Here is a 60,948-nt window from a genome sequence, read left to right as displayed (position 1 = left end):
CATACAACAAGTCCAGAGTGTCCAAACAATCGACATTAAACTGTCTCTTTGCAGATATTGTTTCTTGATCTTTCTTCAGGAGAAAGAAATGTCAAATTTCTTTTCCCCAACCCTTTACCAATGTCATCCACCCAGGCGTTATCACTGCCATCATCGTGGGATTTTGGAAAATAATTAGGCATGTCGTAAGTCAGAGATACATCACACCATGCAAAAGGCCTCACACCTGTAGAAAATGTATGCTAAAATTTAGAACAATCGAAATATTCAACATTTACATTTTTCTATTTTGCATATCCTTCTGCACAAATATGTAGAACGGCCCTATAAACAGGAGAGGTTTGAAATATTTGAGGTCATCACATCATCCTGGTCTGGGCAAAGTGGGGTCTGCCCGCTCCGGTTTATTCTCCTTTTCAGCCTCTGGAGTCTGCTCATTTATCAAAGTGTCAAAAAGTTTTCTTTTGAGACCTTCATAGCGCTTGTAGGTCTTATACCATCTGAATAATGTATCAATATGTGGTAGAAAAGGTTTCAGTCGTAGTCATCTGGACACTGTTTTCAGAATCAAGACGTTTCGGCTCCCATCCGGAAGTCATTCTCAATTGTGAAAAAATTGGACGGGAACTGGAAATTTAAACTACTCTGAGTTACATAAGCCCTGCCCTCAGGAAGGAATCTGCCTGAGTATCTGTTAATAGCTAGTTTCACCTGAAACTGACCTAATAGTTTCAAGATGGCCCAGTAATCAGTAATCAGGCCTATTGTTCTCTGGCTGCATCTACTTCATCACTGCTAAGTGCCTGATTAGCATGTGATAGGCGTGACCAAGGTGATAATACACTCTGATAGACTTTGGGCAGATTAAATCTCAGACCACCATTTCTGTTCAAAGAGGGGTCTCTTTCTTCACAAAAATGGCTTCCTTGACGCCCGCTCAAACCAACTCTTCTCTCTACTAAGAATCTTCACCTCGCTGTCTTCAAATGTGTGGTTTGTAGCTTTTAAATGCAAATGCACGGCGCTCTGTAATCCTGAGTTAGCGTGTCGTCTGTGCTGATAAAGTCTTCTGTGAAGTGGCTGTTTGGTTTCGCCTATGTACCGTTCTTTGCAGTTTTCCTCACTGCACTGAATGGAGTAGACAACATTGCTCTGTTTCTGTGTGGGTAACCTGTCCTTAGGGTGAACGAGTTTCTGTCTTAAAGTGTTGCCTGGTTTAAAGAAGACAGGAACATCGTGCTGTCTAAAGATCCTTTGTAGTTTTTCAGACAGTCCAGACACATAAGGAATGGAGACACCGTTCCTTCTTGGTTCAGTTACACTTTTGTCCTGTTTTTGGCTCTTTTAACTTTGTTGATAGCCCAAGTAGGATAACCACAGGCTGAGAGTGCATTCTGGACATGCCTTTCCTCTTTCTTCTTACCCTCTGAGCCTGTGGGCACTTCTTTGGCTCTGTGCTGTAATGTCCGGACTACACCCAGCTTGTGCTGTAGTGGATGGTGTGAGTCAAAGAGCAGGTATTGATCCGTATGTGTTGGTTTCCTGTACACTTCTATCTGGAGCTTTCCGTCCTCTCCTCTGAGAGTAGAACAATCAAGAAAGGCCAAGCGGTTCTCTTTTGCATCCTCACGCGTGAACTTGATGTTGGGGTCCACCGTATTAATATGCTCTGAGAACGCTTCCAAGTCTTGTTTCTTGATTTTCACAAAGGTGTCATCCACGTAACGGTACCAATGACTTGGTGGTGTGCCCGGGAACGAGGATAATGCCTTCTTCTCAAACTGTTCCATGTACAGGTTGGCCACAATGGGAGAGACCGGAGAGCCCATAGCACAACCGTGAATCTGTCTGTAGAAGTGTCCCCGGAATTGGAAGTAGGTTGTGTTGAGACAGATGTCTAATAGTTTACATATGTGTTCAGGTGTAAGCTTGGTCCTTTGCTGCAAGGTGGAGTCCTCCTGCAGTCTTCTCATCACCGCTGACACTGCTTCTGAGGTTGGGATGCAAGTGAACAAGGACACTACATCATAAGAAACCATAACGTCATCTGGGTCCAACTGGAGATGTTTCACTTTGTCCACAAATTTCTGTGTGTTTTCCACATGATGTACTGTGTACCAATCACTCCACTGGACTACTAAACCAGTGGTAAACCATGCCTCCCATTCATTAGATGTAATGGGGTAGAGTTTATCCTTGTCAGGGGTGCTCCTCTGAGCCTTTTGAATAAGAGTTATCCATGCATAGTCTGAAAAAAATGTAGGATTCAGGGTCGTAGACCTCAAGTTCTGTTTCTACACAATAGGTCTCTCCAGACACAGATCCATCCCATTGTGCTGTTTACACACCTTTTGAGGTACTTAGCTCTTTACAAATTTTGTTTCTGAAATCATCCCAGTTTCTGGCAAAAAAAAAATGTGTGGTGTAGTTCCTTGAAGAAACATTTCATCAGCTTCCTCTTGTGTAAAGATAGACTGCTCCTTGGTCAAACAATATCCAGGTACCCTAAAGTCTTCCACATCCCATTCATACTGTAGAGCCCATGCCTTTTGATCCAGACAATCAGTCAGGTTTTTAAGGGAAGACTTATTCTTTCTAGGAGCCATAAGCAAATCAGCATCAGCAAGATGTGTACGATTTTGGAGTCAAGACCCCTGGATGATTACCTGTTTTCTCCATGGCCATGATGTTGACAGAATCAGTGCAAAATGGAAAAGAAGCACGGCAAATTAGTCACTCTATTGCGATGCAGCCGTTATCCAGAATCAATGCAAAATCTCTGTCAAATGTAGCAGCCATCATCCAGAATTAATGCAAAAACTCTGTCAAATGTAGCAGCCGTCATCCCACAGTCACTGTTTAGTATATGATCGACACTATATAGTTGTACCATGTCAAAGCCACTCCCAAAAATGCTTACACCAATTTAACAACATCCGTGCCCATATTGGGGATCAACTAGCACACGAACCGGGAAGACAACTTCCTGGATTCCACTCTGAGGGGTAGATCCTGCATAGACAGCCAGATGCTCTGTCCTGGGAAGTTGCAAGAAGCAGGAATGCAATGCTGTTTGGCGCTCTTCCGGTAGTGGTCAGATGTGTGAAGGAGTGTGACCCCAGCCCTTATCCAGATGCGGCGACAGCGGCAAATGTATGTCGTTTGGACAGTGGGGATTCTGGCCTCTTGATCTTGCTCAGGAAAGATTGGGAACAATGGGACGCATACTGGAAAGGGGATAGGCCAGTAGCAGAGCTGGAGAGTGTGTTGTGTATGTACTCAACCCATAACAGTTGCTTGGACCAAGAGGGGTGGTTGTGGGAGGAGATGCAATGCAGGGCCATCCCCATCTCTGTTATGGTTTTGGGTTTAGTTTAGTCATTTCCTGTTTTATTTTGTAATACTCACCTCTACTCATGTACTTTGTTTATTTTCCAGCCTGTTTTCTGTGTCACCTGTGTTTCATCAGTTAATCAGCCTCTTGTGTATTTAGTCTGTGTGATTCCTTTGTTCTTTGTCAGTTTGTCCTTTTGCCAGCTTGGTTTTGTGCCATACATTACAGCCCATTCTGGCCTGATGAAGCTTTCTGCTTACAAACAATGGGTCCTATTCCTTGGTGTTTTCCTGCTACTCTGCTAGCTCTAATGTAACAGTACGAAATGACCAAGACATGGACCCGGTCAGCTTAATTTCTGACGAAAGGTATGAATTAATTTGTGACCTGATGTGCCTCAAGGACATGTGTAGAAAGGACATCAATGACTATCATAGAGAGGTAGTCCTCTCTCTGGCACATCAGAAAGTTTCGGCATTGCCTGAGCTGAGGGACTCCATTCCTGAGTGGGTCACAGACTTCAACACCCACAGACATCAGCCTGCTTTCCAGCTGGCTAGTCACCAGCCTTCACCCCTGCCTGCTAGCCTCCAACCTACTAGCCTACAGCCTGCGCCTTGGCCTGCTAGCATCCAGCCTGCTAGCCTCCAGTCTGCTCCACGGCATGCTAGCCTCCAGCCTGCTAATCTTCAGCCTAAACCTCAGTCTGTGTCTCAGCCTTCTCTTCAGGCAGCCAGCAACCAGCCTTCTCTTCAGGCTGCCAGCAACCAGCCTACATCCCAGTCTGCTAGTCTCCTGCCTTCACCTAAGCCTATTAGCATTCAGCCTGCAAGCCACCAGCCTGCACTCCGGCCTGATAGCCGCCAGCCCTCATCCTCACCGCTTCCCAGGTCTTCGTCCTTTCCACTGCCCAGCACCCCAGAGACTCAGCTGTTCAGTGTCACAGAACTGTCATCAGTCTTGACTGGTCATCAGTCCTGACTGGTCCACAGACTGCGGTCCGACCAACTCCTGCTCCTGGTATCCAGTTGGCAGCCTGGCCGATACCAGTTCCTGCTCCGTAGCAGTCCTCAGGCTCGGTTGGGCCGCAACCATGTCCTGTGCTGCAGCTGTCTCCTGCTCCTGTGCTGCAGCAATCCACTGTTCTGGAGGTGCACAAGTCACCTTAACTCCCAGTCCAGCTGCGGATAATAGCACAGGCACTGGGAGCAGGATATTCAGTGTGAGACTGCATTACTGCATTACCTTGCCTTCGATCCCCCAGGAGACAGCACCGATGATGCAGGAGGAGGGTAGGAATTCCTCAGGTTCAGTGGGGGAGTCCTCGGACTGGAACTGTTCGAGCGTCAGGTTTCATGCTCTTGGAACCTGGGCAGCACAATAGATAATCTGGCAGAGAATGAGTGGAAATGGGCCAGTATATATAGTGCAGGGTTGATGAGGGAAAGTGGGAAGAGGTGAGCAGGGAAGGTCAAGTAATGGTAGGAGAGGGGTTACTGCAGGGCAGGAGGGGGTGGCCAGATCTGAAATGACACGAGAGTTGGTATGTGGCAGGGAAAAACAGAGCAGACAAGATAATGAATGGAAAAAACTAAAATTAAACATAATGCAAAGGAACAAGCCTGAATTCTTTTATGCAGGTCTGGGATAAATACTTTTCAAATCCACTCGTGGAGAAAAGTTTTTAAGTTAGTGTTTAAGAATGAGAAGAAACAGCAGATTATTTTTCTTCTACGGATGCCTTATGCAAGGCTTCTGTGCAACCACAGCTTTCCCTGGAGTTTTTATTTATGCTTGTAAATTATTATTCTTTTTCAAACCATCTCAACCATCCAGGGGTCTGTTGAATGTTTTACATCAACTGGTGTGCTCCTTGATTGGGGTGTGTGTGGTTCTCTCTGTAAAAGACAGAGAGTGAACGAAAGTGACCCATTCAAAATGTAATGAATAAAACATGACTGAACAACCATACAAAGCAACCAAAAAATCACAGAGCATCCTTCGCTTTTAGCATTCCCACTGAAACTACTCAGAGCAAAGTCCAAATCAAAAGCCCAATGTTGCTGCATCTCTGCCTGCACACTTTCCAGCCTTCCCAGAACACCAGATGTTTCAGGACATTTTGCCACCTTGGAATTATAAGGTCACATCTGCATTCTGAGCAGTTTCAAGATATTGAGCTTCAAAGTTTCTGTATTCCAAATAGCAAAAATGATATGTGGAACAAGTCTCTCTTTTATATATGAAAATGACTATTCTAAATGTACAATATCAAAATCCTAACAATGGCAAGTTAATAAAATATGTGTTGGGTTCTTCTACTATAAAAATTGTCCCAGCATGTAAGTGTAGCAGGTCAGTATCAAGGCAGTATTAAGTTTTGTTTTATATCAGAAATGTTGACTCTGATGCTGTCATGCTGTCATTCCTTATGTCTTCCCCAGATCATACAGTTGCCTATGTGGTATTTACATATGGCCAAACTTGCTTGTTATCACTCATGTCTAGTAGTACTCATTCTAATCTGTTATCTCCCAGTGTCTCAGGTTCACCTTCTCCAGTGCTCTCTGCCTACCTGTGGTAGTCAGCCACCTTATCCTCCCTAACCCTGTGTTCTCTGTTGTTCTCTCCTACCCTGGTGTGTTTTGTATGTCCCCGACTCGGCTCTGGATGTGTGTGTGTGTATGTCTCCTGGTCCGGCCCCATGGTTTCCTGCCTGCTGCTGATCACCGGCACACCTGTCTCCAATCATCCATCAGTCTCCACAGTTTAAATACCAGGCTGTCCCACAACACCAACGCCAGATCATCCTTGTACATTGTATGACCACTACGTCAAGGTTCTGCAGACTTATGAAGTTAAATACTCTTTGCTAGTGTGTTTTTTGCCTTGTGTTTTGATCCTGTTTTTTTGCTCTGCCTAAGGATTATCCTGTGCTGGTGATCACAGTTCCTGTCTTTGTCTGGATTCCTGTCAGCCTGCCTGCCTGTCTCTCCAGCCACCCCACCTTGCCTGTCTCCAGCCACTCTACCTTGCCTGTCTCCAGCTACTCCACCATGGAGCCAGACTCTTTGTCAGCGGAACCAAGATCATGGAGCAGGTTGGATGCAGTCAGTCTCCACACACCACAACTAACTCCACCCCACAGCCAGCCCAGGTCTACACGGTACCACTTACACCCTGCCTCACGGACCAGTCTGCCTGTCCAGACCCACGTGGCGTCTAAACCAAGTTAGACGGTGACCGCTGCTTCAGTCTCCACGCCAGAACCATTGCTACTTACCCGGGGTTATCAAGTTTGATGCCAAAGGCTTGGCTCTGAACAATTACACCCCTTCCCCCTATTCCTGTTAACTTTCTAAATAAAGTGTGAATTGGTTGTAAAAGGCTACTAGTGTGTTCTGCATATGTGGGTTCGAAAGATTGTACATACGACGTCTGCCTGCCTGCCCTGCTCCACCATCAGTCTGCTCCCTTCGTGAGACTCTAAACCAGCTCTCTCAAACTCATTTGTCCCCACTTTGTGAATAAAACCATCTATATTATTTCAGTGCCTTGTCAGAGTCCTGCTTTTGGGTCCTGAACTTTGTTAAGCATAACGGATGCACCAAAATGTCTTTTTTTTTTTTTTGGATGAATGAAATTAGTGTTGTAATTAAGACTCCATAAATTCAAATATAGACTTATTACCTTTTAAGGCCTTATAAACAAACATTAGGAAGCTAGCGTTAGCTAGCTAACAATGAAAATACGGAAACTCATCAAGATCTAAAATTTTTATTTTTTTTTTAAAAAAGATTGAACTTGCTTGGCATTTGTACTGCTGTCCTTCACGAGACCAATAAAATCCTCTTGAGGTTTCATAAACATTGTATTGCATGACATTTTCTCATCTCCAGAGTTCTTTGTCTTCTCTGCTCCTTTTCCTGCTCTCACTGAGAAGTGCGGCGACATGACAAAGAAGCAGAACCTGATTGTTCCTCTTGTGTGCATTTGAAGTGCTGATTGGCTCACAAGTAGAACCAAGTTAAGAATTTGACTTTAGAGATAGAACCTTTTCTAAAATAGAAGTCCAAAAATACATACAACTTAAAAAAAAAACACATTCACATAATTTTAATAAAGGGGGAGTGGCTCAGGTGAGCACTGTCAGGGAGAGCTTATCACAGCTGGGTCTTGTTGACTAATTATGCTCTCCCGTTTATTTGCAGTAGCATGCTGGACCGAAGGCACTCACACACAGATAAGACAGCCAGGCTGGCTGTGGAACTTTGGACTCTTTGTTTAAACTGTGATGAGATGAAGAGGATCTCGACCAGTGCACCCAAGCCGGGCATGCAAGACGTGTTGTGGTTGAGTGTTTTTGGTGATTGCCGATAGTATGTGTGTGAGCAGTCGGAATAATAAATAAGACGTGACCTGTTAAACGCCCTGCTGCATCTGTGTTTATGCCAGGTGAACCCACAATAGCAACAGTCTTGCTACAATGGATATATGGAAGACTTTCATCTAAATGCCCAGATTGTTACCTGGCAAAAACGTGCAGCCATCCAATTGAAACACAAAGATCTTAAAATTCCAGAGAGGGGAAATATGATAGTTCTGCTGTGGCCTACAGGCTCCACTCACTGCCCTGAATAAACTTTGAACCTTGACCGCTGACTCTTAGCTCACCCTCCAGCTTCAATTATCATCTGTGTTGTCTGCTAGGCATGTTGATAAATTGCCAGGCCATCACCATCAGGTTCCTTGTGTTGCTAATCAGTAGGGGGTATAGTTGGCACTTCTGTGGCCAATTGAGCAACTTGTTCAAAAAGTCACAACTTGTTTGAAGTGGCAGCTTAAGCGGCAGCCTTATCATACAGAGACTCAGGTATACAAAGACAAATGAGTCTCTTGCAGGAGTCCTTTGTGGGTGGTCAAGTCAAATGACAGATTAACATTGTCAGGGCTAAGTATCTGTTGCTTTCACTATTTACCTGGTTTTTCCTTATCTGATATGTGTATATTTTCCATTCCTGCACACCACTCTTTTTGTAGATACTATAGACCATCCACCCTGATGCTCACAATATCACTGTAACCTCTCTAATCTTATCTATCCCACCCGCTCCATACACACCCAACACTTTGTTACAGGCCTGTGGAACTACCAGTAAGCTTCCTGCAAGACTGAGTTCATCTCTGGCTACGCCTCCTTGCGATCTCTGGACTTCCTTGCTTGAGACTTGGTTCACATCAGAGAACATCTCCACCCCTGCAGCCCTCTCCTCAGCCTATTCCTTTACCCATACACCCAGACCCGCAGGAAAAGGGGGGCTAATCTCCCCCAAATGGAGATTCTCTCTCTACCTGCTTCCACACATCACACCTTCTCTCAAATGTCATGCTGTCTGTTACTTATCCAGTGAAATTAAACATCGCTGTGCTCTACCACCTACCACATCCTCTCTGGGAATTCTTGGAGGAATTAGACATCCTATCAAACAACCCTGAAGATATCCTCCTGCTTGTACTTTTCAGTGTTCTCAACATCCAGACGGAGAAGTTGCCTTCTGACTTATTACTTTTACTATCTTCTTTTGCTCTCTCCCTCTCACCCTACTCACAAAGCTGGTAACTAATTTGACCTCTCTGTAACTCCTCTTCATGTCTCTCACCACTTCTTCATATCCTTCTCTCTCCCCCTCTCTCTAACTCTCAAATCTCTCTCTTCTACACATACTTTCCCTGTCTGCCGCAAGCTCCGCTCCTTGTCTCCCTCCTCTCTTGCCTTATCTGTCCACCATCATCTCTCCCCTCACCTGACTCTTTCTCACTCATGCCTCCTGCACACTCCTCTCTACTTTGTCCTCTGGACTCTCTCTGTCCTCTCACCTCTCGGCAGGCTCGCCCGAGTCCTCCAGGTTCTCTGACTCAGTGTGTGCTGACAGAACCACCCACGGGCAGCTGAAAGAAAATGATGGAAATCCATGCACTCGGAAGACCTCCTTGCCTATCAATCTCTTCTCTCCTCTTTCTCTACCTCCTTGTCTGCAGATAAAAGCTCTTTCTTTCAATCCAAAATTCAATCTTCTTTCTCCAACCCCAAAAAACTTTGATCCCCCCAGTCCCCCATCTCCCTCTTACCGAGCGACTTTAACTACTTTGTAAAAAAGACATGCTCCTCATTTCCCACCTACTGACTCCTCCTGTCCTACATCCCCTTGTCATCTCCTACTCTAACCTCCCTTTCACCGCTCTCCCCCAATGAAGTACTAAAGCTGGTTACCTACCACCTTCCAACCACCAACCCTATCTATAGTTCCTGACCTCCTTCCTTTCCTCACCCACCCATTTCATCAATACCTCTTTGACAACTGGTCATTTTCATAACACTCTTAAAGCAGCAAGAGTGAACCCTAAAGAAACCCACACTCAACCCTTCTGATATAAAGAATTACAGACCTGTCTCTCTTCTATCATTTATTTCTAAAACACTTGAGCATGCTGTCTTCACTCAACTCTGCATATCTTCACCAGAACAACCTCCTCAACCACTGCCAGTCTGGTTTCAAGGCAGGCCACTCAACTGAGACTGAGATTGCCATCAAAGAACTCCACACTGCTAGAGCTTCCTCCGTCGTCATTCCGTTGGACCTTTCAGCAGCATTTGACACAGTGAACCACCAGATCCTCCTCTCCACCCTCCAAGAAGAGTCTCAGGCTCTGCACTCTCCCTGTACACATCCTACCTCAAGGCCGAACATAACAGGGTAATGTGGAGAGAATCTGTGTCTAAACCACTACTAGGGTTCCTCAGGGTTCTGTTCTGGGTATCCACCTCTATTCTCTTTACACCAAGTCACTCGGCTCTGTGATTCATTCACATGGCTTTTCCTAACCACAGCTATGTAGATGACACTCCACTAATTCTGACTTTTCCCCAGTCTGAAACCCAGGTGGCAGCATGAATCTCTGCATGCTGCCACCTGGGTTGACATCTCTCAGTGGATGTCTACTCACCACCTGAAGCTTAACCTCGATAAAACTGAGTTGCTCTTCCTTCTAGGGAAGGCATCTCCTGCCCACGACCTCTCCATTATCATTGAGAACTCTGAGGTGTCCCTGTGTCAGACTGCAAGGAACTTGGGTGTGACACTGGATGACCAGCTGTCCTTTGCTGCCAACATTGCTGCAACAACCCGCTCCTGCAGATTCATGCAGAGTTTCATCAGGAGGAGCTCCCTAGCTGAAACTGTACACATCTTCTGTCACAGACTGAAAACACATCTGTTCAGACTGCACCGTGGCCCACTGAAAAAAATAGTTTTTATTTAAATTTATCATTGTTTTTAAATGTAGCACTTGAAGTGGTTGCACGATTCTTGTAATTTTTGGATTGTATCTACATGATTAAATGCACTGTGACTTAGTGGTAAAGCAGGTCATCCACCCACAGCGGTTCAATCCCAGCTTCCCCCAGCCCACGTGGCGAAGTGTCCTTGGGCAAGTGTGTGAATGAACTCTGATGAGCAGTTCTGCCATCGTGTGTGAATGTGATATGTTGTTGCAGCGCTTTGAGTAGTCAGAAAGGCCATTTACCATTACCATTTATTTAACTACAGTCCATTTACTTTACATTTATTGTAAGTCGCTTTGGACAAAAGCGTCACCTAAATAAATGTAATGTAATGTTCATGACTGAATTTTAGTCATGGGATGTTTTCAGGAATTGGATAATGGGTCACTTTTAAAAATAGACACAAACAAGCATGCTTTAGCAAGCTAAAAATAAAAGAATATAAGCAAAATCCAGAATTGTACAGATCTGAGAAAGATGAGCTACCAGCTGTCAGTTTTAAATTACAGAAATATTATTACGCAGGAAGATACATGTGCATTTGTGTACAGTTTGAGTTTAAGAGATGTGTGTTTTTCAGGGTTGCACACTAATGCCAGGTGTGGATTTAATCCCATGTTCTTCACCCTGGTCAGGCTGCATTCAGACTGACAACACTGCATCAAAACACACAGCTTCCTCATCTATTTCAATTATACCACTGTGTTGGCACATCGGGTGTTCTGATGCAGAGGACTCCAGCAAAACAATACAGGGTTGTCTGGCAAAAAAGTTTAACCTGGCTCAACAACATTTGCCACAACAAAATGCAACGTCAAATAACAATGCGCACAAATCTAATACGCATTAATGCATTCTGGATGGATTAGGGATAGTTCTAAACACTACAAATATTGCTGGAGTTTCTTCTTTTTCCAGTGGCTGCAGGTTGAGCCACAGACCCACTTCTCTGTCACCATTTCCAATAAAATGGCAGCTGCTCTGAGATGTTACATCTGTATTGTGACAATGGGATTTTATCACCTTTATTGAGCCACAAATATGTTTGTATGCTTTATAAGCTAGTGTATCAAATCATGGGCATGAGGTGACATTTCCAGAACAATATCACAGAGACATTTTGAAGTGATACATATATTTCCTTGCACACCCACTAGCTAAAAATGAACTCCCTGCCGGTATTTTTATATTGAGGTCTTAGAGATCGGATAAAAAGATATTGGCAATCTATAAATGCATATATAGTTGGGTTGTGGGTATGACACTGGGGCTGTTGACATGGATACCTCTTTAAGACACACCACTACGTGGCCCATGCTTGGTTTTATAAGTCCCAGGTGTGCATCCATTCAGTGATTATCGTTGCTTGGAACGGTTCCCGAGTGCCCTTGTCCTGGAGAGAGAGTCTCTTCACTTAGAGAACCAAGGTTACAAAGTAACCAAATGTTCTCTATCATATCGAGACTATCTCTCCACACAGTAACATATTCCATATGTACGGGGACCCTGTAAGACACACCGTGAGGAAAGCAAGGAGATAGAGCAGATGCAGTTCCTCAAGTACTCCTCAGGATCCCTGACCCTGGTATTTGAATGAGATGTCCCCACCACCAGAGTGCTCTAAACAGTGCGTGTCAAAACAAAACCCCATGTGAAATGCTATACACAGATTATATATTAGAGAGAGATAAACAATACCATCTGTCACTTTTTAATTGATGGATGATTGATGGTGACCTTTGACCTTTGATTAACCCCCCCCCATGTCTCCCTCCCCGGAAGTGCGTCACACCAGAAGTGCGTGGCGTTATGCGTGGACCAATGAGCGTGAAGCAGGCGTGGTTAGCAGGAGCCAATGAGCGTGAAGCATGCGTGGTGAGCAGAAGCAATGGGAGTAAAGTAGGCGTGGGAATGAAAAACCCTGTAAATTAAATAATATGATTAAATAATTCAATCATTTAAGTGAAATCAATAGTACCAAAAGTATGAAAATAATTGACAAATTTACCATCTGTAAAATCTAATCTTTCAGGAGCAAAAGACGCATCCTTCTCTGTTGTCTGTCCTGTGCAGAGTGAGGTGTGAATGAATTGGAAAGATGTGGGAGGGTAGGCGGGGTTTGCGTGAACCAAAGGGAGGGTTAGCTAATGGTTAAATAGGTTAGGAGGAGCTTGCGTGAGGCGATGATTTTGTGAAAATGTGAACTAAAAAAAAAACTAAAAATGATTAAAGTTTTGAAGCTGAATAAATGTCCAGATATCCGTTGATGAATGTCTACATGCAGCATGTCTTGCAACTCCTGTGCAGATTGTGTGAAGATCAAGGAATGAGGGCGTCAGATTTTCCTCTGTAATACCATCACCCCTAAAGACAGTTTGAAATCGGCGTGTGAATCTCCTCACACACAGAGTAAATAAAACCATACAGCTGCCTAAGGCAATTCTCAATCATCTATACATCCTGTGTCCCTAAAAGGATCAATGTTTCCTGCTCTTTCTGAAGGCCCTTTGTATGAAGACAGATCAAGAAATGTCTCTTTTATGGTCTTAAGGCATATTGAAAAAAAGATTATATTTTATAGTTTCACAATATCATAATAGGAAATTACAATTAGTGTCTAACACTGAGCCTGATGTCAAATGTACTTTGACATTTGTAAGTTTCTGTGTGAAGCTCCGTGTTGGAGGTCTGGATAATAAACATCTCAAATGACAAGAAAGTAAAATAAATGTTAAATCTCAGAGGCTAATCTCTGCATCAAACAGACACACACACACACACACACACACACACACACACACACACACACACACACAGGAACCAGAGAAGATCAAGAGGTTACGTGTTGGCAGGCCGGAGCCAGCACCCTGTTGAAATGGGTTGTTTGATCATTGCATGGGGGTGACTTGCCTGTCCTCACTGACCAGCCGCTCTCATAGCACCCGAGAATGGAATGCAGCGCCTGGAGAGGTCTCTGTGCTGTGTCTCCAGATATATCTGTATTGTTTGATTGTTTTTATTGTTTGTAATATTTGTGGTGATATAAATACTAGTTAAAGACATTTGTAAGTCTTGTGTGGATCCCCTCTCATCAACCAATTCACCTGAGTTAGAGGTTAGCTTACCTCGACATGACGTAGACAGATAACAAAGGGAGACACAGAGAACAGGACTTCTGAATTTGACAACGGAGAATGGCTCAAGCATCCGGTAAATTACCAATATCTTTAAAGCTAAATTTTACGCATTTAAACCTTTAGGCAGAAACATAGGGACTTTTTTCATTCTTTGCAGTGACTCTAAGCGGAGGGCTGAACCTTCAAGCAGAGGAGTCTGGTAAGTACAGGTCTACATTATGTATTTTTAATACTGAAATATCTAAAAGACTTTTATTTCCTGATTATAAGTTATATCTTTCAGAGTCATCCACTGATACCTCAACATCCAAGACCTCATCTGATACTGACTCCTCATCTGTGCTTTCAGAGGACGTGGTATTACCCGGTGAGTTGCTACATTTTTTTTTTACCAGTTTTTTTTTTTACCTAAAACTTACACAGAATATTTATCAAAAACTTTTTTCTCATGCTAGATCTGTGGGGCGATTTGGACCAATATTTCCAAGAAGGGCTATGCCATCATCACCGCCACAGGATGACACAACCGGGCATGCCTCAGACCGTCAAAACATTATACATTCTCTAGAGGCTGCCCGGTTAACCGGAGGAGATCCAGGGGATGCAATACCGCATCAAAATTTTGAAGAACAACTGCCATTTCACCGGGAGTCTGTCTCAACCGCTAATCAACCGCTGATGGCCGCAGAGAGGTCTAGACCTTAACCAGCGGACAGAGATCCAGGATTCTCATCGGGTCGCAACAACAGGAGAACCAGTTCCAGTTCTGAGAATCCACACCTGAAATCCCGCGGGGCTTCCAGCGAAGGATTTCCATCGGCACGCTGTAAGTCTATTTGCTTTTTAAATTGTTTTACAGTGCATTGTGAGACGATTCAATCACGCCGTATAAATGTAATAATTACCCAGAAGGGAACACAATGTACGTTCCTTTTCTCTCATGTTACATCATAAGCATACACGGAAGGTTTTGTATGTGTGAAATTAAATAGACCGTGCTTAAAAATGAATTTTCTACAAAACGTCAAACCACTGTAGTGAGGACCTTTTCATGGGTGCGCTATTGGGTTTGTTTCAGAATAGACTAGTTTATAGTATATAAAATGGACCTTCTGTCTTTAACTTGTAGTTATTCTTTGCTACCATTTTATGTTTTAGTACAGACAAATAATGTAATAATAAATCAGTCTTGAAGTGTTCCAACATTAATGTTGTGACCATTGATTAGACTGCTGTACAAAAATACACATGTACTTTTAAAATACAATTACTGCTTTACCAAAGTGAACCAAACTTTAGCAATAAACATCAGTATCATACAACTTCCAATAAAGCTGCAATGAATGCCATCTCCAGTGTACACAACTAGATTTATTTTGATTTGTTAACTGAGACACAACTCAGGATGTGCACAAACCAACAATGGTGGAAGAAGTTTTAGTAAAAGGAGTAAAAGTACCAATACCACACTCTGAAAATACTCCACTACAAGTACTGCATTCAAAACCTTAAGTAAAAGTATGTAAATATTATTAGCAAAATGTACTTTAGGTATCAAAAGTAAAAGTAATCATTCTGAGGAAAAATGGCTGTGCTAATTGTTAACTACTACTGCTCAGAAAAACGCGTAATCCTCCAGTTTATCAGAAAAATTCACATTCCAAATCAACATGTCTGGAGACACATGCTTTTCACTGGACAAGAAGTGTATGAAAAATTCTAATCTGCAAAGTGACTAAAACTGTCAGACAAATGTAGTGAAGTAAAAAGTATAATATTTGCCTCTGAAATGTAATGGTGTAGAAGTATAAATTCCATAAAAAATGGAAATACTCAATTAAAGTACAAGTACCTCGAATTTGAACTGTATCCGCAAGTACAGTACTTGAACATATGTGCATAGTTACATTCCACCACTGTTAACCAAACGGCATTAGAAAACTAACAATGTTCAAACATGCCAACTACTGGCTCAACCAGACATTAAAAGTAGAACACAGAAATTATAATGCAAAATGAAGTCTTCAGAACTGAAGTTTCTGTGACGCTGATCTTCGATTAAGAGTCACAATTGTGTTATACACAAAGTTTTTAACATCCTTCCAGGATTTTTGATCCAAGGATTTCTCTTGTGTTATGCATTTGACGCAGTCCTCTTTACCTGGAACTCGCCGCTCTGCCATAAACTTTCCCAACTGTTTGTTGACAGCAGTCCTCTCTGCTTCACTCCATGGCCTCTTCAACTGTACTTTGGGTCCTTCTACAGATGACAAAGAAGAAAATGTAGATTATTTAACATCCAGTACATAGACCACAATGTAGATTTCTTGACTTGGCTCATGCATAGCTGGCACACAGTCACAGAAAGCACCTACCTTTAGCTTTGAAGTTTATGCATTTTTTGCCCAATTTTAAAGAACTTACCTCTTTCTTTCACCACCGCCTTCTTTTTTCCTCTTTTCTTCTGTGGGAGTCTTTTAGCCAGGCTTGGTCCTGTGCTCTGATCTACAACAGTAACAGACAAACAGTTCCTGTTAGTCGGTGAAACCTCAGGTATAATGGTTATGAAGGTTCATGTGTATTCAAGCGCTGACATTCAAATCTGACCACCAAGACCTGACAGCTAGCTGCTAACTCTTAAATTTTCTGAGATCAAAACTGTAAGTTTACAAACGTTACAAAATAGTTCTTGTTCACAAATGTATCACCGGGGGCCAATAATTAAACTGCCACAAAAAGAACACTAAATATGTACTGTGTGTTACCCATCTCAAAAGAGCTACAAATTGCACTGAAACTACTACTGAATTATTAAAATGTGAAAAACAACCAGGAGGGGATTTTTTTTGTTTTTGCAAAAGACAATAGTATAATAATAAAAGCGATTTAACTCACCATCTATATCTAAACTCCAATCCTCACGGGGTTCAGAACCTCCATCTGAAAAACAAGAACAGAGTCAAAAGAGTGACAAAAGTGACACCTCATACTATGCAGTGTAGTATAGGTTAATGAAAGCAACTGTGTGTTAATATAGATATTTAAAATGGCCTGCACCCTTATTTTTAAAAACGTACCCTCATCCACCTCCCTGCCTTGTTTCCTTCCCCTCTGTGGGACACGAGCAGAAGTCAATGTGGGACTTTCACCTGTGAAAGACAACAAACGTCAAATGTTAGTGCTAAAATCCTCAAGTACAAAGACTACTGTTGATTAAAAGATCTCCATGAATAAGGTGTCCATGAAGACAGAAAAAGTCTAAGGCTGTGTCAGAAAATCTCTCCCTATTTATTCTATGTTGCACCATTTTATCTAAGCGTCCAAAATATAAATAGTAATTTATACTGTATGAGGAGCCATGAAAATTCCACAATTGAAAGAAAGAAAAAGTGGTGTCCATGAAATATGCACTACTTCCTGCTAAAAATCCCACAGGTACAGCCCCTGCTTAGTGTCACAGAAGCACCAAGATGGCAAAGAAAAGAAATTATATAAAAATGAGTAAATATTAGCCTAGCTTTCCACCGCTGGAGACAGCTCTTGGAGAGTAAAGAGATGCGGTTGGATGCTGAACTCGCAACACATCTTTTAGATGGGTAAGGAACATCTAACATTGGCTATTTAACGAAACATATCTTTAGTGCAAACTAATGACAACACAAACTGTACAGAAAACTTTTCAAATGGCGTCAATATATGGTTTTCATGTGGCTGTTTTCTTGCTTCTATGGGGTATATTCCCATAATGTTAGATGTTCCTTACCCATCTAAAAGATATGTTGCGAGTTCAGTAGCCAACCGCATCTCTTTACTATCTCTTTATCTCTGGCATGTGTCTCCAGATGTGTTGATTTGGAATGTGAATTTTTCTGATAAACTGGAGGATTACGCGTTTTTCTGAGCAGTAGTAGTTAACAATTAGCACAGCCATTTTTCCTCAGAATGAGTACTTTTACTTTTGATACCTAAAGTACATTTTGCTAATAATATTTCTATACTTTTACTTAAGGTTTTGAATGCAGGACTTGTAGTGGAGTATTTTCAGAGTGTGGTATTAGTACTTTTTCTTAATTTTGGAACACTTCAAGACTGATTACATTATTTGTCTGTACTAAAACATAAAATGGTAGCAAAGAATAACTACAAGTTAAAGACAGAAGGTCCATTTTATATACTATACACTAGTCTATTCTGAAACGAACCCAATAGCGCACCCATGAAAAGGTCCTCACTACAGTGGTAAAATGCTTGGTCGTAAAAAATTATTTGTTTTTTTTAAAGAAGCTGAGGTGGAAACTGGGGTCAGGGAGCCACCTAATGCTGAAATGCAGCATTCATTTGTCTCCAAGTATAGCAGAAAGGGTGGTCCTCACCTCCTATGTGAATTTATTTGGACCTCACTTCGGTGCATATACAGGAGGGTGTGTGTGTGTGTGTGTGATAGAGAGAGAGAGTGTGTTACAACTTGTTGTGAAGACAAGGGTAAGGACCAAAAACAGCTGTTTTTTACTTTAAGAGAGACTGATGAGAATAAAAAATGCTAAAACCCCAGAATGTAATATTTATAGCATCTTATTTGTATATTAAATAACACCAAGATAATACTATAACTCAACCAACACTATAACTCAACCAACACCATTAATAGCTTATAACAACACACAGTCAAATATACCTTATGAGACTCAGCTTTGTAGAAAGTTCATTTTTTAGCTATTATAGCCACAAGCCTATTTAATTTCACACATACAAAACCTTCCGTGTATGCTTATGATGTAAAATGAGAGAAAAGGAGCGTACATTGTGTTCCCTTCTGGGTAATTATTACATTTATACGGCGTGATTGAATCGTCTCACAATGCACTGTAAAACAATTTAAAAAGCAAATAGACTTACAGCGTGCCGATGGATGTCCTTCGCTGGAAGCCCCGCGGGATCTCAGGTGTGGATTCTCAGAACTGGAACTGGTTCTCCTGTTGTTGCGACCCGATGAGAATCCTGGATCTCTGTCCGCTGGTTGAGGTCTAGACCTCTCTGCGGCCATCAGCGGCTGATTAGCGGTTGAGACAGACTCCCGGTGAAATGGCGGTTGTTCTTCAAAATTTTGATGCGGTATTGCATCCCCTGGATCTCCTCCGGTTAACCGGGCAGCCTCTAGAGAATGTATAATGTTTTGACGGTCTGAGGCATGCCCGGTTGTGTCATCCTGTGGCGGTGATGATGGCATAGCCCTTCTTGGAAATATTGGTCCAAATCGCCCCACAGATCTAGCGTGAGAAAAAAGTTTTTGATAAATATTCTGTGTAAGTTTTAGGTAAAAAAAAAAACTGGTAAAAAAAAACTCACCGGGTAATACCACGTCCTCTGAAAGCACAGATGAGGAGTCAGTATCAGATGAGGTCTTGGATGTTGAGGTATCAGTGGATGACTCTGAAAGATATAACTTATAATCAGGAAATAAAAGTCTTTTAGATATTTCAGTATTAAAAATACATAATGTAGACCTGTACTTACCAGACTCCTCTGCTTGAAGGTTCAGCCCTCCGTTTAGAGTCACTGCAAAGAATGAAAAAAGTCCCTATGTTTCTGCCTAAAGGTTAAAACGCGTAAAATTTAGCTTTAAAGATTTTACCGGATGCTTGAGCCATTCTCCGTTGTCAGATTCAGAAGTCCTGTTCTCTGTGTCTCCCTTTGTTATCTGTCTACGTCATGTCGAGGTAAGCTAACCTCTAACTCAGGTGAGTTGGTTGATGAGAGAGGATCCACACGAGACCTACAAATGTCTTTAACTAGTATTTATATCCCCACAAATATTACAAACAATAAAAACAATCAAACAATACAGATATATCTGGAGACACAGCACAGAGACCTCTCCAGGCGCTGCATTCCATTCTCGGGTGCTATCAGAGCGGCTGGTCAGTGAGGACGGGCAAGTCACCCCCATGCAATGATCAAACAACCCATTTCAACAGGGTGCTGGCTCCGGCCTGCCAACACATAACCTCTTGATCTTCTCTGGTTCCTGTGTGTGTGTGTGTGTGTGTGTCTGTTTGATGCAGAGATTAGCCTCTGAGATTTAACATTTATTTTACTTTCTTGTCATTTGAGAAACTTACAAATGTCAAAGTACATTTGACATCAGGCTCAGTGTTAGACACTAATTGTAATTTCCTATTATGATATTGTGAAACTATAAAATATAATCTTTTTTCAATATGCCTTAAGACCATAAAAGAGACATTTCTTGATCTGTCTTCATACAAAGGGCCTTCAGAAAGAGCAGGAAACATTGATCCTTTTAGGGACACAGGATGTATAGATGATTGAGAATTGCCTTAGGCAGCTGTATGGTTTTATTTACTCTGTGTGTGAGGAGATTCACACGCCGATTTCAAACTGTCTTTAGGGGTGATGGTATTACAGAGGAAAATCTGACGCCCTCATTCCTTGATCTTCACACAATCTGCACAGGAGTTGCAAGACATGCTGCATGTAGACATTCATCAACGGATATCTGGACATTTATTCAGCTTCAAAACTTTAATCATTTTTAGTTTTTTTTTTAGTTCACATTTTCACAAAATCAAAGGTCAAAGGTCACCATCAATCATCCATCAATTAAAAAGTGACAGAAGGTATTGTTTATCTCTCCCTTATATTAACAGTGATGAAGGAGGTGCAGCCAGAAAACAATAGGCCTGATTACTGGTCCATCATGGAAACAAAAGAAGGTCAGTTTCAGATGAAACTAGGCAGGGTAAACAGCAGAAACTCAGGAAGACTCCTTCCTTAGGGCAGGGCTTAAGTAACACAGAGTAGCTTATATTTCTGAGTTCCCAGACCATTTTCACAATTGAGAATGACTTCCAGATGGGAGCCAAAACGTCTTGATTCTGAAAACAGTGTGCAATATTCTGAAACCAGGACCGAACCAGAGCTCCTTGCACCTTTACCCCTAAAAGATCACTAAGCTGGGATTTTTTCAAAGACAGATCCTCCAAAACATTATTCCCCCTAGCCGAATCAGCTGACTCTTGAAGTTTAACTATTGATGTCTCCAAAGTTTTCATTGATCTTGATAACTGTGCTGTGATGTTTCGAGTGTACTGTTGACAGAATTGTTTAATTTGCACCTTGCCAAAATCCCACCACTGTCTTAAATTTTGGAAGGAGTCCTTTGTAGCTCTAAAAGTTTCCCAAAAATACTTAAAAGTTTCCTTAAAATGTTTATCATTAAGCAGAGTACTATTAAAATGCCAGTAAGCACTACCTGTTTTAACTGAATTTAAAATAACTGAACAGCACACCATACTGTGATCAGAAAAACTAACAGGGACAATAAAACACTTGCTAAAAATACCACAATGATGTTTAAACCCATAAAACCTATCCAACCTAGCCAAAGATAGAGCATTGTCACAAACATGAGACCAAGTATATTGTCTTAAATTACCATTAAAATGTCTCCATATGTCACACAACTCATGTGTTTTAATAACTTGTATAAGTCTTTTGCGGGAGGGTTCATGGGGTTCAATGTGATTCCGATCAAGGTTTTTCTCTGTACAATTAAAATCACCCCCCAGAAACAAAAACTCCTCACCATTACAATTCTGTAAAGTTTAATTAAGGGTACTTAAAAACAACATTCTTTCAACTCCTGAGTTAGGAACATAAATGCAAATAAAAACTAAAACATGATTTTCAAAAAGAGCTTTAACCTTTAAAAGCCTGCCCTTTATAATCTCTTCAACATCATAGGAAGACGGCTTAAAACTTTTCGAAAATAAGACAGCAACACCTCCACTAACAGCAGTATTGTGACTTAAAATAGAGATACCGTCCCATTCCCTTGACCAATCTGCAGCATTCTTTAAATCGCTATGAGTTTCTTGAAGAAAAACAACATCTAGTTTTTTCTGCTTAAAACATTCATATAGCATAACTCTTTTTTTGACATCTCTAGCTCCATTCACATTCACCGAAGCAACGCTAACTTCACCCATAAGAGGTAAGAGAAAGTACAGTACAAGCCAGCCACTGAATAAAATCAAATTAACTCACCACCATCATTGTTTATTTCAGTATTGAGTTTTCTCACCAACTTCTTTAACCTATATACTTCCTTATTAGTAAAGAAGCCTTCAGCCATCAAACCCCTTGTCTTTTCAATAAATTGTTTAGTGTCAGGAAAATATTCATTTACTCGTACCCCTCTTCTATTCTTCGTTGACTTAAGAAATAATTTAATATCATCCACATCATAACTACGACTCACACAATCACTCTGTGAAAGAGAGATGCTGGAATCTGATTCACTATCGCTTTCTGAGTCACACTGCTCTTCTTCACATTCAGCTAAGTCTGTTTTCTTCGCATGTCTCGAATCACCAGTATTATCACTCTTCTTTCGCTTTGAAGGTACTTTAAACATTGTCTGTTCTGCATCCATGAAAATGCCATCATTCTCATATACATCACCAGAACCCGCGGGTCTAACATCATCCGTCATTTTATTAAATGTCTCCGTTTCGGTTATTTCAGGTTGGGGCTGATTGACCCCTTGCAGCTCAGCCGCTACCAGCTCAGGTTCAGTGCACCCGACAGCAGTCTGCTCAATCTCAGTCCGATCCTCTGCGGCCTGTTCTACCGCGATCGCGTCTGGCTCCGCACGGACTACCGGAGGTTGATCTGTCGCGGGTAAATCAGTAACGGCATTCAAATTTTGCTCAGTTACAAGCGTTTCTTTTTTCTCAGGGCAATCACGGACTAAATGTCCCACTTTTCCGCAACCAAAACACTTCATTTTTCCAGTTGTTGCAAATACAACATAATCAAAATCATCTATACGGAATTTGAACGTAAGATCCAGTTCAGCGTCATCTTTTACAATCATATAGACAAAGCGTCTAAACGAAACAACATGTTTTAATAATGGGGAATCACCTCCAATCGAGATCTTTTTAATTGGAGAGACCGAGTTAATAACTCGTCACTGATAAACGGAGGAACATTAGACAGCGTTACCTTCTTAGATGGCATTGATAGAGGGAGAACAGGCGTAAATAAGCCATCAATAGTAATCCCCTGTTCAACTAGCTCATTTGCTTTGTCAACAGTGTTTAGAAAAATTACAGTTGCATTATTCATTTTTGATGCTGACAAAATACATTCATGGCCCACAACCTCTCCTATTGCCATACAACAATCCTCCATGCTCACCGCAGACGCCACCTTCACTGCATGACGCCGCGTGAGTGTACTCAAAACCCGTGAATCCGGGGCCGCCATGTTTCCCCGAATACAGGTAGCACGCGGCCCGGATCAACACATAGACAACAATAGATCAAAAACAGAAAAGAAAGAAAGAAAAAAGTTGATAGTAAAAGAAAGAAAGGTTGTTCTAGACAGTAACCACACAAAAAAAAATCACTCACGCTTAACGAAAGCTCGAGCTCACCACACGCACTCACCGCTCACTCGCTCAGCAAACACTCACGCATGCGCACGAGAGAGAGAGAGAGAGAGAGGGGTTTGGGGAGAGCACAATGCAAATACCACCTAACATTTTTAAAATAGTAATAATGTAATGGTAGTGGTAAGATTAATAGGAATAAATTAATAATAATAGGAATAATAATTTCAGTATTAGTAACAGAGCCAATAACAACAACTGTAGTAGCAGTTGTCAAGCAGGAACAAGGTGGCAGCAAGTGAACCACAACCACGGATCCAGTCTCTGCAGCTCCGGAAGAAGAAATAACTGCTGAAAGCAACAGAAGGAGAGAGGAGAAAAATGAGAATGCACAGAACTACGAGAGAGAGAAGATGTCGAGTTAGTAACATGCAGTAATAGGATAAAAATGCATACAGATGGAGAGGGAGAGGAGGAGAGAGGAAGGAGGTACATCATGGGAAGTCTCCTGGCAGTCTAGGCCTATAGCGGCATAACTAAGGGATGGTTCAGGGCCCAAGCCAGCCCTAACTATAAGCTTTATCAAAGAGGAAAGTCTTGAGCCTACTCTTAAATGTGGAGATGGTGTCTGCCTCCCGAACCCAAATTGGGATCTGATTCCACAGGAGAGGAGCTTGATAACTGAAGGCTCTGGCTCCCAGTATACTTTTAGAGACTCTAGGAACCAAAAGTAACCCTGCATTCTGGGAGCACAGTGTTCTAGTCGTGTAATATGGTATTATGACCTCTTTAAGAGCTTTGTAGGTGAGTATAAGGATTTTAAATTCAATTCTGGATTTAACACGGAGCCAGTGCAGAGAAGCTCTCTTTTCCTAGTTCTTGTCAGTACACGTGCCACTTGAGAGTCTTAAGGGACTTATTCGGGCAGCCTGATAATAGGGAATTGCAATAGTCCAACCTAGAAGTAACAAATGCACTAGTTTTTTGGCATCATTTTGAGACAGGATGTGCCTGATTTTTGCAATGTTGCGTAGTTGAAAGAAGGCAGTCCTTGAAGTTTGTTTCATTTGGGAGTTAAAGATAACTCCAAGGTTCCTTACGTGCAGGAGGCCAGGGCAATACCATCTAGAGCAACTATGTCTTTAGATAATTTGTTTCGGAAGTGTTTGGGGCCAAGTACAATAACTTCAGTCTTGTCAGAGTTTAACATCAGAAAATTACAGGTCATCCAGGTTTTTATGTCCTTAAGGCATGCTTGAAGTTTAGCCTACTGGTTAGTTTCATCTGGCTTTATCGATAGATATAATTGGGTATCATCTGCATAACAATTAAAGTTTATGGATTGTTTCCTAATAATATTGCCTAGAGGAAGCATATATAAGGTGAATAGAATCGGTCCAAGCACAGAACCTTGTGGAACTCCATGACTAACTTTGGCGTGCATGGAGGACTCACCGTTAACATGTACAAACTGAGATCGATCTGATCACTTAAACCAGCTTAGTGCGGTTCCTGTAATGCCAATTACATGTTCCACTCTGTGTAATAGGATGTGATGGTCAATGGTGTCGAATGCAGCACTAAGATATAACAAGACAACAAGATAACAAGTACAGAGACAAGTACATTGTCTGATGCAATTAAAAGGTCATTTGTTATTTTCACTAGTGCTGTCTCTGTGCTATGATGCACTAAATCCTGACTGAAAATCCTCAAATAAACTATAGTTATTTAGAAAGTCACACAACTGATTGGTGACTGCTTTCTCAAGGATCTTAGAGAGAAATGGAAGGTTAGATATAGGTCTATAGTTGGCTGAAACCCCTGGATCAAGAGTGGGCTTTTAAGAAGCAGTTTAATTACAGCTACTTTAAAGGACTGTGGTACATAGCCTGTTAATAAAGGCAGTTTGATCATATCCAGTAAAGAAGTGCTAACTAAGGGTAAAACATCTTTAAGCAGCCTATCGTAGAAAAGGTTTCAGTCGTAGTCATCTGGACTGGCTGCATCACTGTTAAGTGCCTGATTAGCATGTGATAGGCGTGACCAAGGTGATAGGTGAAGGACGCCAATCACATGCTAATCAGGCACTTAACAGTGATGAAGTAGATGCAGCCAGAGAACAATAGGCCTGATTACTGGGCCATCTTGAAACTATTAGGTCAGTTTCAGGTGAAACTAGCTATTAACAGATACTCAGGCAGATTCCCTCCTGAGGGCAGGGCTTATGTAACTCAGAGTAGCTTAAATTTCCAGTTCCCGTCCAATTTTTTCACAATTAAGAATGACTTCCGGATGGGAGCCGAAACGTCTTGATTCTGAAAACAGTGTCCAGATGACTACGACTGAAACCTTTTCTACGATAGAACACTCCTGGACGAATGAGGGACTACACCGTCTTTAAGCAGCCTAGTTGGAATGGGGTCTAAGATGGCTTAGATTAATTAATCGTCAAAGTTAGTTGAAGAAGGTTGATCGGAGCAAAGCAGTCTAAATATCTGTCAGGTTTTATAGTTATTTCTAAGGTTCCTGTATTTGAAGATAAATCGATACCGGTTGACAGCAGGACGTGATGAATTTTTTTCTCTAATAGTTAAAATTTTATTATTAAAGAAACTCACAAAGTCGTTACTACTGAGGGCTATAGGAATACATGGTTCAATATGACTCTCTGGCAGCCTGGCTACAGTGCTGAAAAGAAACCTGGAGTTGTTTTTATTTTCCTCTAATAATGATGAGTAGTAAGCTGCTCTGGCATTACGGAGGTCCTTCCCATATGTTTTAAGACTATCTTACCAGACTAAACGAGATTCTTCCAAGTTGTTGTAACACCATTTCCTTTTAAGTTCTCGTGACGTTTGCTTTAATTTGTGGGTTTGGGGGTTGTACCATGGAGCTAACCTTCTTTGTTTTATTATATTCTTTTTTAGAGGGGCGATAGAATTGAGTGTCGTTCGCAGTGAACCTGCAGCACTATCAACAAGATGGTCAATTTGGGAGGGGCTGCGCTTTGCATAGGAGTCCTCTGTTATATTGAGAGATAGCATTGAATTAAATGCAGATGGGATCGCTTCCTTGAATTTAGCCACAGCACTATTTACTGTTCAGTTTCAATGCCATATACCAGAACAAGGTCGAGGGTGTGGTTAAAACAGTGAGTGGCTTCATGTACACTCTAACAAAAGCCAATCGAATATAATAATCAGATAAACGCAGTACTAAGGCTATCATTTTCAACATCCACATGAATATTGAAATCACCTACAATAATTACTTTATCTTTTTTAAGGACTAAACTTGATAAATGCTCTGAGAATTCAGATAAAAATTCTGAATAAGGACGAGCAGTGTGGTACACTATAACAAATAGAATTGGCTGTCATGTTTTCCAGGTCGGGTGTGAAAGACTAAGAACAAGGCTTTCGAATTAGTTATAGGTATTTAGTAGTATTTAGTTTAGGTTTAGGGTTGATTAATAGGCTTGAGTCGAAGATGGCTGCAACTCCACCTCCTCGGCTGGTGCCTCGAGGAATGTGAGTATTAATATGACGGAGCGGAGTGGATTCATTTAGGCTAACATATTCTTCATGACCCAGCCAGGTTTCAGTAAGGCAAAATAAGTCAATATGATACTCTGATATTAAATCGTTCACTAGTACAGCTTTAGATGACAGAGATCTGATGTTTGAGAGTCTACATTTAATTTTCCTATTTTGTTGTGCTATTTCAGCATTTTTGTTGAGGTTTTTAACTTTTGTTTTTATTAATTTAAGTGGTTGGCGGGCAGACACCGTCACTAAGGAGTTTTGGGTGGGTAACTGCTCTGGAAGCGCAGAGAAGCATGTACAACTGCAACTCTGCCTCCTAGTCTCAACTCTGAGTTGTCATGGTTTAGGTCCACTAATAAAATCAGTCAGATTTCTAGATATGAGATCTGCTCCATCCAACGTGGGATGAATGCCGTCTCTCCTAATCTTCCCTAAAAAGTCCGCCAATTATCTACAAAGTCCACATCGTTTGCTGGACCACCTCGACAGCCAGCGTACATGGATACAATCCATGTACTTAATGTACCGCTTCCTGGACTAAATCAGCTACAGTGTATCCTTTAAACATATTTATGGATGGACAATTAACACTAGAACGGCCACGACGGTCATTTTGACCGTTTTGAAATTTATATGTGCAATAACTTTGTTGAATAAAAAAATACAATCCTGCTGTTACGTGACTTTTCCTAAAAGTGTCTGTATTTTTATTTACAATGGGTTTCATATAAATTACACAAAAGGAAAAGAAAAAATTATCATTTTTACCTATTTCAGCCATACACGGTCATAATGACTGCACTGAATTTCGCGCTATTCTATTGTTCTATTTTTCGCGCGCTTTGTTATACAAATAGGAACTATTGTCAAAGAAACGTCGCTTGCGGTCTCGAGTGCTATTAGCATATGCTAATTTGCTTACAAATACAAATTATTAGACTAAATTGGCTATCAGTACAATAATTTAAGAAATTCAGTAATTGTCTAGGTTGGAGTTTATAAGGAGCCTTTAGAAAATGTCTGAAATGAATGAAAGAATGAAGAGAAAGATGACTGCTGCCATGGCCTTGGAGATGCTTCAGAACTTGGACAGCGATGACTCTGATGCAGGGGATCTATCGGAGGTGGAAAGTGACACCGACCTTTCCTTTGTGCAAGAAAATACTTCATCCTCATCAGAGAGTGATTCAGAGTCCATACCGAGGAAAAAGAGACGGCTACTTTCATCGGAGACTAGGGATCCAGGTGTTCCGTTCACGGCTGACGTTCCAGGTGAGCTGCCCTGCGCTCCGCTATGCACCGTTGTCCTGTCTTGTGCTGCCCTGCGCTAGTTATAGCCTGGGCTATTCGCTAGTTATTTTTATCATTATGCTGTTATTATTATTAGGTTATTATTGTTGTCCTAGGCCTTCCCGAACCAGTACCTGCTCTTGAGCCAACTGGAGTGCTCAGCCTGCCCTTGGAGTCATCTCGGCCGGAGGCCGCTGTGGAAAAGGGGAAGGATGGGACGGTGTGGACGGTCCTTCAGTCAACTGAACGTCCACGGAGAAGGCAGAGCCAAAATGTCCTGTCCATAAAACGCTTCAGGGAGATAATGAAAATCCTGCGGTTCGACAAGAAAGAGACCCGACGTGTACGTCTGCAGGATGACAAGTTTGCCCTGGTATCGGCCACTTGGAATAAGTTTGTTCAGAACAGCATAGCCTGCTACAAGCATGGTGCCAACATAACCATTGATGAGCAGATGTTCCCCACCAAGGCCCAGTGCAGATTTATCCAGTACATGGGAAATAAGCCTGGTAAATTTGGAATAAAATTTTGGCTGGCTGCGGATGTCCAAGACCAGCCTGGTTGGCACCCTGGGGAAAACGAAGCGTGAGTTGCCCCCCTCTGCAAAAGAGCAAGCAGAGCTGTTCAGCACAAAGGTGCTAAAATGTGCAGATGCGACGCTCACCATCTATGAGCTCCGTGCACACAAGCGTGGGCATTACTGATGGACCGAAGGCAAAGCCGGAGTCGGTAACATACTATAATAACACCAAATATGGCGTGGACGTCCTGGATCAGATGGCAAAGGCGTACTCTGTGAAAGGCGGTACGCGTAGATGGCCAGTGGCTGTCTCCTGTAACATCCTCGACCTGGCTGGAATCAATGCCCACATCCTCTTCAAGAAGTGCACCAGCAGCAAGATTGGAGGAAATTCATGCAGCAACTGGCAGAGGAGCTGAGAGCGGAGTTCATGGAGGGAAAGGGGGCAGCATGGCAGTTGGCACAAGGTCCCTGTCAGCAGCAGATCCAACCACAGCAGACACCAAAACGGAGGCAGTGCCAGGTTCGGAGAAGCTGCAAACAAAATAAAACGCCCGACACCTGCTGTAAATGCCGCAAACCTGTGTGTGGAAATTGTGCACGGAGAACAGAGGTCACTTGGGTTGACTGTGAAGCTTAAATAGCCAAGCATGCTATTGATGTAATTAGTTAATATATGTAATTAGTAGCCTAATTCTTTTATGGTTCTAAACTTCATTCGTTTCCAGCTTTTCCGATTATTTTCTGTGTTATAAATGTGTTATAAATGTTAAAACAAACTTTTTCAGAATCAAATAGATACTTTTAATTGTAATTATCTTGTTCTGAGTTATGCTGAATAAATACGGAAAAATACTGGTGTGAATTTAGCTTATGCAATAATTACGGTTTACTATATGCGATGATGTGAATATTGATAAATGTATAATTAAACTTTTTTAAATGTACATTTTGGTGTTATTTGGTTTTTTAAAAGATATCCTAACACATCAAATACATTAATCTCCCATTTAGGTATTTATTACTAGAGAATATAGAGTTTGGTATCTAGCGGTCAAAATTACCGCTTACGGCAATTCTAGTAGTTTTGGAATTCTGGCACTTTTAGTGTTTAAGACTGGTGACTTTGAAATAATTATTAGTTTCTAAATTTATCAGTATTGTACTGTGCATGAGTGATGTAGGGGTTAGATCAGAATTAATGCAAAAGCAGAACTATTCTAACAATTTATGAACATTCTAGCATTGAAAGGGTATTGAAAAAACTCTAAGGTTATTTAAGATAGTACAGCTGAACAGTTACTTTTATAAAGGTTGTAGAATAAGATTTCTGCCCCTGGATGGGCTTAATTCAAATTACTTTTAGCTATGGAGTTACTGCTACGCTTGTTATTTCACAAATTATCTGGTCCTGTCATAGATTAGCAGCTCTGTATTGTGTGTGGAAACTCAGTACCTTGTGTACACTAGAGATATTCATTGGTGAGCTTCTCACGTGGTCATCCTCTAGGTAGGGGACGTTTCCCCCGGCCACACCAGCTTGTTGTCACCATCCGGGCAGTCGCTTCCCTCGATTGAATCTCTCCTGCACCATGTGGCATAGATCCATTCTGGCATTCCTCCCCCGCTTTGGCTCGTGGTTTAGCAGCACTTGGCATGGACCTCTCCGTCTAAGAGAAGAAGTGACAGAACCACAACAACGACATCTCTTGGCTCAAAAGGATGGATATCCCCATTTTCCAGGCTCTGGCATCTGAAAATTTTGTAAGTGAAAATTTGACAGAATGTTGGTTAGGGTTAGCAGATAGTCATTCATGAATTTCTCCGTCCACCAGTAGCTCTGTGAGATGTCAGCGGTGGGCTTGCACCTGTGGACATAGATATAACATTCCCTGTGGACTTACCTATTACCTAACCTAGAATACAGCACTAAAGGCAAAGCATTTCATTAGATCAGACTTGTCAGTTAAAGATGTACTATGACTTCTTCCCATTTACTTATTCTAGAGTCACTTTGAGACTCTCTGGTCCCTTGGACATGGTCATTCATTGATATTGTTCATTATTTAATTTAAGAATTTGTTAAAAATTCCTGTGGTGTCCAATATTGTATCCTCTTTTGATGGGAATGCCATATCACACCGTCTTCCCGCACAATTCCACAAGCAGCCTGTCTCTTCTCACCCCAGGAGTCGATTACAAGCTGTCCTCAGGGAGGTAGACTTTCTGGATTTTTGGTGTTTTTGAACTCTCCCCAGGTGCACTCAGACAATAATGAATAAGACAATATTACTTTTGCTAGCAACACATGGACACTTTGTATTGTTATGATTTCTGTAGGGGCCAGGCCTGTTGTGAGAGAAGCTGGTTATTGTGGTGCAGTTATCTGCAACATTATAGACCATTTGCTTTAAATTTGTACCTCTATGTGTAAAAATCATTCCTGACCCTACAGTCTCTTTGCCAGTGTCCAGTTTTTCCACATCTATGACACTTATCTTTTCTCCTGTCCCTGGGTGTGTGTGCATGTGTTTTCTGTTGAGCACCTCTCTGAGGGGTTTTAACTCTGGTCCAAAACACACTGCTTGTCTCTAAGACTTCAAGTTATGTTTGGCCTCTGAAAATGTCTTTGTCTGAAAAGTGACATCATTGATTTTGAGGGTAGTGGCTATACTAGGCAATAAGCGATTGTACTGGTAGTGGTTCACATTGTTCCATTTTTATGCCTGCATTTGACTACCACACTTCCTGGAATCTTTTGATAAACTGTGTTACAGATTTGTCTGGTCTTTGGAAACATGCAGTGACAACACTAAAATCAGCAGTCTGCCTATTATCAGTAGCATGTATTCTTTTTTTCATCATCTCTCCATCATGGGCATATGACATGCAATAACATGTTTAGCGCTTTGTTCTATGACATCCCCTAACTGATCAGACACCCACGCACAGCATTTGTTATCCTCATCCAAACCACAATGCTGATAAGCTTCTGTGTTGTATTGTGACATGAGATCAGGGACATGATTTTGCAGTCCTGAGTGCCTGGTAGCAGCAGATTGATCCTTTTGCTTTTACGTCTTTACTCATATCATCCTGTGGTGAATTTTAACTATTATACAGATATAGTACAGATTTATTTTTAGCCTCTGTGGAGTGATTATTACCCATATTTACATCATACACATTAAAACATTAAACACACACATTCAGTAAATACTGCTGTAACATCAAAAGTTTCCACACTCGTATAAATGAAAACTTGGATGAGGCTGTGAACCACCTCAGAATGTTACATCACAAAGGCTTGATGTTCATCTGTCCAGGATAGTTTATCTCTATCAGCTCTATTTTGGAATTTTTAATCAACATGGTATTTGCTAGTTTAGGCTGATTATCATCTAATACAACTTTCTCAATAAAACCTTACTACAATTAAACAGAAATCAGTACAATCTCAGCTAATTACACAAAAATGAGTAAAACAAACACATACAGTATGATGGAAAAAGGAACGTACCACAACGTTTCTGAAGAACGCGGTGGTTGTTTACTTTGCACAGTGAGAGGCATGACAAAATACTCTTCTTTTTGTATGACTGAATTAGTGGATTTTTTCTCTGTCTCTCTCTAAGTACTTCACTTACTCTTTGCTGTATGAGCATTTGGACTTTTAAATTCTGCTTTTGAGTCTTCGAACTGTTGGACTTAATATAGAAGCCTTCTTTTACTAACAAATCAGAGGTGAAGGATGAAAACATGAAACAGATGCAATTGAGGCACTCTCCAGTGTTCCTGAAAATGGTTAATTAAACTTAGCATCAACGCCAAAAGACAACACATTGACAAACAAAACACAACTATATATTCAATGCAACTCGAGGCTTTGTGAGTATTTGGGAAGTCGATCCTATAACCATGGCTTGCTATGGTTTTTCACCGACCTACCCCCTGAACCCCGTTTTCCCCCAGTCTCAGTTAAACTGGGTTTTGTGCTTATGCATGCCCACGGTTCATCAAGAACTGATACGGACAAAAAAACAAAACAATGAACTTACTATTAGTACATTTATGAACATGCATTCCATATAGTCAAACTGGCAAAGTTGGTGTCTTTTTTTCAACTTTACTGGGGTCCCTTGAAATATTTTTAATTTTAAGCGTGTAAATCTGCACCACTTCTCAGGTTCATGATTGGTGGATTTTTGCTTTAAATGACATCTCTTTAATTCTGATTGGCTATCTTCTGACATTTATATAGACTGCTAGCAAGCGGCACCGCCTCTCTCAGAAGGATTTACATGTCTGCAGAAATGCCACAGACCACTTCTCTGACATTTTCCTGATGAGGAAAATTAATTTCACAGAAAAAGAAATTATCGACAACAAGGCCTCTTTTCAATCAACTGGCATACCCAGATCGCACCAAAGCCGGGTATTATCGCCAACAAGGATTGGCCAAGTGACAAACAGCGATATCTGGAGGTAAGATGAACTTGGTACAATAACTTATATTGTTAGAAGAAAAGAATATGCTGGAGTTTTAGCTTGCATGTTCACATGTTGTAAGGCATTTGTAGTTATAACGTAAAAGTTTGCGATGTTGAAATGGCAACTGAGTTTACTTTAGGTTAAGGTTGGCTAACTTTAAGCTAGCATTAGCATGAACAAGCAGTTTTATGCTAGCAGTCTGTGAGAGGCGGGATTGCCACATAGCAACCGCTTGTCTGTAACCTTAAAGACATTAATGCTGAGTTAGCTAGATGATTATTAACAAGGGATTCTCTGTAAAAAGCAGAAGGGACAGGTGCGTTTGGCAGTGCACATCAGCACAGTATCACATTCAAACAATTAAAACATTCCAGTAAGTAGACTTCTATTTTTAACCTTTTGCCGGTTTAAATTACAAACTTCTCCAATGGCATGGTCTCACAATCTATTTACATCTCTGTTTACAAAACACAATATTAAAGTATCTAACTTTACTATACTACTATACTATAAATAGCACATTAAAATCAGGGAACAAAATTTAAAAAAATATTAGGAGTGCAATTTAGTATGCCTAGAAACACACAGATTTGGAATAATCCATCAATAAAAATCCTAAATGTGGAGCTCAACTGGAGTACTTGGGGTATAAGGGCAAATAAACCCTTATCAGATATAATTATACACAATAGGGTTCGATCATTTGCAGAACTTTAGATTAAATTCACATTGACAAATTAAGATGTTTTTTTAATATTTACAGCTAAAAAACTGGATTACTGAATATTTCGATTTATACTATGATATGGTACCAGGACCCTTTGAGGATGTTCTGCTTAAAGAAGGAAAAAAGAAACTGAAATAACTGGCAGAATATACAACAAGCAGCTGAAGGAACAATCTAAACATTACTCAGTGCAAAAATTGTATGATAAATGGAATAAAGATCTCCATTTTAAAGAAGCCAACACTAAATGGAAGACATGCTTATACCTCACTAACAGCATTACCATAAATTAAAATCTATGGTTAATACAGTACAAATTGATGACAAGAATAAACTACACGAGAGATAAAATTTACGCATCAAAAATGTAATTCTCAGCTGAGTTGTGTATTTTTTTAACATTTAACAAAGAAGATATCCCATGGGATGGCAAATTATGTTTTCCTCCCTTGAGGATTATTTTAAAACACTGGGAAAAAACAGAGGCTCCAACTTTACAGACTTGGAAAAAATTGATGAGATATTTCATGAGATAAACAAACAAACCCAAATCCCCTGCCTGAAAGTAGTCAGGTAAAATAATGTACATATGATCCAGTATGTGTAGTGTAATATCAAGTGGCCAGATTGCATCTCTCTCTTTCACTCTCTCTCCTCTCTCTGTCACTTCAGTTAAATTCTTGGACAGTGCTATATATTTTGTGTTTATTTATGTGGGATTTGTTGGGTCTCTGTAAATAATATTATAAAGTGTATGGTCTAGACCTGCTCTATAGGAAAAGTGCAATGAGATAACTTCTGTTATAAATTGGCGCTATATAAATAAATGAAATTAAAATGAATACATTTAATATTATTGACCATAGAAAAGAAGTCTGAAGTCTGTCTGAAGTAGGGGGTGGGGGGGTCAGGATGAGAGGGATATGTGTTACATATAAGATGAATATACATGTGTCTTATATTTTGTGTATGTGAATGTATTAATGTTTCATCTTAGCCTGACACCATAGTATGGTATTATGTTGTTGGAAGAGGTTGTAAGCAATGGTGGAAGGCATGAAATTAAATAAAGCGTAACATCACTCTAATTTCCTGTGAGTGAACAGTATGTTTTTGTAGTTAAACAAGGTCAACAGAATGGCAACTCTTCTCTAGTGAAAAAACTGATTACCGTGTCTTTGTCGTTAGTGTTTCTTCTATAGCACGTCTGGAATTAAAGAAACGTCTTTGACCAGCAGATGCTTGCATTATTCAAAAGGCCTTTGTCATTTCCCTGTGAGTTGTCCCCTTCAGGCATGCTATGTATACTTAAAACCCCCCATCTCTTTCCTTGGCATACAAAATTAAATTTCTTCAGCAAAAGATGTAAATTTAAAAAAAAAAGCTGGCTCTTCAGCTGCCTCGGTGGGACTGTAGCAGTCTTGTTTCAGTGGCTGGCTGGCAGGCAGGTGCAGGTCAATATTCAATCCATAATGTCACTTGATGGGATGAGACAATCCCATATAGCCAAGGAGCTGCATCAGCACTTTTGAGCCAGGCCTCATTGGCCAGCGGCAGTCACACTCAATACACACACACACACACACTCAGGTTGAACTTTACTCCACTGAGGTCCCCAACTAAATCAATGTGCAGTAATTTTTCTGAAGCCCTGGAAGAAGCTGTGCCTAGGAGGAGAGAGGGATGAGGAAAGGAGGACAAAGACAGAGAGGGACGATCTGGTTACTGTTCTTATGGATAAACAGGAGGGACTTGACCAGTTGAAATGGGAATTTTCTGCAAATCCGGGGTGATATTTTAATTTAATGGTAAATAAACATCCAAGAACGTGAAGTATGTTGATTCTGTTAGGACCACATTATAAGATAATAGGAGGTTTATACGACAAGATAATATAATGCAGAGAAAAAGAGGAAGAAGAAATCTATTCCAGAGAGAGATCGTTCACTCACAGAAAAGAAGAGATCCCTGTGACACATACATTCAATTCAATTTTATTTATATAGCGCCACTTCTTAACAGAAGTTATCTCATTGCGCTTTTCCTATAGAGCAGGTCTAGACCGTACTCTTTATAAAGCTTTCTAAAGCTTTGTTCCAATATGCACAGATGATGCTTTAAATAATAAAAAACATATGCATTTACAACTTACCTGATTCAGACGACAATTTGTATGACGATTTGTTGTGACACTGGTTATCCTCCAGCCATGACACAGCAGTGAGACCACAGCCAAGCATCCCAGCGGAGCTGCTTGCGCTCAGTGGTTAACATGCCATGGCGTCTCCATTCTAGCTCACCTAACGAGATCTCTCTGACTCCCGATAGATCTCGGGCCTCCTTTCCTCCATCAGCGAAGGCTGAAAACCGCGGATGTCTCAGGCATAGCCGAGGGAACTGGCACTAGCCCTCTCCTCATCATAATCAGCCTCACTCTCGTACAGTCCCCGGGCTATCAACCACAGTGTGGCCTCTTCTTTGATGTGGCTGTCCCCACATCCAAAAATGGACCCCAACATCAGAGACTTGACTGTCGCCCGCCTCCAACGATTCCTGAAAGGGAAAGGTGTGAAGGAAATTCTTGTTAGCTGGTCAACTCTGTGATGAGGGTTTCAGGAACTCAAGTTGTCTTACACAGTATGTCCAAAAATGGACCCTGACATCAGAGACTAGACCGTCGCCCACCTCCAACGATTCCTGAAAGGGGAAGGTGTGAAGGAAATTCTTGTAAGATGGTTAACTCTATGGAGTCTACAATGCATCCCATTTAAGGTTATTCTTTACGGGCCTAAATATGTGTATCCATCTTATTGGATGTTGAACTCTAATGCTTACCTAAGTGGTGCCAGTCTGTCTGTAAACATCTAAGACTGAAGAAGAGCACCATATCTCTCGTCCTTGGCTGTTTTGGCAAACGGCTCATTCCTATCTACCCAGCTGTCATCATGCACCTACAGAGAAAGACAGCAGAATGAACTATTGCCTGAGAGGCACAGAGGTCATTCTGTTTCTAGGTCTGCGAGTGACTTCAATGTGACATGTGTATGACCTGTACCTCACCTGTTACCCACACTGAGCCCCCTTAGGAAAAAAGGCATTCCCTTCCTCACAACGATAATAAAGCAAGATTGTTTCATCTCTACTCAGCCTCCATCAATACTCCAGCAGCAACAACCACCGAGCCTTCAGCGTTTCCGGCTTCCTCGCCAGGGCCAACTAGCGGCAGTGTTGTCAAGTGTGATGTCACAAGGCCTCTGCCTCCACAGCCTTCATCATCAGCCCCCCCTGATGGGGGACACATTGTATTTACCCCTGTGCCTGCCCCCTCTGTGCTGTCTCAGGTGTTCTCAGCTTTCTTTTCATCCCTGTGTTCAGGCTTCCCGAAACTCCTGCGCACATATATTCTTTCATCATACCTTCCTAAACCCTTCCTTCAGCCGCTTACAGCAATACGGCTTCTGCTCCCTTTTCTCTCATAGCGAACATGGCAGCACAAGCAACATCCAGCAACTCAAAGGGCCCCACCACAGGCTAATCTAGGTGGTGAATCTCAGACCAATCTATTGGTCTATCCCCCCTCCACACCTCCACCCTGTCCCTTCCCTTCCCCAACACCCAAATGTTTTTTTCACCTTGTGTCATTAACTACACTCTAGCCACAGCAGCACCACCCACGCAGCCAGTCTCCCCTGCATTACGCCAGCAGATTCTCTCCAGTAATTACGTAGATTTGGCCCAGCTCCTTCAGCCATCCATTAACAACACTAGCCAGCCCAGGGAAATGCAGACTAACCTTGGTTCAATTCAAGGGCGCCCTCGACTCTGAGCTCTACTCTTTGCAGCCTGTACATCCCTCTCCTGCGAGTTATGCAGAACCCCTTCCCACCCCACCACAGTATGCACAGTCAGTGCTCCACCACCTCACTCATGTCCCTCTTCCTCATTTATCACCTCAGTTTTTAACCGTTTATCACCTGTTGCGACCCTACCTCCCATCATCCCTAGGCCTGTGGACCTTCAGTTAATGTCCCCATGCTGTAGGGAGTTGACAAGCAGGAAAGGCCAATCCTCTACTAAGGAGGCAGGATGGTCTGCAACAACTGCAACAATCCAACCACACCTGCAGACTGACTAGCACAGCACCTCAGCACACCCGTTAAGGTAAATGTCCTTGCCACTACTCTTCAAAACCATCCAGAGAGACAGTTTGTTCACTTTCTCATCAATGGCTTCACACATGGTTTCCATCTAGGCATAGAAGTAATTCCCGACACTTCCCACGCCTGCCACAACCTTCAGTCCGCTCTCACAGAACCTTACACTGTTGACACCCTATTGGCTAAAGAAGTCAAAGAAGGATGGCATGATAGGCCCATTCAACAATCTGTTAAGCAGCATAATTTTCCTGGACCCAAAAGCAGGACTCAGGAAAAAGCTCTTCAACAGTTCAAACTGGATTTATTCACAAGAGAGAAAGATGAGGTTGAAGGGCAGGATCAGAGTTTCACTATGGAGCAGGGCAGGCAGGTTGAGCTGGACCGATGACAGGGAAACAGACTGAAGTGGTGCTGGACAAGACAGACAGGCAGGGATCACAGATGAGTAGTGGACCTGAGGCACAGGGAAAACACGAGAAAATACCAAACTGGATTACAAATTTGGCCATAGCATCTGTACTAGGTAGATGAAATGAACGATCTGGGAAAGACTGGAGAGAAGAGCTGGGGTTTTATACTGCAGGAGCTTGACGAGTGGATGTGTCACAGATGTGCAGGTGGATTGGCAGCAGGAGTGAGGTGGAGTGCCATGCCCAGACAAAGACACTTACAGAGAGAGAAGACAAACAGGGGACAAATAAAACAACACAAGGAAGGGGAAAACACAGCTGAAGACACTAGGAATGAAGGAGAGGCACAGCCGGACCATGACACAATCCTCTTTTTCCAGTGTTCCACACAATAGCTGTTGCCACTCAAAAAATACTCTGGAAAAAGAGGCTAATAATAGACCTGTCTAACCCCACATGGCTCACACATTTCGAGCATCAACAGTGTCATTCCTAGTCCGCATTTCTCCATGCAACATGGACATGACAACCACGCCATGAAGCTTGGCTTTCTAAAGCAGACATCACCAGCGCATTCAAAGTCATACCCATTCGTCCAGACTTCTGGCATTTTTCCGGTGTTTGATGGAAAGGAGCCTATTATTTTTCTGTGTGCCATACCTTTGGCTGCAGAAGCAGTCCCAAGATGTTTTACTCTCTTTCAGAAACCCTGTGCTGGATCCTGAAAAACAACTACAGTCTCCCTTGCATCTTCCATCTTCTCGACAATTTTCTCATCATCACTCCACCTCAGGCTTACTATATTCACAAAACCTCAGAACTTGGCGTTCCTCTTTCCGAAGAGAAAACCTCAGGGCCTTCCACCACTTTCAGTGAGTTCTTAAGCATCACCCTGGACTCTATTTTCTCAGAGGGCAGAGATACCTGGAAGGAAATTGAGCGCATCACTCTGCTTCTGTCGAAGTATCTCCTGGCAGAAAAGTGCACCAAACACCAGCTACTAGCCCTCCTTGGCCACCTCAATCATTCCATTTGCATAATTCCACAAGTGAAATCCTTCCTATCCAACTTTTTAACTAAAGCTGCAGCCATCCCCTCTCTCCATGATGGAGTTGTTGTTAACGATGCATGCAAAATGGAAATGCATCTGTGGCAACAGATGTATTTTATTCTTCTAGGACAACTTCATCACTCAACCTGAGGACATTCAACTTTACACAGACGCAGCTCCTTCCATAGGTTTCTGTACCTACTACGGAGGGAGATGGTTTGCTTCTGCTTGGCCCTCAGAGTTCAAATATCTCGACTCAGAGTCCCGCTCATCTTCGTCTGCACTTCACGAGCTATACCCCATTGTCATAGCTGGCATTCTTTGCGGGCATAAATGGTCTAGAAAGTCCATCCACTCTGAACACTGCAGTCATAGATATCCTAAACAAAGGTCAATCTCAGACGATGAAAGGTCAATCTCGTTCTCCAGCCATCATGCAGTTCCTGCGCAAACTCACATTAATCCCGCCTAACACCAGTTCATCCTCATGGCAGCCCATATTCCTGGTTACCACAACAGCATGGTTCATTGTCTTGTTTCTTGTTTCAGACACTTGGCCCCAGAATCGGATTTTCATCCAATACCAGTCCCACTGTTTTCAGCTACAACATTCAACTAGCTCCACAGCTGGGAAACCTCTCTAACGCTTCACAAGAAGTCATCCTTAACAACTTTGCTCCAAGCACTCTCTCATCTTTTGATTTAAAAAAGAAAAAAGTTAGAAACGAGGCAATGATGCACAGGATTAATGGTAATCCAGCATTTCCCATGTAAACAGAAAGCTAACTGACCAGTCTGATGTGTGTAGAGGTTTGTGTGATTAGTCTGTAGCAGCCTGGTGTCATGTGCACATAATTTAATCAAGGTAAAGCTGTGTGTAATGGCACCGCACTCCGGAGTAGCACTTCTCAAATCAGAGGCTGTAGATTTAACATTATGTGTCCTGCTGCCTTCAGAGGCTGTGGGGATTTAAGAAACTGAAGGAGAAGCTTTTCATTCAGTATAAAGCAGCTGTGGACAACAGATACTCTTAGAATCTCATTAACTTATTAAAATTGTTTATTTAAATTTTCACCATTATTCCATTATTGCTGCACATTTTGTCCAAGTATTTAGTTAGACAAAATCACCAAACTGGCAGCGTATTTACTTTGCTTGAAACAGCCTGAGACATCTATTCTCAACCTCAACATCTGAGACCCAATTGTGAAAAATACCAATAAATTGCTTTGCGCTATGACTTTTAGTGCTCACTTTGCTTTGCACTTTTGCTTTGTAGGGTGAGGAAAACACCAAACTGTCACAGCACTGCTTGCACTGGTTGTTGGGCCGCCACAAAAATTGGGCCCTTAACGTTGTCGTTAAATTGAACTCATCAGTGTGTGTATTCAACATAGAAAGTCAAGTGCACAATATAGGCAATTAGATAATTAAACTCACAAGAAAACCGTTGCTAGCCAACTGACAAAAAATGGACACTAGAAGACATCTTGCTGTTTTCTAAAATGGTGAAGGATTTTTGTTTTGTTCAATTCAGCGCAATTCTGAGGAACAAGAAAAGAGCAGACAATAAAGGTGACTAACATCCATGGGTTCACCATTTAAAGTAAAACGTCCAGGTACATTACAATTTGTGAACTCTGATCTATAAGATCGTTTCCACTTCTCATGAACATGGTGAACGCAACCAAATCAAAAGGCACCCAACATGTAGAACAAAGCCAAAGAGGAGGATCAAAAATATGTGATTAAGCAATTAGATTCCGTCCAAGATGATGATGCAGGCTGGTAATGATGGTATATTGTTACATAAAAAGTTAGATTGGTGCAGCTATAACAAGCCTTTGCAAACAATAGGGCCAGCTTGCATTAAAATTTCATTGTATGATGGATTTTTCCATCTCCGTGTATTAAGCAGCGTCAGATGTCTCCTTATTAAGACAAGGCGTGGCTAAAGAGCTGCAGCTTAAAATGTCTGTACTTCCAGTCTCACTGTCCCTTCTCGTTAGGCTTTTGTCATGTACAGTGTCTGACCTTGTGAGTATGTCAGTGCTGAGCCTGAGGTGTAAGGCCTGCGCTGTGCGTCACTCTCTTCCCTAACTTTAAGAAGAGCAGTGACAGCTAATAAATGAGGTGAGCCAGGCGCAGTGTGTTTGCAAAGCTTTTGAATCATTCATGGCACATCTCAGGATGTCACTGGAGAGGAAAACAGGACAGCTCCACTCACTGGATGCTCATCTGAACTTAACCATTTAGGAAACTCACTAATTTCTAATTTATATTGCACATTAGAGTTGGTCTGTTACATGTTTTTGAAGGCCAGTGGATATATATTTAGACTGGAGCTGACACAGCTAAAATTTGTTAAAGTAATGGAATATCTTTCAATCTTATTTTCATGTGGGGAAATTGCAAACAAAAAAAACCAACATAATGTTTCATTTTTGACAAGATGGAAAAGTCACTAAGACACAATTCAGACCATAATGGGATGCTAAAATCTACACTGAATAAATAGTATTTGCGAATACTTTACTCAAATTGGATCAAAATGTCACATTACAATAAAATCAGGTTAAAAGTTTCACATATTATTCATCAGTTATACAAGAACAAGAGGGGCTTGGTTAAAAAACTGAGGCAAGGAAGATAAATATCACTAGACATCAATTTAAGATAAAGCACTCAATCACAGGGCTGACACATAGAGACAGACAACCATTCACATCAAAGACCTCAAGACCAACAACACCAAAGACATATGGCAGGCGATCCAGACCATCACAGGCTACAAAAACAGGAGTGCCCCCATCATGTGTGAAGCCACGTTGCCAGATGAGCTTAACACATTTTATGCTCGCTTTGATCTCCTCAACAAAGAGTCAGCTGCAAAGTCTAATCCGCCTCCAGAGGATCGGCCACCGTTAGTATCCACAGCAGATATGAGAAGAAACCTGCTGAGGGTAAATGTGAATAAAGCTGCTGAGCCTGATAACATGTACTGTCAACCATGTACTTAGAATATGTGCCAAGTCAATGTCATTACTGTCATTTTTAACAACGTCTCCCACACTACATCGCTCCTCCGCACCCTGCACTGGTTACCGGTGTCTGCTTGAATCCGATTCAAGACACTGGTACTTGCCTACCATGTTGCAAATGGCTCAGGCCCATCCTACATCCAGGACATGGTCAAACCATATACCCCAGCCTGTCCACTAAACTCTGATACTGACAGCTTGCTTACGATTCCCTCACTACAAGAGAGGCCCAGCTACCGCTCAACAAAATCACGACTGTTTGCTGGCCTGGCATCCACCAAAACGCTTCATTGGCAATGCTACTACTGCATACTCACCCACAGCCTTAGAAAAATATTACAGAGCCAGACTTCTTCAAGGTGCTGGATACTGTGCAGCTGAAGGAGAGGTTTTATCAGGGTGGCCTAAAAATGTTGGCAAAGCTGGAGGAAGTCCTGTGTTGCAGGTGGCATCGGGCACCTGACACCCCACACCCTCTCTCTGGACCACTCAGGCTGGAGGGGCAGGTGGTGGAACAGGTCGAAAGTACTTGGGCAATGATACCAACCACCATCCTTCACACAACATGCGGATGGGGTCAACAAAGAGGCCCAACAGCACATGTTTCTCCTGAGGAGGTTGAAAGGATTTAATGTCAGACAGGACACTCATCGAATCAGTCCTCACTGTTGAATAACTGGCACAACTTATAGAGAAAAGCAAGAAAAAACTCACAAGAATCATCAAGCATGCAACCAAAATCACCGGAACCACTCAAACCCAACTCTCAGGCCTTTACAGTCACGCAGTAAAAAGAAAGGCAGATTCTAAGGATCCTAAGGACCCTTCACACCCCCTTCACCTCTCCTTTCAGCTACTCCCATCAGGCAGCCACTTCAGAGCACCTTTGGCCAAAAAGAGAACTTTTGGCCAACTCTTTTATTCCCACTGCAATATCTGACCTGGCTTAAAAGCACAATGCTTCAAAGTTGCCTTAATAGTTTAGCAGTCTGTCACATTCACAAAGAAAGACTAGATGAAGTGAACAAGGAAAACATTTACCAAGAGTTTATCCAAATGAGTACAGGAAGCATGTGTTTGGTTGTTTTAGGTGAGGAGATGACAAAGGAGGGTATTGAAGGATTGTTTTAGGTTCATTATAATGTGTTTGAAGGTAGAGATTGAGGAGAAGAAAACTTTTATTTTTCTATAAAAAAAAGTTTGATTAATTGATCTCTGTCTAATCATAATGTACTCCTCATACTAAAGAGTACTAGACACTGGACTTGAACTTAAACAAAAGCTAACACATTCATTTACAGTGATCTTGATAAAACTATCAATAGTGTGTGACGTCTTTATATATATTTCATATTTTGATACATTTCTTATATGTTGTGATTGAAGTTGCAAATGGAATATTGATAGTTGTTGATAGTGCCACAAATAATGTGCCATAGATCTACCAGTCCTATTCTTTAAAGTATACCTTATATCCCTGATTGAATACAACAGCAAGGGTTATGGGTTAAACATGAGGAGAGTAATCTTTTTATATAATGATTAAACTAAGCATGATAGCCATCTTAATCATAGTGTGTTGCTTTTAAGTAGCTGAGAAGATGATAAAAGCATGTAGAAATGCAGAAAATGCACACACACACACACACACACACTTTTCAAACCAATGTTACATCAAAGGCTTGCTGAGAGGGTGAAAACATGCTGATGCCAAATACTGGTTTCTCTGAGGCAGTGGCATGTGGCAGGTTGTTTCCTGATTGCAGTGATGCCTTTCACAGCAGCAGGGGTAGAGGGGCAGAACACATGAAGGCTGTGAAAATTTCATCACAAGCTAAGGAACAGTGTGATTGAATTTAGAGTGGAAGACCAAGTGATGCATGTAAGACACTTTCCTGAAAGGTCTGAAACTATGTCAGTCTTTAGTGGTAATGGTGAAACATGTTCATCGTCATCTTAAAAAATCCATCAAAACATTCTGCCTGGGTTTTTTATGTACAATCTGGATGACCAATGTCAAATAATGTACACTTTTCAAATTTGTGCTGTAGGCAGAAAACAACTCTAACAGACCCACTTATAGTGCAATATTTTAAGTTTTTACTACCCCTTAGCACAAAATTATCGTTATACATGTTGGATTAACAGGGCTTTTGATCTGCTGAGACTAACTCGCTATGAGGGCCAAACCATGTTTTAGAGGAAAACCTCTACTGAACTTGAACAAGCGTGGTCGGAGCCTTGTCAAACACTATGGCGTGATTTTCACTTGTCTCACCGTGAGAGCTGTTCATATCAAAATAGCCGAAAGTCTGGACACTGATTCCTGCATTAATGTCATACGTCGGATCATAAGCAGAAGAGGACAAGTGACAATTATGCGCTCAGACAATGGAACAAATTGTGGACACAGAAGATTGTCCCCCTACCTGATATCGGCAACAGAGATATGCAGCATCCCCTGCTCCTTATCCCCCTCCCCACCCACTGCACTGGAGCCATACTGCAGAAGCTACCCCCAGTCCCCCTCCCCACCAACAGCAGCGGACCTATGCTGCAGTTGTAGCCCAGCCTACTGCCACAGTCCATCCCCCTGCAACCTCTGAGCTGGGAGACATCAGGGAGATGCTGCACATCCTGTGCACCCGGCTTCTGTTCAGCTAAGACACATACTCACTTGAGAAACAGAACGATAGCAATAGTAGTAGTCAGTACAATGATAATATTAGTGAAAATAGTACATGCCTCCATGTAATCCATATAAAATTTTCATTCAGTTTTGATTGTTTTAATGCGTTCATATCATATAAGCTGCTGGAATATTCAGGGTCTCCACTCCTCAGCCTTTGAGCTGAAGAATGTAAACCCTAAATTCATTGTAATTGTGTTAACAGAAACATGGTTTCAAAATGATCTGCTCACTCATTGTCCTCCAGGATATAATGAAGTCATGGTGCCCCCTATAAAATTTAAAAAACATACGCAAGGGCAGAAAATCAGGGGGGATCTTGGTGTGGTATAAAGGAGACCTTTGCCGTCAGATCTCACCAGTTCAACAGGGTAAATCACACATTTGGTTAAGATTAGATCAAACCCTGGGCTGATAGAGACCTGTATCTCTGTGGTATTTACATACCCCCAGTAGATTCTCCTTATTTCGAAGAAGACATTTGGACATTTGGAGAAGACAACTGGAGATGTAAATGGATGAACAGGAATTTAACCTGATGTCATCGACCCACAGGGCAACAACCATGTGTTTGGTCAGTCTCCCCTGTTTAACACACCAACCATGACACTTGGGTCTAGTGTAGTTGACTATGCAATCACTGACATGGACCCCTCCACTATCAGTGCATTCACTGTCAGACAGCAATCCCCCCTTTCAGACTGCAACCAAATAAATGTGTTCTATAAATTTTCAGATCAAATGAGTGACAGAAAAAAGGAACCCAGTAAGCTGTATAAATTAAACCCTACTTACAGATGGGCCCAAGACAGTGGAAAGAAATTCATCATGGCCTTGAACTCACCTGATCTGATGAATGACATATCAGTATATAACCAAAATCCCTACCAAAGATGGTGTAAAAAAACTATTGATGATGTCAATATGATATAAGGCAGCTATTAAAGCTAACCTTATAAAACAAAAACGGAAGCCTATTAAAAAGCAGAACGCTGACAAATGGTTTGATCAAGAATGCAAGACCATCAGAAAAGACTTGAGAAAAAGAGCAAATGAAATACATCATCAACCAAACAACCCAGCCTTACGCATTTTAAACAAATATAAATGTACAATTAGGAACAAAAAACTAAATTATATCCACAAGAAACTTGAAGATATTGAAAATGCCATTAATCAAAATCAATTCTGGGATATGTGGAACAACTCGAACACAAAGCAACAACAAGCACTACCCATCCAATATGGTTACATCTGGAGAGCACATTTTGAAAATCTGTATAAAGACATACCAATAAATAATACATTTAATAATTAATAATTATATAAATAATAATTCAGATCAATGTATTATAAAAAAAAAACTCCAAATATTAGAAGAACCAATTAAAGACAACCAAAGCCCCCTTGATTTCTCAATTACTTAGGAACAACTGGCCACACAGACAAAGTCTCTCCAGCCAAGAAAAGCTTATGGTCCATACAGCGTTAAAAATGAAATGCTCAAATGTACCACCACCCCAGAGATGCAGGGTGCAGTGTTGAAGATGTTCCATATTGTACTACAATCAGGATGTTTTCCAGACATCTAGTGCAAAGGGCTCATTTCCCCCATTCATAAGAGTGGTGACAAATCAGACCCTGATAACTACCATGGCATTTCTGTCAGCAGTTGTCTAGGTAAACTATTCTGTAGTATTCTAAATAAAATAATACTAGATTTCCTGAAGAAAACTCCATCTTGAGTAAAAATCAAATTGGCTTCCTCCCAAAACACTGCACCACTAACCATGTATACACTTTAATTAACAAACATGTACACCAAGATATTTGCTTGTTTCTTTCGACAAAGCTTTCGACTCTATTTGGCATGAAGGGCTCTATTACAGACTTATGTATGATCTGGTTAAATCAATGTATTTGGAAAATAGATGTGCTGTAAAAATTGGAGACAAACAAACTCCTTCACCCAGAGAAGAGGTGTTCGTCAGGGATGCAACTTAAGCCCTACTTTATTTAATGTGTATAGAGTATAAATTAACTTGCTGTACAGTTGGATCAGTGTGCTGCTCCTGGCCTCTCCCTCCTAGATAGAGAGGTGAAGTCTCTGTTTTACGCTGATGACCTTGTTCTACTGTCTCCTACTGAACAAGGACTACAGCAACAGCTTGGACATAGTAGAAAAGTACTGTCAGAACTGGGCCCTGGCAGTAAATATGAAGAAAACTAATGTCATGATTTTTCAAAAAACGCCCCAGATAATAATAATGTAATGGTAGTGGTATGTTAATATATTAATAATAATAATAATAACAATAGGAATGACTGTGAAATAATGATCATAATAGTAATAACACTCATAATAACAATTGTAGTAGCAGTTGTCGAGCAGGAACACAGGGCAGCAGGTGGCCCACAATAGACTAGATAGAAAATCCAGAATTCTTTATTAATCCGGAAAATCACATCCCTGACTGCTTATTTCTTACATACCTGCTGCATTTATTTCTATAGATATATGAAAGTTTATCGGATATGATGACTCTGTGTTGAAAAATAAAAAATTTAATTCTTTGGTAGAATAATTTGTGTGGTTATGCTTCCTTTCCAGCACTGTCACCACCTCATCACCTCAGTTTGATTATGGCCTCTCCAACAAGTCCCACTATCCCTGCACCTCCATCAAACCTTTCTACGACCTCTACCAGTCCTGCTGTCTCCCATCCTGTGTCCAATCTTAAATCCTTTATAAGGACAACCTCCCCTTTCTCTCTCCCCCTTCCTCTACAGCCTGTGTAAGGACCACCAAGCCTCCTGCTACAGAAATCCCCTCAGATTTAGCTGGCTCTGTAAGTTTTTTCTGTTCTGTTTTCTGTTTGGTTGTCCTTTTTGTTCTATGATTTCTGCATGAGACATTCGTGTCATACGTCTGATGAGGGAAACAACATTGAGGAATAGCTCTACCAGTCTGGCCAACAAACTGAAGGAGAGCCACAGTGAGGAGTGGCTGCAGCACCTGGCAAGGTACTTTCGCGAGTGTGCAGACTGGATTGTCTTAGCCTCTTCCCTGTAGTCTGTCAGGAGTTCCTAGAGCCTGTACCAACCAACAGGTGGCTTATGACAGTGTATGCAAAGAACATCATGAGCGGAATGGACCACATAAAGGCCAAAATCTTTGGGTCTGTTTTAAAAATGGACTCAACCAAGAAGTTAAATATTTTTTCAAATTACATAACATAAAAATAATGCAAGCTTATTATAGTTACCACAGTAGGTTTATTTAAGATATGAATTAACCACTTTTTTTTTTTGTGTGATCACAGATCACCAAGAAGCTGTCAGGGGCAGCAAAAGGGACAGCACTGTAGCTGACTTCAGTTGCCAATGAGCTGGGTCAGATCACGTAAAGTTATCCAAGATGTGCCAGGTGTGGCTCTCTACACAGAGATTGGCATGACCACCACCAAGGAGGGCCTGTGGTAGTCTGCCACCTTTTCCTCTCCAGCCCTGTGTTCTCTGTTGTGTTCCCCTTCCTGGTGTGTCTTGTGGGTCCCCTACTTGTCTTTGGATATGTGTGTGTGTATGTGTGTATGTTACCTGCCTGGTTCTAGGAACCTCCCACCTGCGGCTGATCACCAGCACACCTGTCTCCTATCTACTCATCAGTCTTCACAGCTTATATACCAGGCTTTTCCACTACTCCGATGCCAGATCGTCCCCGTACATTGTACGACAACTACGTCTAGGCTCTCGCTAAAGCTAAGTACTTTTTGCAAGTGTGTTTTTCCTTCGTGTTTTTGATCCTGTCTGTTTTTGCTCTGCCTAAGGCATTACCCGGTGCTGGTGATCGCCGCTCCTGTGGTTTCCTGGATTCCTGTCTGCCTGCTTCTCCAGCCAGCTTCACCTTGCCTGTCGTCATCTGTTTACACTGCTCATTCACCATTCGACTTTATTACGAATAAAGTGTGTTTTGGATTACAGAGACTTCTCGGTATTCTGCATTTTTTGGGGTTCGAAGATCGTGCATACGACAGGGCCTAGTTCTGAGAAACTACAGATGTGCCAGAGGCTCAACATCGCTGAAGTCATTTCACTGACACCTGAACAGGTTTATTCCAGGTGAATTTTATAATATAAATTATAATATACTATGATATTATAATGAAATGCTAAATATTCTTTATAGTAATTACAGAGGAACTGCACAAATAACCTCACAGTACAACTTCAGGCACAAAAGCCAACAGCCTGAACTTCCAGCTGTTTCTGCTGGAAGTCCTGAACAGGTGGAATCAGGACCGAGCTGCCTAGTCCCTAGCCACCAAGCCATCTAATCTCCTCAGCTACTCTGGAGACCTTGTCCAACACCAATAGTTTGTAGGTGCTTCGTCGGAAGTATATTTCGTTTCTCCATCCCCCACCCCAGTACACCAGTACGTTCAGCAGCAAGCGGTAAAGCGTTACTCACCATTCATAAACTCTGCATTTATATGGTATTGTGTGTTTATGCATTTGTGCTTATTCATACTAATAAGTTGTGGTATCCCTTGACTGTTTTCTCTCTCACCTCCCAGGAGAGCTTATTTGTATTGACTATTTGTATAAGCAGACAGGGCAGCCCGTTCACAACATGAACCCAGACTCTGAGGAGGTGGATGAGCTGTTGAAAGATCTCAACACTGGGGAGGAGTAGGAAGATCTTTGAGGACCAGGTTCTAGACTCAACAGTTGGAAACCTTATGACTGCAGCAGCTGTTCCAGGCCAGGTTCCTGCTACTTCATCCACCCAGCCTGCTGCCTTCTCTGCCTTCACTGTGCCTGCAGCCGCCTCTGCCTCCACCCAGCCTGCTGCCTTCTCTGCCTCCACCCTGCCTGCAGCCGCCTCTGCCTCCACACAGCCTGCTGTCCTCACTGTCTCCACCCTGCCTGCAGCCGCCTCTACCTCCACCCAGCCTGCTGCCTTCTCTGCCTTCACCTAGCCTGCTGCCCTTTCTGTTAAACCCGCTGGTGTTACTCCCAAGGTCCCAGATAGCTGGTAAGAGGGCCAGAACAAGAGCTGAAAAAGAGAATACCCAAAGGTTAATGATCCCATAATATTGTTTACATAACATAAGTGATTACGTTACTTGTAATTGTTGGTCTGTTGTCCTTTTTCAGGCTGTGGATGAGCACAACATGCCGGGCATGGATCAAGTGGACAGAGTAGCAGAGCATCTGATGGGTCTGTGGAACCATACTGGCTTGACTTTGAGCAACCAACAGGTCAGCACTATCATAGACCTCTGGTAGAACCTGCCGTATGGCAATATGACTAGCAACGGGTGGTGTTTGCTGCCAGGCACCAGAACAGGCTCATAGCAGGACAGTTCAGGTCTCCAAAGAAAAATGTGTGAAGAACCTACTTATATAGTGATAAGTTATCTCATTGCACTTGTCCTATAGAGCAGGTCTAGACCGTACTACTATATATAATATTATTTACAGAGACCCAACAATTCCCACCGAGAGCAAGCACTTTGACGACAGTGGCAAGGAAAAACTTCCTTTTAAGAGGCAGAAACCTTGAGCAGAACCAGACTCAGGGTGGGCGGCCATCTGCCCCTGCCGGTTGGGTTGAGAGAGAGAGAGAGAGAGAGAGAGAGCATTAGACTCTTCATTTGCACAAGAGTCCCAAAAAGCAAGGACAGAGGAACCTGACAAGATGGACTTTTATCCTGCAGGATTACCGCAACGGCAGCTAATTCGGGGTAACAGAGCCATCATGCAGAGCACTACACTCTAGCTGGTCAGTCAAACGACCCTCATTCAGTGGCACAATAAACGGGTGAAGCGGCAGGATGTCACACTGTTCCTGCAGGGAATAAATCTACCTGGTCCACTTTCCCTTACACCTGCCAATAGCTGCTTCCAGTCCTCTGTTTGTCTTCTCCCAAGCAACCTCTCTCTGTCCTCAAGGCCCAGCCACTTTCACTTTGCTATTCCAACACCTGCATACCATGCCCCCCATACTCCTGTTGCCCCTCTTGCTCCATCAGCACCTCCCTCTCCACCTGCCAGTGGTCACCCTGCCACTAAGGTATGATTTAACAAGAGGAAGGTGGTGTCCAACAGTTGCAGGAAGTGTGGACAGTTCAGGACTGCAGAGACTGGGCACAGCCAGTATCAGGGCATTATCTACTGTCCCAATACAGAGACAATACCTAAAGAACTGTGGTTGGAACGGATTAAAAAATCTAAAATGTAATAGGTTATGATGTTCTTACAGACTCTGTGTTATGTATGTATTATGGTGCTTTAAACATTTGTTTGTTTTTTTTATAAACTTTTATACACAGTTTTGTTCACTTGCAGTCAGTCTACAAAAATATGACTTGAAAATGAGATATGGCTTTGTTCAGATCAATAAAGATGACATAAGTGTTTATCCCAGCACCCACTTTATAAATAAACTAGTTGAACAATTTTACAAATGTTGTCGTTAAAAGTCATTACATATGCCTGTCATTTTTGAATTAATGAGGTCTTTATTTCAATATTGTAAACAATAAGTCTACATATAATCCCTAAACTGCTGAGCCTAATACTTGCCCTTATACTTCTCTGTTAATGACTCTTCATATTTGCCTGTAGAGAAAATAGAAAAATCTAAGAGAATCTAAGATCTAAGTTTTACCTATCAGTGTGTAAAAAAAATTAAGAAATTATAGAAATTTATAAGAAATTATATTATAGTATCACCTTGATATCTGACCTAAACGAAATACTCACCTAGTTAATAGGGAACTAAATACATACCAAACTATTGTTTAATATTGACCAAATATAGTAGGATTACTAAATGTATACTTACCTGCATTGCTAATTTAAATAAGAAACAGATGATTTGTCCAAAAGTCAATCTCAAATTTATTTAGAATTAAAAATATCTAAATAAACCAAAACAACATTGTTAGGTACAACAACACCATAGTGTTTCTTTTGAAGGTGTAAAGACAACTCACTAAGCTCACCAGTATACCAGTGTACTGGTGAGCTTACTGGTTGGAATCGAACCAGCGACCTTTGGATCCACATCGAACTTTCAATTCAATTTTATTTATATAGCGCCAATTCATAACAGAAGTTATCTCATTGCACTTGTCCTATAGAACAGGTCTAGACCCAACAATTCCCTTATCCAACAGAAAGAGTGAAATTTCAGCAATTAAATTAAAATTCCATTGTCATTCCCTCTCTACCTCTCTCCTGCATTTCTTGTCTCTCTTCAGCTGTTCCTATTAAATAAAGGCAAAAAGCCAAAAAAAAAATCTTAAAAGAATGTACAGCTAAAAAATCCTTTACATATGAGGTTACTCAAATATCCAACTGTGTACTCAAAGAACTTAAAATTACCTTGAAGGTGCTTCATGTAACCTTTCCATAGGATGGGTGGCTGTGGCTTTGTGGTAGAGCGGGTCATCCACCAATCGGAAGGACGGCGGTTCAACCCCTCCGGTGTGTGGGAATGATTAGTTTGTTTCTTTGAACTGATGGCACCTGCCATCGGTGTGTGAATGTGATATGTAGTGTGTGAAGCACTTTGAGTGGTCGGAAAACTAGAAAGGCGCTATACAAGTACAGTCCATTTACCATGAGGTTCCTGGAAGAACCCTATATGTCTCTCCCTACTGCTAACTCTTTAACAGTAAAAACACAGGTTAAGTTGTTTAAATCTACATTAAATTGGTGTGATAACTGATATGGAGTTTACACATTACAGGAAATACAGCCTGTATGTAGCATTACGATTCCTGTAGTGTTAGCTAACATTAGCAATGATGCTAACGGCAGTATAGTCAACACTAACTTTAGCTATGTTAACTGACAAAAAAATGGTTGCATGTTTTTTTCCACTACATAAGAAATGTTGTCTTGTTCACTCTCTCACTCAGTTACCCTAACATCATTGTAAAGCTGGAAATTGTAAAAAGCAAACCTAACCAGCTAATGTTGTCAGCTTGTCTGTCTTTTTCACTAGCAGTTTTAGCTGCCAGCATTAAGCAAGGTAAGGTATATATAGAAATGTAATTATTAAACTACTTAATCAATTATGTACTGGGTAGTGTTTGTAACTAACATTTGTAAGCTGACAGCAGTATTCTGTCAAGTTTGTTGGTTATGTGTGAACTTTTACTTGTGTGTGTGTGTGTGTGTTGGTTGTGCTCCACAACAGTAGTTAAATTCTTTTAAAATATTTCTTTTGTACATGTTTACAGTCACATGACTGAACATACATACATACATGTATGAATAATAATTCATGCAAGTACCATGAGGAATGATTTTAATGAAATTAATGATTGTTTTTCTTCTTTCTGGTTCACACTCTGCAGAAGAAGACTCGTCTTGCAGTCAGTCTCGTTTCTCACATCCCAACCCCCAACCCCTCTGGAATCTGTAAAAATCAAATGTATTTTTACTTGATAAAGATGAATACTCCACTATGAAATTAAATTTGAAAGTAATTTCAGGAGTACTTTTGCAAATTCTTGTCTTGTTTATTTATTATTTTCTGTAATTTGTTAATTATTTATGTAATGCTTTTATGTTTAATATTAATTTGACACATCATTATTGTATACTTCTTTAAATGCTTACGGTATTAATTGTTGGGTCTCTGTAAATAATATTAAGAGTATGGCCTAGCCCTACTCTATAGGAAAAGTGCAATGAGATAACTTCTGTTATGAATTGGCGCTATACAAATAAAATAGAATTGAATTTTTGAAAAAAACATTAAATAAATTATGCTAAGTTAAATTTGATTTGGTGTTGTAATCTTTTGGTTTAGTAGTAGTAGCTGCAGCAGTAGCAATAATAGGCCTTAAACCCCCAAATAAACTGAAGTTCCTTGAGGAACCTGACGGTTAGGAAATGTTGCTTTGAAGCACCCAAAGTGGTTCCATGGTGTTTTCCACCATGGAACCTGATAAACTACCCCAAGTTACTCAGAGAACTGATGTGTTTAAAAGGGTTCCTGGAGGCTCCCAAAAGTGTTCTGCCAGTGGGGTAAACTGAGGAACCTTAAAAGGAGCCTCGAGTATCCTTTAATTTTTACAATGTACCATGCACCACGTAGAACCAACGGTCTGCTGGTTCTCAATCTAAAACCCTTGCGAGATATTATGGCCATATCGCATGTGTACTGTGTGTATCATGGGATCAAAGACAGCTTGGATATGAAGAATTTTGGCTCTTACAAACACCACAGGCTTAAAACGATGAGACAGGAATATAATTTACATGTAGATATACAATGGCATAAACATGGTTTTTATATTTAAAAAATGGGTGTCGAGTAATACTAGTCATTGTACATGGAGTGGATGTCTGATCACAACCATTTCACAACCAAATAAATTGTCCATCAAATTTAAAAAAAGACACATGCATTTGCTTTTTCATAGCAATAATATGATCAATATGTCCTGGTTTGTAAGAAAGTGTCTAACTGGACCATTAACGGACCATCACATGGGTGTGCTGGAGAGGAAGTAGCAGCATTTGCCAGAGTTTGTAGCAGTTCTGACTTTTCTAACTTTTGTCATGTTAGAAACACAGGTGTTGAGCAGCCAGACTGGAGCAGGTTTCTTGTAGAAGGTTTCTTTCTTTCAAAGTTTGCTGGATGCCGGCCTTCAGCACATTCAGTGAGGCTCTGGGATTCAGCTGATCTTCAGCAAAATGGAAAGTTTCGGAAAAGAGGGAGAGATCTTTAGGCTTCTTTGTGTTTTATAGTCTTCTCTCAAAGGGGAGGTGGTGTCAGATGTCATTGCCGCAAAACTTCCAATTCTTCCAATTACTTTTCTAAAGAATTAATAAAGGTAGATGTCTAATATTCCCATGTTTAAAAGCTTGGCCTCCTCAGTTGCAACACCTTCTTGTGAATAAACACAAGAAAGTATTACACAGGCTCATAGATGGCAATCATGTTATAACATCTGTTATTATGACAATATACACATACATATGTCCCTATATACATATATACATAAATATACCTATAACCACAGCAAATGAAATAGTAAAATAAAATCAATACGTGTCAGTATGTCAGTTTTCCTTGGAATGTGCCTTTCCTTTCTGTCTCCCCCTGAGAGGGATGAGAAGGGCAGCCCCCCGAGCAGACACATTTCAGGAATCTGTGTAAACAGTTCCTGTTAGTTCAGTTTCTGTTATTCCTGCATCGAAATTAGCATGTTCAATCAAAGTTTCATACTTTGTAAACTAAGCATGTCATATCTATTCATGTACATTTCATTTTGCATTGCAAAGTCAGTTCCTTGGTTCCTTTGTCCCTTGTATGAGTTCTTGATGAAGTCCAGGGATCATCCTGAGCCTGGGATACTGGCCCTTAACAGGGTCATTGCTAGGTCGGTGCCATGCACGTCATAAATCGGTCAGTTGTCACTTAACTTTCCATTAGTTTCTTCTTTGAGTCCTGATAGGGCCTGTTTGTGACCCAGAGGTCATGTGAAAAGCAAAATCAAGAAAGGTTCATTCTTTTCTCAATGAGAGAGGTAAATGTATCTATTATTAAATTAAATTCAGTTCTTTCAGTTTAATGCATTACCATGTTAACATTTGCTAAACTGAAAAGTAACACAAGTACAGTCATAAGTTTTGCAGGTATTTGGTCATAAACTAAAGTATTTGACAAACTGAAATTTTGACCTGGTGATGGCACCAGATGATTATTGGCATTATCAGTTATAATGCTATATTCAATCTGACAAGATCTCTCCATTTTTAAACAATACATGTCATGTCTTCTCATAGTTTAAGTACATGTTCCTGCAAAAACAATTATAAGAGTGTGATCAGACTGGATACACTTCTAGCTCTGAAGGGCTTTCTTGTCTAATTGTTTCTGAGTTTAGAGCATTTTGTATGTTTTCTCTCTTGTGGCCTCACATTTTATTTGTGCACAAAGGAAGGTTCAGAGCACCTCAGTATTAACCAGACTAACAAGAGTTTATAGACACTCCAGCTGCACTGTGAGGATGTAATGATCATTCAACATCAGAAAACAAAACTGTTCTTCTTAGATCCTTACCACAAGTGGGGCAAAAAATGTAAGAATATTACATCTGGCCTGAGGGATTCACAACAGCATTAGACTTCATCCTCTTGGGACCAAATTATATTGAAAAGCAGTCACAGCATGGGAACGGGTCATCAACCAGGAGTCAGTGGAAGGCTGGAGACAGGTCAAGGAGGACATTCACATCTGACACAAGAGATCATCTTTGAGCAGAGACAAGGGTTACCATCTATTTGACTAAAGTTCCATGCAGAGGTCATTTGATTACACCTGAGCCAGCTCAGTTGAGCAATTCCTTCTGCTGATGAAGCGTGAGATCGTTTTGAAAGTGGACTTTAGAATTAGGAATTTTTTTTAGGAAACTGCTATTTCCAAGCTGAAGAATAAACTTTCAACTCTCAATACTAATCTGTAATCTGAAATTTACAATTGATTACAGTGAGGAAAAGGTTTTCCTCACTGTAATGAGGCGCAATGAGATAACGTCTGTTATGAATTGGCGCTATATAAATAAAATTGAATTGAATTTTTTATGTGGGTCATAAAAAACAATGGCACCATATCCACTGTACATACCATAAGGAAACTGATAAAAAAAATAAATTTTTATTGGCAAGCAGTTTTCATCCCACCCCACTCAAGAGAGGTCTCCCCAAAAGCCATTTTTTTATATTTAGAAGAGCATGAAATACCATTGAAGATTTTATGGATAAAGTTGAAGACATGAAAGTCAGATGTGTCCAGTGAGGGAACCCTACTGAATGAATTTATAGGACTTATGAGACTGCACTGAGAAAACCCTGTTCGGAATTCTTGAAGAAAGTGAGAAAAGAGACTTTCTGTGACTTGTGTCACCTCTTATTCTCCTCACTGGCATGTCATAAAATCAGTTTTTAGAAAACATAGGTATATTTTAAAATCAGGCTCTGAACTAGCCCCGATTTTTAAAGATCTGCCTCTTTTTTTTAATAAACGGGGAAAACTTGAAAGACCTACAGCCGACAGACAGAAGGGCAGGAGACACCGAAGTGGAGACAGAGATGGTTTTATTCACGACACAGCAATGAGACAACTAACTAGTTGAGCAGTAGTGGGTGATGGATTACAGATACCGTCCTTGCTAGACTGTGGCCGGAGGTCGGGAGCAGGAGTCAACGGAGGAAGGAACACGGGAAAGAAAACACACACGGGAAAGGGCTGGAGTCCAAAGCGTCATCTTGTTCAGTGAGGATTAGCGTCCTTGTATAAATGAGACCGGACAACTGACTGAGGTGAGTAGGGTGTTCTTATACTGGTGGTGATGCAGTGCAGATGGGGATCAGGTGTGTGATTAGAACTCTGGTGAGGGAGTGCGCTGTGGCTGGGTGACTGTGGAGCCTGGCGTGTCCGTGACACATGCAACCTTTGCAATAGAGGCTAAGCCCAGCGCCGCCGCTCCCACCACGCGCATCACGCACTGTGCGTAGGGCACCAAGTGCTGAGGGGGCACCAAAAATAGCCTAATGATTTTTTTTTTAAATGCCGGTATTATTTCATTAGCCTATAGAAATATTAGGCACATTTTAATTAGGCACAATAATTGCTCTAGTCTAGCCCCCCCCCACCTAAATTGAGATTTTACTGTTAAACATTACCTATTTTAAAAATAACTGACCTGACGCCAGCTAGCTGTTACTTTTTTTTTTACTATCTTTCTTTAGATATTGAGCAGTAGTTTATAGTTTATTTTGACGTGACGGAGGTTAATACTTTCTCAGTAACGTTAACAGTTAGCAGTCAGTGCAGTGCACATGGTAGGCTAACAATTCCTGTTATTTATATATATATATATAATATAAAATGTCATTATGAATGATATAAAGCAAACATTACTGTTGATTTGTGTGCATTATTGCACCTCATTCTATTATGCTTTATATTAGATTAGACTTAGATTTACATTTATTTATTCATTTAGCAGATGCTTTTATCTAAAGCGACTTACAAATGAGAACAATAGAAGCAGTTAAACTAACAGTAGGACAACAATATGCAAGTGCTATGCCTATGATCCTTCTCAGTTTAATCTAACGCAGAATTTTTTTATTTTTTTATTTTTAATAATAGATAAATAAGGAATAAAGGGGGAGAACTCCTTGGCTGCCATGCTTTCAGTTATAAATGTTTATAATATTTTTCTGGTATAAGATTCTTTGTTCGAATATTTTGTCTCTTTCTATACTGATCCTTTTTCTTCGTATTTCTAAATTATTACAGGGGCAATGCTGAGATACGTACGAGGAGGAGCAGAAGGCCAAGAGGAAGATATAGATGATGAGCAGGAGGAGCAGCCATGTACAAGCAGTTCAGGCACACATCAACCCCAGCCGGACAGCAGGTCTGTAGACTCCACAATAGGACCAAGCCCTGATCAACCACCCTCATCCAGCAGTTTAGGGACAGATACACAACAGATAACCACCACCTCTGAAAGCACAAGTCCATACAGAATAGCATTATGGCTCCCTCAAAATGTATGTCTTTGGTTTATTTTGACAACATTTGGTCTAAGAAGATTTCGCACTTTACTTAGCCCACTGTGTTTACAAAGTAATTAAAGTTGTGACTTTTAGTCCTCTAAATCTTTGTTTTATTTAAGAAGACTGACTATTCTTGTTTGTACTTATTGATGATTATTTAATTTAATTTATTCAAAGTGACATTGAATTTGCAAAAAGTCTGGATTATTTTGATAATTTTTTTATTTTGCTATTCTGTTTACTGTTTACAAAGTCAGCAAAGCTGTGAAGATTTTACTTTCTCTTTTTAGTGTTCTTAAGTTTTATACTGTGATGCTGCTATTCTGTGTTATTGGTATTGAGTTATGTTTGGTAATAAAAAGTTAATCTGGCAAAAACAAACGTTTTTTTTTTTCTCGGGGTCGGGGTGGGGGGCATCATAAAGGAATTATGCTTAGAGCACCAAAATGGCTAGCAGCGGCACTGGCTAAGCCCCCTACCCAGTAGCAACTACTGTTGTGGTAACTGTGTACAGTGCAACAACATTTACAAAAGTAACAGTTTTTGTCATCCTCACACAAACAAAGTTTTCTTCATAAAGAGTGTTATTACTTGTGCCTCCACACGTCATGTACATGCTACGTAACATATTAACATGTGTAGGCAAAACTATCAGGAAGCTGAAGCAACGTAAAAGTGAACAAAAAAGCGCTATACGTAGGAATGACCGAGATTATCCTGTAGCTGTACATTTTAATGATAAAAAACATGACATTTCTACTTTACGTTTTTGTGGTATTGAAAAAGTCAGTCTACCACCCAGAGGTGGCGATCTTGACCTGCTGTTAAAGAGACGTGAAGCTTTTTGGCTCTTCACTTTACAGACCTTGTCTCCCAAGGGTTTGAATGATGAGCTTCTTCTTAATGTGATGTCATGAGATGAATTTTGTCTTCATTAGCTTTTTCATAGCCTATATACATAAGTGTATATCTATATCTATATTTATATAGATAGATAGATATATTATGCTTTTTTTCCCCATCTCCTCTCTTTTCGCTAGGCACTAAAAGACATTTTTGTTAAGCTCCAACCAGATTTGAATCACATATTTTAAATATTTATCTTGGTATGGCAGCTTTTCTTTATTATGACTATGTGCATTTTGAGCTACATATAAAATCTTTTCGGTATATGAGGTATTGTTTCATGCTCATATTGTAGGCCTATGGTGCCATGATGTGATTATATATGATCAAGCCTGGATTTTAGGGGCAAGGCCACTTGGCCTGCAGCGGGCCAATGTGTTTGAGGGCACAAAGGCCACATGCCAGGGCATCAAGGCCGTAAGTTAAAAAATGTGATTCTGATTCACTTAAATAGACAAATCCATATCTAAAAGCATTAATGCCTTTTTAATAAACAGTGTAACACTTCTAGAGAAATAAAAACCCAATTTTTACCAAAAGAATAATTTATTTGTAATTTTGTCATATCAGATTTATGTATGGGATTGTTCCCTATGGAGAAATAACATTAATTAATAACATTAATTAAACACCGGAGCTGATGATGGAAGTAGCTAAGTAGTGAGCCATCTCATTTCATTGCAACGTGTTCTCATTTCCAGGGCATCAAATACTGACCTTTTGTCACGTCCCTCAGCGTTACATAGACACGCACAACGTACCCTTTGGCGTTAATAGGAGATTCAGGAATCTGTGTAAACAGTTCCTGTTAGTTCAGTTTCTGTTATTCCTGCATCAAAATTAGCATGTTGAATCAAAGTTTCATACTTTGTAAACTAAGCATGTCATATCTATCTATCATGACACGCACAACGTACCCTTTGGCGTTAGTAGGAGATGCCTTCAGAAATGATGTAATGTCACTTAAAAGTGTGGTTAGGTTTAGGGAAAAAAGACTTGGTTAGGCAGTAGGAAGTCACGTGACAAAAGTCATGTAAATTTTTTAATTTGGCCAATCAGAGGCTTACAATCTTCTGTCAATCAAAAACTAATTTCCCCAAAGGAGAAGGGGGAGGTTCGACACGAAGAAACAAACTTTACCTTGTTTCAGCTCTAGCCAAAGGATCAAAGTATCAACAGCAACGTTTTTAACCAACATTTTAAAGTGGAGCTAGACAACTTTTGATCATAACAGAATATAGTAACTTTCACCACTGTTCATTTTAGAAATCACACCTCGCAAGTTTTG

General features: G+C 41.0%; 2 protein-coding genes and 1 long non-coding RNA gene across 6 annotated transcripts; 2 read left to right on the top strand and 1 right to left on the bottom strand.

Annotated features, from left to right (window-relative positions):
- Positions 1 to 15,344: 15,344 nt before the first annotated feature.
- Positions 15,345 to 20,381, bottom strand: LOC122888253. Of its 3 annotated transcripts, XM_044222471.1 has the most exons (8): positions 19,446 to 20,381; positions 19,328 to 19,369; positions 19,160 to 19,243; positions 18,710 to 19,080; positions 16,891 to 16,962; positions 16,709 to 16,753; positions 16,238 to 16,318; positions 15,345 to 16,073 (listed from the first exon to the last, which is right to left on the bottom strand). In XM_044222471.1, exons 4-8 carry the CDS (start codon positions 19,038 to 19,040, stop codon positions 15,838 to 15,840), a joined length of 765 nt encoding a protein of 254 aa, XP_044078406.1. In that variant the 5' UTR covers positions 19,041 to 19,080; positions 19,160 to 19,243; positions 19,328 to 19,369; positions 19,446 to 20,381; the 3' UTR covers positions 15,345 to 15,837. The 3 variants fall into 3 exon arrangements, with proteins under 3 accessions (XP_044078406.1, XP_044078404.1, XP_044078405.1); XM_044222469.1 differs by having other exon boundaries at positions 19,328 to 20,381; XM_044222470.1 differs by having other exon boundaries at positions 19,160 to 20,381.
- Positions 20,382 to 27,792: 7,411 nt separating this feature from the next.
- Positions 27,793 to 29,164, top strand: LOC122888254. Its single transcript, XM_044222472.1, has 2 exons — positions 27,793 to 28,051; positions 28,186 to 29,164. Exons 1-2 carry the CDS (start codon positions 27,796 to 27,798, stop codon positions 28,656 to 28,658), a joined length of 729 nt encoding a protein of 242 aa, XP_044078407.1. The 5' UTR covers positions 27,793 to 27,795; the 3' UTR covers positions 28,659 to 29,164.
- Positions 29,165 to 30,064: 900 nt separating this feature from the next.
- Positions 30,065 to 50,629, top strand: LOC122888257. 2 transcript variants are annotated; one of them, XR_006380669.1, is made up of 4 exons: positions 30,065 to 30,353; positions 47,767 to 48,179; positions 48,479 to 50,190; positions 50,313 to 50,629. It is a non-coding gene; the product is annotated as an uncharacterized LOC122888257 (long non-coding RNA). The 2 variants fall into 2 exon arrangements; XR_006380668.1 differs by lacking the exon at positions 30,065 to 30,353 and adding an exon at positions 32,925 to 33,074.
- Positions 50,630 to 60,948: the final 10,319 nt, after the last annotated feature.

The sequence above is a fragment of the Siniperca chuatsi genome, linkage group LG14 (genome assembly GCF_020085105.1).
Source record: "Siniperca chuatsi isolate FFG_IHB_CAS linkage group LG14, ASM2008510v1, whole genome shotgun sequence".
Classification (NCBI taxonomy): Eukaryota; Metazoa; Chordata; class Actinopteri; order Centrarchiformes; family Sinipercidae; genus Siniperca; species Siniperca chuatsi.
This window is presented reverse-complemented; position numbering and strand designations above follow the sequence as displayed.

Bases quoted from the DNA above. Each gene is read 5' to 3' on its own strand.
- LOC122888254 (XM_044222472.1), top strand. From the start codon at position 27,796: ATGTCTGAAATGAATGAAAGAATGAAGAGAAAGATGACTGCTGCCATG. The intron at 28,052-28,185 runs GTGAGCTGCCCT...TTGTTGTCCTAG, and splicing joins GTTCACGGCTGACGTTCCAG to GCCTTCCCGAACCAGTACCT.
- LOC122888253 (XM_044222470.1), bottom strand. From the start codon at position 19,040: ATGCCATCATCACCGCCACAGGATGACACAACCGGGCATGCCTCAGAC. The intron at 16,963-18,709 runs GTAAGTCTATTT...TGTCTTTCACAG, and splicing joins AGGACATCCATCGGCACGCT to GTGAAAGTCCCACATTGACT. The intron at 16,754-16,890 runs GTACGTTTTTAA...CTTGTTTTTCAG, and splicing joins AGGCAGGGAGGTGGATGAGG to ATGGAGGTTCTGAACCCCGT.